At 41.3% G+C, this 60,948-nt stretch overlaps 1 protein-coding gene across 1 annotated transcript; it reads right to left on the reverse strand.

Annotated features, from left to right (window-relative positions):
- Window positions 1-26,783: 26,783 nt before the first annotated feature.
- ACTR3 (actin related protein 3) lies at window positions 26,784-59,842 on the reverse strand. Its single transcript, XM_075757160.1, has 12 exons — window positions 59,571-59,842; window positions 42,114-42,169; window positions 37,732-37,856; window positions 37,107-37,217; window positions 35,481-35,576; window positions 34,829-34,936; window positions 32,557-32,700; window positions 31,660-31,833; window positions 30,760-30,852; window positions 30,168-30,293; window positions 28,112-28,195; window positions 26,784-27,708 (listed from the first exon to the last, which is right to left on the reverse strand). Exons 1-12 carry the CDS (start codon window positions 59,612-59,614, stop codon window positions 27,613-27,615), a joined length of 1,257 nt encoding a protein of 418 aa, XP_075613275.1. The 5' UTR covers window positions 59,615-59,842; the 3' UTR covers window positions 26,784-27,612.
- Between the last annotated feature and the right edge of the window lie 1,106 nt (window positions 59,843-60,948).

The raw sequence follows: 60,948 nt of genomic DNA on the forward strand, positions 1-60,948 counted from the left end.
ATCTCACAGGGTTCACACAAATGAGGTTACACGAGTTACCTTGAAAGTTACACAAATTACTAAGCTCTGGACAGTTTGCAGGACAAGTCTGAGTTCTGGAATTGCTACAGAAGTCAGCCAGGTCAAACAACTGAGACCATCAGAGGGTATTTCTCTCATCGTTCAATAGGAAATATCTCTGCGTATCTGCTCAGTAACCGCAGACATTATGTTTGGGGTTGGCAAACCGTCTACATCTTGGCCTAGACCAGAGAACAGAAAGCAAATCCTGGAAAAGACTGCAGGGCAGCATCAGCACAAGCCACATCCGTGGAGTTAATGAACTCAAGGAGTGAAGCTCTTAAAGGAATGAATATCCCAAAATTAATGAAATTTTTCATTTCATTAGGAAGTGAATACTCTTTCTTTTTATTCTACATCATTGAAACCATAAAGACAGCCCCTATGGAAAGGGAAGACTCATCTGAAAAACTGATTTCATCTTTATCCATTATCTTTCTAAAAGCAGCATCTTAGTGCCTGTGCTTTGAGTGTTCTCCAGAGAGCCAACGGGATTTCTTAATGGACTCTGTGCCCGGCTGTGGGAGGATTACTCTGGCATTTATTTCCTTGCATAGCTTCACCTAATGTTATAAATGTAGCACTGCAGCTGAGGAAAGATGGAAGTTGTCAGTTATTGCCTTGCATGTGGGAATCTCTTTTTCAGTGCATTTGGGTGGGTTTCCTGCCAGAGAGAGCTCCAGTCCAAATTTCTGTGTAATATTTAAAACATAATTGTGTTTAACAAACCCAACAAAAAGTGGCAAGCAATGCAACAGTAAGGTAAAGCCCAGACTTGTTTCCAAACAAGTCCTGGGCTAGTTAAGCCAGGCAGCTCTCCAGAGCTGTGCCCGAGGCCACGTCTGGCACGATGGGGTGTCACGGAGAGCTGTGGGGCAGCTGCAGGAGGTGCACGGAGCCCTGGCAGGGCCAGGGACTGCAAGAGATAAGGTTTAAGGGGAGCCTCTGCGCATGCTTTCAGCACTGTTGGTCTCAGTGCCAGCCCCCATCCTTGGACACCTCACAAGAACGGGGAGGGCAGCCTGGTTCCCTTGGCTCCAGCCAGCGGTGTGGTTGGGCACATGGAGATTTTGGTGCTGGGAGGAAGGAGGGAGGCAAGAGTGGCCTTGTATCTGATTACAAAAGTCTGCATGTCCAGCTTGGCCACTCTTGCTGTGATTAATTAAATACCACTCTGTTACCTCTCTATTAAGCCCAATACTTTTTGTTTAGCCAAAGATGTCCACTCTGGGCTTAAGACAATTGGTTGTGATTTGAAAGCACTGAAAGACTGTGAATCAGCTGCTTCACTTGGTAATTTGTTCCAGTGATTAATCATCCTCACTGCTGAAAACTGTGTGGATTTCTCATTTGAATTTATTTGGCTTCAGCTTTCAGCTATTCATTCTTTTTATACTTTTTTTTTTTTCCCTGAGCCACTTAACTCTATAGGAACCATTTTTTTTCCCTGTGGATTTCCACCATAATCAAGTTACCTCTCCATCTCCTTTTTGATAATCTAAACAATTTAAACTCTTTAAGTCTGCCACATTCAGATGAAGCCTAAACAATTCTGAAGCCTGAAATTCTGTGTACAGCTTTTTTCTATATCCCCAATAGTGTTCTTCAACATCCTTTTTAAAATATCAGTCTCATTAAAATCAGATTAAAATGTATTTTGCCCAAATAAGCCTTGCCTCCCAAGTGATCTGCATGACTTTAATAGATTTCCCCTTCCTCGTGTTAGTTCTCACTTTGCACCAGCCACAGGTTTATAATCCATGTTGTTATATTTACTTTGATGAAGTGCGGTAGTGCCGGGAGGGTACTCCTCTCTGCCGACCCCAGAGCCACCTGGGGCAGGTGGCAGCTTTGCATGCAGCGCTGTAGCATTGCACACTTAATAAGATCCCACGTGACATCTGCCTTTTTCCCAGCCTGATTCTGTGAAGCTGTGACCTATCCCTCCCATGACAGCGAGCTGAGAGACTGCCTGGGGTTGTACCTGATCCTGCAGAGTGCAGCCAGCTGGGCCAGGCGAGCTGTGGCCCCTGCAACCCTCTGGATCAGCTCCAGCCATCCCTCCTGTCTCATGAGAGCCGTTAGGTGTATGTAGTGCAATGGTATTTACACCCTTCTACATTTGTTGAGGTATTTTCTATGCAGGCAGCATAATAAATAAAACAAGCAAGGCACACATCACAGGTTTTGCTGATGTGTCTTTGGTGCAGTCAGAGCTCCCATTGCTGTATACCAGTACCATTTCACCCATAAGAAGATGTGAAATGAGCAACTGTAAAGCTAAGGCCAACTTCAGCTGTTCAACATTTTACAGACCTCCTTTTTTAAACCACCACAGGTATCATATTTTTTCATCACAGTACTTCTGCAGGTGCATTATCTTTTTCTCTTTCCAGTAGTGTTGCTGTGTCCAGCTCATTCAACATAAAAAGCTCAGAAATAGTTCCTTGATTGATTTTATTAGCCTAGCTAAAATTGCTGTTTACAACACAAGAGCGACACTAAGAAAACAAAAGTTGGGGGATGGCAGAGGTGTGGCAGCGTAAGCACTGCTCTCTGCTGCTGCCATCTCTCCTTCACCCTCACCACCCCACACAATCCAACCCACTGCACCTGCAGCCGTGGTTTTTGCAGACGCAGTGAAGGCCGTGGCTACAAATCCGACCTTCTGGACTTCAGCTATTCAGAAAAGGAAATGTGGATCCCACATCCAGATGTTCTCAAGGCTGCAGACACAATTGTGATGTGGTTCATATATATAATTCAATGGAGTTTTGATCATCTCTGGGGGAATTAAGGAAAATGGGGTTACAATGAAAGATCTGTTTGTATTTTCAGAGTGTACCTTGAGAAATGCTCCCCCAGGATTTACCTTTATGCATTCCTTGAGTCAGGATTGAGTAATGTGTTTTAGCTTCTAATGTGTTTTAGCTGCAGAATTAGAAACCAGAGACAAAATAAATAATAAGAATAAAACAAGTGCCAGAAAGACACTATTGCCACTCTCAGCAGAGGGTAGTGCCTGTAAATGGAAGTGCCAGGCACAGCCTCCTGGGCTTCCTTAGGGAAATAACAGAACAGCATCTTTCCATCACTGAAATCATCTGGGAAACAGCCTCTGTAGGAAGCTCTTGTTTCTCATGTTGTCTTAAGTTAGGGCAGCTGTTACTCAGGGACCTGCCATAGCTTATAATTTAGCAAATAAAAGATCATGTGTGCACAGAGCTGAGTGACTGACAGAGAAGCAGATACTGGCAAGTGTGAAAATGGGCAGCCGTGGCTGGTTTCTGGCCAGATTAGTCTTTCTGTAACATACCTGTGCAATGAACTTGACATCCTCAGCTAGAAATGAGTGGGCTGACAGATTATATATTTTCCTTTTCCCTATGACTGTGTACTAAAAAGTCTGGACAGTTTTAGTCTTTCAAATACCAATGAAATATTTTTTTTTAACAGTTTGAAAACTTCTTTCTGGTTTTATTCTTTTTCCCGGACAAGGACTCTTCTTCTGTCTGGTACTTACTGGAATTGATTTTTAATTCAAATTACTCCACCTCTAGGTCATCCTGTCAGCTTGAGAGGTGCAGCCATTACATTTCTGCCTTCTCAAGTTTGGAACATATTTTTCATTTTGCAGCTATAGAAATTAGCTTTCTTTGCTCCCAGAAGAGCAGCGGTTACAAGAAATGCTCATCTTGAGCAGCAGAAAAGCAAAAAGTGGCACTAAGCGAGGCCCTGGCAGAAAGCCTGCGGAGTGCACCAGTACCCCACTGCCTTCTCTGTTTTGGGGCAGCTCATTTGTTTGTAGCTAATTGGGCCAAAACTCAGGGAGATTTCTGGGATGGGGGAAGAGGGCTGTAGTGAGGGGGAAACAGCCCTGTAAAGGTTCAGCTACATTGCAGAGATACCAGTACTTTGATGTGTTTGGGCAGGTAGTTCCACTTCATTTTTTTTAATTTTTTTTTAATCCTGTCCAGTTCAGATTTTCCATGAAAATGTGGTTTACATTTGGAATGGAAATTTCCATTTTCCATCAGTTCTGCTGAACTGATGAACTAGAAGTTTCTCCCTTTTGTTTTTGAAGGTGGCCAGAGTGCTGCCTCTCCAAACACTGCATGCTGCCTCCAGTCTAGCTCCCATTTATTCTTCTGCCTTTGTGCATGCCAGTCACCTTTCACGTTTTGGAAATTGCTTTAGATGCAAATAAATACATTTGTGGCTCTGCACTCATGATTTTAAAAGTTACTAGAAAATTCGAAGTAACATATGACAGATCTGAGCCTTTGCTGCTGATTCACATAATTGGTTTTAGGGGTTTTGGTTTTCTCATTTTCTTCTTTTATTAACAGATGTTCTCTTCCATTTTAAAAGGCCTTAAAATGTTAATTGTTTAAAATACCAAGTCTGATCATTCTTTATCCTCTCTATGTTTTTCCGCTTTTTTCTTTCAGCAAGATCACCAGCCAGAACACAGCACATTTAATTCACTCTGTAGGCCTCAGTTATAAATTAGTAAGCTGGTTCCTTTCACATAGCATGCTGAGATTTAGAGAAATAGAAGCAAGCAGAAAACATCAGACTTTAAATAAGGGTTCAGACACAAAAAGAAGTTACCCTGGCTTGGAAAGTTTACAAGGAGCAGCTGGGCTGTGGGAACTGTCTATGTCCATGCTTTTAGCAGGAGTCAAACAGGAGGATATTGATTTAGCTTTGTCTGCAAGAGGGAAGGATGAGCAAAGTCCAACTATCTGGTATTTCCAGTGGGCTCAGACCATGCACACAAGCCATATGCATAGCTCAGCTTAGGCATGGCAACTTCTTCATTTTTGGTCCCATTTTGCTGCCCTTGAGCCCCACATTGTTATTAATTCAAATGGAACATTTTGGATGGGCTATAGGGCATATTGGTTTAGCTGTGTTTTATCATTAAATACACATTTATGCTTGAGCTTCCTGTAGGTTTCTAGGCAGGTGAGCACTTCCAAGCTGAAACCAAATGAGGAGCTCTGAATGATCACTTGGAGGGTCCTGGCTCCAAAACATGCCTCCAACCACAAGCCCCAAAGCCCCCAGACACTCTGCCTAACTTAGAGCTATGGGCAGGTATCTACACTTGAGAAAGATAAATATCTTCACTTCCTCTCCTCACCTCCACTTCCCAGATCCATTCACAAGGGCCAGAGCACAGCAAAGGAGAGGCCCCAGGGTAGCAGTTACACAGGCATCAGCTTCTTCCTACTTCAGGGTTTTTCTCTAAGTATTCAGAAATCACATAAAGAAATGGTTTTGGCTGTTGAAAACTGCTGAAGGTGGCCCAGTGAGCAGGCAGCAGCAATGATGCCAGCACTGTGCCCCTGTGATTCTCCCCTGCTGCCTTACCTGCTCCTCTGACACATCTGTCACACAGCGTTGGAAAATGAAGGTGGTTTCCTTACCCCCGCAGGGGTGTTTGTGAGGCTCAAATAAAGGTTTTGAAAGACTTGCATGGAAAGCACTAGAGAAATTCAACATCCTGTCAGTGCTGGGGGACAGGCTGACTGAGGAGATGATGCACAGCCACAGGGCTGCCTCAGGGAAGGGTTTCTTGTGTTCTCGTTCCCGTCTCTATCCATATTGCAACTCCAGCAAAGAGCCTTGGGATAAACATGACTTGGTCCTTTAATAATGTACAGCTTACAGCAGGCAAGACTGCAACCTTGTGTGCCGTTTCCATTTCAAACAATGCTTCTCCTCTGTTTTCTCCCTCAAGGTGAGGGGCAGAGGCAGGTTTAACATTTCCCTGGCTGATAGCAGGATGTTTTGGCGATGAAGAGAGGCTGACCATGAAGGCTCAACACCCAGTACCAGGGACAGTCAGAGGGAGCATCCAGGTGAGGTGGCACAGAGAGGCTTGAACCTGCTTTCTTCAGTTCTGGCAGTAATCCACTGTTCTTGTTTCAGTGTGAACAAATTTGGCACATGATGAACTGATGTCTTCTCATCTTAGGAGGCTGCCCTGTGCGGCAACAATATCAAGGTCTCCCTTCAGCTGTCTGAAGGGCTAGTGCCATCTGAGGGGTGATTCAAGGGCACCTGAGACATCCCCAAGGCACATGGGGTAGAGAACCAAGGGATACCCACCCAGCTGAAGGCATAGCAGGGTACCCCATGGGGCATCTCAAATGGCACCAGATGATACCCGTGTTGAAGCAGCTGACCTGAGCGGCCACCTTGAAGACATCTCCTCATTGGACTGTAACATGGGAGCACAGTTCCCAAAAACGCACATTTTGTACCTTAACATCATTCAAGAGTCATGTTGGGATACAAATCACAGATCCAGTGATGACTTGACCTTTCAGCTGCACCAATTAAGGGCCAGTGTGGTTATTGCCTGCAAGTCATTTCTTTTAAGATTTCAGCAGTGGACCTTGTTGCCAAGTGACATTGCTGAGCACTTTTTTCTAAGCTGAGGCATTCCCTGATGACCCAAGCCACCCTGTGAAAGCATGAGCAGTAACCTGTTCAAAGATGCAAGCCTCCTTTTCTCTGAAATGTTGTTGGCATTTCATTCGGTTCTGAAAGAAAACAGCAAGAACTATGACATGATACCTATTTTATTGCTATTAAGTTTTAGATATATTATTTAAATATATTCCTGAACATATTCTCTCTCTTGAAGGTTTTATTAGCTGGAATAATTTTCACTATTTAATAAAACCTCCATGTTGTATTGTGGAGGTTTTCCTAGTTATTTAAACCCCAAGTGAATTTCACTGTTAGCTTTCTTGATATCTGTTTGCTTGGTATGGATAAATGACACAGATGTCTTGTCAACTCTTCCCTGCTGCTATATAATACATGCAGCTTCTTTGTAACATGGACCAACTCACTTCTGTAAGGGTGAGGTGATATCTTTAGGGTATATGTCTAAATGAGTGAAAGCCAAAAGCATTCACTAGCTGTCTCTAATCACCAGCACTGCACTTGATCAATGTAGAGTTGGGAAAGAGGCGGATGATAAGGAAAAGGGGATTTAGCCGAGACATGGTCTCAGTTTGAGGTCTTCCTGGAGCAAAGATTTCTCTTCATGCATTGTTTTCTAGATCACCTGTTCAAGTAAGTGGGAATGACTGATGGAAATGCTGAGAGAAAAACCTGGAGGCAGAATAGGAATTACTAAAAATGCCACACGGTGCCCATTGCTTGTACCTGTACTCAGTCAGCCCATGCCTTGGGCAGTGGTATCAAATGCTACAGTCATTTCTTGGGATTTTCTGGATGTTATTTCAGCTGGCTGTAGAGAGGGGAGTTCAGAGACAAATTTTCCAAATTCTGGAGGTGATCAGGTATGACATTGGAGTCTGTTTCATAGTTGGGAGAGGGCAGAATAATATACCGCTTTCCGTATAATTTTTCTATCTCATTCTGTCAGCTACAACATCTCTCTTCATTATCACTGCAGCTCAAGAAATCCTCACTTTAAACCTTCCCCCATCACTTTCCTCTGTCATGTCTACACCAGCCTACATGTTATTGTCTCTTTATGTTTGCTAGTCAGGACTTCATTGTGCCTTACACGGTTCTACACATCTCTCTCATACTATCCTCTCATTTTATTTTACATCATTTATTTTGTATTTCCAGGCAGTTTCATTTCTGCTAAGTCCCATTGTTTTACATTATCCTCCTGACTTGACTATATGATTATCCTACTGATTACATTTTAGATTCTGCTCTCCCCAGTTCTCATGTTTTTCAACATTTTAATTTATTTTGCTGGCAAGGTTTTGGTGTCAACTCCCCAAATAATTCTTGGTGCCACTACCTACTATTAACACGGGTTTGGTGACTATGTACCTTTGAGAACTTGAGCTCTAATTTTCACCAGTTTTAAGGGGAAACAACCAGTCAGGACTGACCCGCCACTTTGGGAGCCCTGATGTCTTCAAAATGTGCCTGCACTGGACTGGACAGTAGAAATCCGCAGTGTCTTGAATGAGGAAAAGAATGAAAAGAGCAAACATATCGTGTTTATTACAATAGTAATGATATCACAGTCGGTATGTGTTGCCTTATTCCAGATTTATAGCTGGGATCTGTGAATGCCCTAGGGCTCAGCATGCAAGCCCAAAGACACTCTATTTGCATGTACTCTGCATTCTATAAATAAAAAATGGAAGTGTCAGAGAAGCATTTTAAAACACTCTGTTATTGAGCAGTTACCGGCAGATCTTGTGCATTTCGGTCATTAGTCTTCTACAAGCTGTCCCTGTATGTTGTGACAAGCTGTAGATGTTCTAGCTTTGGTGTCAGACTGAAAACCAAAAGAAAAGAAAAGAAAAGAAAAGAAAAGAAAAGAAAAGAAAAGAAAAGAAAAGAAAAGAAAAGAAAAGAAAAGAAAAGAAAAGAAAAGAAAAGAAAAGAAAAGAAAAGAAAAGAAAAGAAAAGAAAAGAAAAGAAAAGAAAAGAAAAGAAAAGAAAAGAAAAGAAAAGAAAACAAAACAAAACAAAAGAAAAGGAAAAAAAAAAAAAAAAGAGGGAGGGAAAAAGTTATCTTTAAATCTGTGTGTCCTAGATCAAATCCTGCCTGCAGACCCAGCCTGGCAGAAGGAGTGATGGCTAAGCCCCATTTCACTCCATGAACAGCCACTTCACTGACAACTTTAGACATGCAGCCCTACGCAACAAGGGACACTGATGGTCCATGAAATTTGAGCCTGTATCAATGATACATTTAATTTCTCATCCTTCACTCCAGTTCCAGACAGACATAATTCATAAAGGAAAGGTTTTGCAGTTAGCAAACAGAAACAAAGCCAGTGTTAACACAAAAAGGGCAATTTTTTTACCCATCCACTCTTTTCCTATGGAGATTCAGGACCTCAGAGATGATTAAAGCAACATAAGATTATTACTCAGGCAGAAAGCATGAGGATATTCATTCCCTCTGAGGTGTAAAGCTTGCAAAGGAAAGAGTGAGCCTCCAAGGTCTCTCAGCAGAGCCTTCTCACACCTCCATCTCCTTTTTGAGCTGTCTGCACACTCCCCAGCATGGCTAGCTCTTACCTGTGGTCAGGACACGCAGGACCGTCATTCCTGCAGCATATCTGCTTCCCCAAAAGCTTGCATGAGTGGGCTGGCAACCAGCTCTCCCTCCCTCTTCCCTGGCACCAGCAAGGTTGAGGTTTGACATCCCCTTTCATCGGGGGTGCCAGCCTGGAGGAGAAAACCAAGCAGCCCGGAGGGAGGTCCCTGCATCCTCACTGATATCCTCCCCATGGTAACTTGCCCCCTGAAGCTGTCCACCCCCAGGACCTGTCCTCTACTTTGCTGTCCCTTTTTCTGCTGATTTTTCCCTTACCAGGACCTTCTGATTTCACTTCTGGGCATCACACAGGTTCATGTCAACTAGATAACCCAGGGCTGCGTGATGTATTTAACCACTGCAGTCAGCTCCCTTACTTTTCATCCTGTAGAACATAACTTTTATTTTTTTTCTTTTCAGCAGAAGGCAGAGCATTGCTGTGTGATGACCTCTTAGAGATGAGTAAATTTATAGCTCTCCCACCCCTGCAAAGGCAAAAGGAAAAATTTAATTTGCTTTCCTAAGGCAGGACTCTTCCCACTCCATTATGTTAGTACTTACCCACTGTCAGGGACACACTGCATGGTGTGAAAGAAAGAAAAGCAATTCCACAGTCACAGGAAACAAAATAACTTGTGCTATAAGATACCTCAGTCATTACATACTTAATCTGAATTATGTCTGTGTTTGGGCTGGAATAGAAGGATGAGTCCTACCTCAATGAGAGCGAAATGTTTGTGTGCCCCAGATTTGTTGCCCATGCCTGCAGACATTTCACCATTAAGGGCCACACTTGGCACCTACACAGGTAACAACAAACACAAGCCTGTGCCTCTCCCTTCCCCACTGGCTCTGCCAGGCTTGGTGACTCGATTGAGATCTTACTCTTTACCAAGCACCTTGAAGCTGTAGCCCCTAAAGTTGAGATCCCAACAGGGAGATGAACGAGTGGAAGGAGACTTGCCCCTAAGCACCCACTGGCAATCCCTCCACTGGTTTCCACAGTCCAACACTTTCACAGCCTGTTCCCGTGCCTCAGGGATGAGGCTGCAGCTCTGCCTGGGCAGGTGGGTGGATGGGGCTCACAGCCCCAAGGAAAAGCAGCTGAGTCTGAAACCCAGGGGTTAGGCAGGTCCATCATGTAAACACCTTAGCAAGCTAAGCGCCTTTTTGCTGGGACTCTGTAAATATGTCTTGTGAGCCAAATCCCACCCCTAAACCTGAGCTAAGGCCTTGGCTTCCCAGATCTGACAGCTGCCAAACAGGGAAGGCCACATGAGCAGAGGACTCTGACTGTCCATTTCACCAAAATGAGAAAGCAAGGATTTCTCTTCTTTTAAGAAATTTCAGGAGCCGGTTTGCAAGGCATCCCCACAAACAGTTACATGGAGAGGACTGCAGGATCGGCATGCTGCAGTGAGTGGCAGTGGAGAGAGGAGAAGGGGTAAGTTTGCAAACCGCCTTTGTGTTTCATACACATCTTCACACTCATTTTTTTCATGTGTCAGTAGAGGGTCCTACCACATGTGAGTTTACCTGCACCCCCACGATCATTTACCTGATTTATTATTGGGTCATCCCAGAAAAAGCACGATCGCAGATGAAGCTGCAAGTTTGAAAATCGCTGGCTTGGGCTTTTTGATTATTATTCTGTTTCCTCTGTGAGAGATGAGCTGCACTCCCAGCTCTGTGTTCTTTATTTGCAGGTGATTTTTACTTAACTGCGCTATTGATCCCAAGATGGATAGGAAACCCAGCAGCTTAAGCCCTGTCCCCGAAGGTGTGAAAGCTTCATTAGATTTATGAAATTGTCCAGGATACACTGAGGCTCTGCAGTCCATCTAGCAAAAAGGCTTTACATTTTATTCACACTCCCATGATTTGTATTCCTTGTTGAATTTTTTTTTTTTATTATTAGTGTTTAGACTCAAGGTTTCTCCTCTAGCTTAACTGCGTGTGAAATGCAGTCAATTAATAGATGCAGAGAAGAGCAGTCCACTCCCCATGAGTCTCAGATATCCCTTCTCTTAACCGCATCCTAACGCTATAATCTCCCCTTCACGTCCTTTCTCTCTGGCAGGACAGATTTGGCATTTTCCTCCGAGGGAATTAACGAGGCTTCAGGAGCTCCCGTTATTTTCACCTGGGTTAAATGAAAGCATCTTTAGAAATGGTCAGGGATAAAGCAAGAAACAATGACCTAGAGGTTAAAGATGCAAATAACAACCATCGTTCCCTTCTGGTGGCGATGCTCAGCAGGAGCATCACCTGGTGCTGGGGACAGGGCCATGAGGCAGCACGCTGCACACTGGGTTTTGCGAAGCAGTGCTGCATACGTAGCTCAGAGCAGCAGCTCCCCAGCACCCAGCTCCAGGTCTCTGACCAGAGTGTGGGTTTTAGACCTCAGTTACCTATTTAAGAAAAGGAAAAGGACTGGCAGGATGAACTACATCAATATGCACCTCCTCTCCCTGGCTCCACAAAGAAAGACTTGCTGCTCTCATTACATCTCCAGCACCTGCCAAGTTCCCATGGAGGGCAAGACATCCCCAGATTGTTTCCTTGCATCTTATTTAATTCAATAATACTGGCTAAAGTGTTAGCGGGGCACCAAAGAGACTGCTTAGGACCAGCATTATTTAATACGTTCCCTCGCCATGTGGCTAGGGGAGTTAGCAGCAGAGTCGTGACATTCGTAGAAGAGATGAATTCAGAGGCTGAGAAGCCCAGAGAGGATAATGAAGTTAGACAAATATCAGCTAAATGAGAGAGGAAAAAGACCACCTTGTATATATAGGAAACATAACCCAAAATGTGGGATTTTTGTTCAGAAAGAAAGTGAAGCTTGGAAAGTGATAACACAGAAGTAGTCCAAGAACAAGAATGGACAATAAATAAAGTGTAAGCAGAAACGGGTAGATATCATCAAAACATGACTGTACCTCGGGGCTGTTCCCTGGAATAGCCTCAGGCTCTGCTGCCCTGCTAGAACACAGGCAGGCAGTACCAACACTGGATGGATACACTGGCAGGATTGTGGAGGAGGATGGCAAGGACTGTTGAGGAGCATCAAGAATGGCCTTGGAGGGGCTATGCAGGAGAAATGACAGCTACACACCTGAAGATTTTGCAAAATGGGAGCATCCAAAGAAATGTGAGCAGGTTTCAATATAGCTCTGTGTGGAGGGAATGTAAAATAGCCAGCTGGAAGGCCAGGAAAACCTCCCTGACAGCCAGATCAATTTGTCTGTGAAGTCCTGCAGCTTCCAAGAGGTGGGACGGGAGCATCATGCACCCATTTTGGACCGGTGCAAGCCTTCTCCGCTCAGGTGCTGCACCAGGAATGGCCACAGCCCTGGCCTGGCTGCTTCCTTCTGCCCCCCAGGGCAGCACTGCTCCAGCAGTTTCCCGCTTATCTCACAATAAAATAAAAACATTCCTGTTTGCCCTTTCCTCAGTTTTGGTGAAGCTGCAACATGAAGAATCCTTACAGAAATGGCATCTTTTTAGGCAATTTCTAGTTTCTGTCCGTGGCTAGAAAACATGCTTTTCTTCACAAGAAATAGTGATTGTCCTTAGGGTTAAATGGCTGTTTCATTTTCATTCTATCTCCTACTTGCAAAAAACACTGGACATATAGGCTTTTTTTTTTAAGCTAGCTCTAGCAATGATAGTAGCAGTAGTAATGAAAATGGAGTTTTAAAAGACCCTTTACAGCTCTTTGATTTTACTCATTTCTGCCCTTAGAGCATCAAAGTTTTTGCTTGTTTGTTTCTTCAAGGCAGTATTTTTCAAGACTACTTCTGGTATATTTTTAGGGAGACATTTCAGAAGCAACATCCCCAGATCACAGTCAGTATCCATTTTGTACAGGCATAGTTTTGGCTGCACCTGGCAGTACCCTGGAGCAGCCTAGGGTCACAGGGATCACAGCCTGGCCAGAGCGGTTGGATGTGAGGTGTAGGATTCACGTGTGCCACCATCAGCACTCAGTGGGCTGCAGCTTCACAAACCAAACCCCTCGTCCTCCCGTACAGTCACTCTGCAGGTGCAGTGTAAGATGACTCCTTTAGGATCGGATGAGTTAGGCCTCATTTTTCTCTCTTGGCTGCAAAGGGAGCTGGCACAGGGCACACCAATGTCCCAGCCCCGCTGCAGAGGGTGACACTGGAGCAGACAAATCCTCTCCCTTATATCCCCCCCAATGCAATCATATCCTCCTTCAGAGAGCATGAGGCTATACAGGTCAGTCAGTCCCAGCATGGCTTCATTTAACCACCAGTAAATAGTGGCAACGCACCAGCCTTGAGCGGGTAGTGAGCGGTGATGATTCGTTAGGTGGAGAGTTCTTCGAGCTCTTCAGACACAAAGCACTATCAGATGCCCAAAGCGCTACTGTAATTAAAACCCCTTTGCCAAAAAACAATTGCAACAGGCAGTCCTGTGCTAAACGACTACTTCCAAATGTATGCCTCCAAGTATAATTCTGGCTGACCTTCAAAGAGCATTTCTGCCGTGACATTAATTTTCACTGGTCCCTTAGGTGGGCACTTAGAAGAGTCTTCACTGGCTTTGCATGCTGCAGTTCCAGGGTTATGCCGTTCCCCAAAACTGCAGCCAAAGACCCGGGTGGGCTTATTTTCTTCAATGGCTATTTTTATACATCCTTTTAATCAAACTTTTGGCTGCTGCAATCATCTCAATTAATGAATGCGAGAGGGACCTCTCCTTGTTCAATGACTGGGTCCTTCTCTTCATTTCACGTCCACATCACACCATTCCTCCTTTAATATAGGGACGGATATATACAGCATCTTGTCAGAGTCTAATTTATTATTTCTAAGAACCACTAGAATTTATTTCTTCTTCTTGAACTAGAACCTGAAATAGTGAATTATTTTCCTATAAGGTAGGCTACCTAAATGATTAAACCTGTGTCCATATTGTTTAAACATATTATTTTTAAAAGCTATTGAAAAAGGTTCACATCTCTTCAAGACCATTTTTCAAGATCCTGCTTTATTTAAAAGCATAGCTCTCATAAAAACCTCTGAATGAAAACACTAAACATAGTTCAAAGCTGTCCAAGAGTTATTTGGGCTGATTTAACAATGTCCATGCATTACAGCTAATCAACGCGAATACTGCAGGGACAAAGAGAGGCCAGGCAGGTTAAGGTCCTGCTTTGGAAAATCACATCACAAGCAGCAGCCGCTGCCCCAGAAGAGCTCGCAGTAATTACAGCCCCACAAGAGGCATAATGGGACGTAATCTAGTGCGGTTTATGAAGTTCAAAGAACACCTGTGGTGCATCACAATTCTACAAACAACTATGGCAAACATTCTATAGCTTTCCTTTGGGGACTGGTGAAAATTATACACGTAGGGACTAGAAATCTATTAAGTTATTCAGCAGGTAATAATTCCTGCCAAATCAGGCAGTTACGTTAGCTGCTTATTAGCTGTATTAGATACCCACAGACAGAAGGCATCCGACATTGTTCTGCAGCACAGCATTATCCTTTGATTTGTTTCAGGCCACCTGTATTTGTCACCCCCCTCCCTGCCAAGGAAGCCACCACCTGAAATAGGTTAGCTGTAAGCTTCAGCTCTGTAAATTGATCTTTGTGAATTACGGCAGTACAAGCTGTGGGCTGAATTACACCCAGCTGCCTACAGGGTTGTTTTAAGAGAAGATTATACTTTAAAGTTAGGTGAGTCAAGGAAGGGATGAGGAAGTTTTGCTGTTGCAGTACCATGTGTCCTGAAGGTTTTGTGGTCCCCAAAACAGTGCCACGCAACAAATGCATACAGATGAATGACGCAAGCGGTATTAGTGTCTGTATCTGGCATAAGACTTAATTGCTCTGTGTTCCTGCAAGATAAGAGTAGAGAGAAGATGCATCAATAGATATTTTATAGACATAAAAGGTAAAAATTAGATTTCTGTAAGTTACGTGGCTTCTTGACCAATTATTGCGTAGTAATCTTGGGGAGCAATCTAATTTAGATTTCTATTTATTCTTACTATTCTATAGCCACTAAGGACAACAGCAGCCAGTTCCCTTCCTTCCTTTGCTCCCGATTGCCCTCATGATTTTACTGTGGAGCTGCTTATCTGAAACTCCATCTTGGATTCAGCTGACCCAGGAGCACCTTGGGCTGTTTTGGTACTTCAGGTGAGTTACTCGTCTGCTTCAAGTTGGGAAGCTCTGCCTTACCCACTGGTGGGAGAGTGGAGTAGCAAACACAGGAACCCAGGGGAGCTCTCCTTTATTGGTAGCACATGTCACTAGCAATATTCCCTAGTTTTTTAGTTAAAAATTCACATTATTGCTGTCAACAAAAAGCAGATGAAGCGTTGGTGCCAGTGATGCATTCTCCTTGGACAGATCTGCTTTGCAAAAATTCAAAACCCAGTTGTGATGCAGCATACGAGATATTACAGAAATTTCCACCAGTGGTGCTGAAACATGGAAAAATGTGCTGCTATTATTGGAGAAATATGAAATTCTTGGGACTCTTGAAGATATGCAGCACCACTACACTGAGCTATCAAAAAGTAAACCAAACAAAAAGTGTCAACCAAAATTCTTACTGAAAAACCTCAGAAAGAACCAATGACCTGGTTTGGACTTTTCCCAAAAACACCGGCTTTTCTCAGCATTTCCTCCCAAAAGATCTCAAGCTGCTGTTCGACACCATGGCCAGGGCACACGCCAAAGCAGGGAGCAGGTCTCCGCTGTCACCCATGCTGGATGAAGCTCCTGTTGACCCTCTGGGCTTTTCCACCCACAGGCCCCCGTGCAGAGGCAGAGAAGCAGCAGGTCCTTGGGCAGAGCCCACCGGAACCGCAGGCTGGGTGAGGGGAGGAGGATGGAGGCATGTAGCAGCTGTCTGCACGGAAACCCCCAGCCACACGGGCTGTCACCCCTGGGGCCAAGAGTCGTCCGCGCTGCAGGGTTTGCATCTCCACTCGCGTACAAAGAGCTCAGGCGTGTCAGTGCCCGAAGTGACCTAGTCCTCTATCGTATGACTTATTCAAAAACCATACTGGATTTTAATTACCACCTTATTTCTATGTAATATCTAAAAAAAAAAATCACTGTAGAGAAGCACCTTATAAACAAGCATTATGCAGCAAGTCACAGAAGACTCATGCTCATCATGGAAAGACCTGGCTGTTTAATGGTCTTTTCCATCACATCTTAATTTTTTAATTTAGAAGGGCAGATGAAGTGTTATTAGAGTCACTGCTGTCTAAAGTCTAATATACATGATGACCTTCACGGTGTGTGATCCAGCCATGAATGAGCAAAATGTCCTTTCACTTCAATACAGCCTGTATGCAGTTTTGTTTTCATATCAATATAAAGACAATATTGAAAAGTCAGTTATGTTTACCTAGCTAACATGTGCATTTTATATGCTCACTTAAGCCAGCACACTATTTCAGAGGCAAACCAAAGCTGTTATTAAGATGAATACAAGTACTATCGAAAAACCTTCATTCAGTTTTTATGTCTTTGCAGTTGCCTCTTTTTTTTATACTCTCCTGCTCCTTTTTTATTCCCTATGTGAAGTGCTGAGCACCATTCCTCTGCTGAAATACCAACACCTTTAGTTATAACCTCACTGCAGCAGAAAAGGCAAAAGCCCCAAGAGGGCAGCTGTGGATCTCACTAGAGAAGCGGTGGCCAAGAGGGTGGAAGGTGATGGAAGTCACCAGGACGGGCCAGTGGTGCCACACTAACGTGCCATCCGAAAGCTGGGCACGTGCGGTTTGGAGCAAGGAGTCTCCCGACTGCAGACCCCCTGCCTTCTGCTTCCTCAGCAGCTATTGATTGTTTCTCAGGTATTGGAAAAGGGCCTTTCTTCATCTACATCCCAATCGGGTGAGCAGGAGCCGCTGTATCATTACTACCTTCCTCTTTATGGCTGGGCATTTGTTCCCCCCCCCTCAGGATGGTCTCTGGGAATTCCTGGTCCCCTTCTTTTCTCTCCTCCACTGCTCAAACACACCCAAAACAAAATATCTATCCCTGAGCTGAGCTTGCCATGCAAGCAGGTAGGCAGGGGTCATGCTTATGAAAAGGCTCAGGGGCATCGCCTAGATCAAGGCTGAGTCTGCTGGGAGCAGCCATGCTGCCCATCAGAGAAAGAAAAATCCCGTAGCTATAATCAGATAGGCGCAAGTGTTTTCTCCCAACAAAATTTCATGTTTCTAGTATGTTTTGAATGAAACTTTTAACAGTAATTTTTTTTTCCAGTGAATATTCCCCTCAGTTTTTTATTTAAGCTATTCCAACTCACTTAATTGGGTTCCTAACACTAACCTGTTCTATGGAATGAGAAATGCATGAAACTTAATAAATTGTAACTCAGCTATTTACTTACCAAAATTAAATTCCACTCCTAAGGACAAACAGCGTGCAGAAAGCATGTGTTTGGTCACGAATGCTGGCAGGTGAGATGCTGGGATGGGCTGAGAAGTGAGCAAGTAAAGCTGCCGCCTTCTTCCCGGGCTGGCCCCGGGCACCCACCTGCATTGATCTGCGGCATTCAGCCCTGTGCAATCACTCCCTGCAACTTCTTAACCTTGCTCTGACTGCTGGGGCCAAACAGATTTCTCATTTAAAGGATAATTAACCTTTTAGGGCAAAAGCCAGGGGATCCAGGCTGTACACGGGGACTGCGGTTGGGAAAACTGTGGCAACCCCAGCTGCCGCGCTGAAACAGGGAGTACTGGAGCCGTGCAGCTGTGGAGCTGTCAATTCAAATCCCACTTTATTGCATACCAACCTCTCTAGCTACACAAGCTCTAGGTATATTTTATGTGTCCTTCCGACGCACCCATTTACAACGTGATTAAACTTTCAGAGCATTGGAAAATACCATGTCATTCAGTTTCTCTGTTTTTTTGAGGCTGGAAAAGCCTCCACTGCATTTCTCATTAGGGCTGGATTGGGTCACAGCATGTGGTCTCTGACAGTCATTACCTGGAGAAACTTTAAATAGTCCTGCTATCCAGTAGGGTTTTCAGCCAGGATAGGAGGCAGGGAGCAGGTTTGAAGGGGAACACTGCATACAGCCAGTGCACCTGGCCAGTGACCATAGCCTGGACCTCACCACAACTGACAGGCAGTCCCCCGGTCCCCAGCACCACCTCCGGTTTCTCAGCCTGGTGCTCAGCTCTGCTGCCACGGCCACAGCAAGCACCCCATGGAGGAGACTCACGTTGGAGAAGGTCGTGAAGGACTGACTCCCGTGAGAGGGACTCCATGCTGGAGCAGGGGAATGATAAGAAGAGTCCTCCCCCAAGGATGAAGAAGCGGCAGAAACACCACGTGAGGAACTGACCGTAACCCCCACTCCCCGTCCCCCTGTGCTGCTGAGGGGGGGGTGGAGGTTTGAAGCCAGGAGTGAAGTTGAGCCCGGGAAGATGGGAGGGGTGGGGGGAGGTGTTCTAAGATTTGGTTTTATTTCTCATTCCTCTACTCTGTTTTGCTTAGTAATAAATAAGATGAATTCCCTCTCTAAGTTCGGTCTGTTTTGCTCATGATGATAATTAGAGAATGATCTCTCCCTGACCTTATCTCGACCCGTAAGTTTTTTTTTCGTTGTACCTTTTCTCCCCTGACTAATGAAGGAGGAGAGTGATAGAGCGGCTCTGGTGGGCACCTGGCCCTCAGCCAGGGTCAACCCACCACAAAGACAAAGACAATAAATGAGAAACCCTTTCCCTAGGTACAACAGGAGAAGGAGAGGGAGTGAGGGACTGTAGGTAGGTATTTGTACCAGCAGAGACCTGCTGTTGCCACAGTTTCCCAATGCACAAGCCTGGTTGCCTTTGCCAGTGCAGTGAGGAGCTGAATTGCCAACTGAGTGAGTCCACCAGAGGAACCCCTGTGGGCACCCCAGGACCCCTGGCACCACCTGGGGAAACGCATGGGCTCTGCTGCGGGATGCAGCTTTGTCAGCACCACGTCCCTGCAGCTCCTGTTCGCCTGCTCCATAACCCATGTTCGCTCCCTCCGGCTCAGCTCCCAAGGCATCAGGCACTCTCTCACCTCTACCTTAGAGACAGGTCTCTGTTCATCTGGCTTTGACAGATTTCAGCAGCTTCCAGGGTGCTGCAGCGAGCTGTGCCCTGCAGGAGGCCCTGCAGGGTGAGCAGGGGAAAGGAGAACAGAAGGACCATCGGTTGGATGTGATGGCACAGATGTAGCAAAATTATCCCCCACCTCAAAGTGCTTCATAGCTGAGGGAAGGTGTATTTTGCAGTCTCGGACCTTGCTATCAGCTTACAGTTTGGCAAATAAACCATGTTTGACATTTTATAAGTCAGATGAGTTAATGGAGGTGAGAAAGGAGCTGAAGGTTGCCAGGTCATGACTTTGATAAAATCAAAGTGCATTAGGCAATAATTAGAGGAGGAGTTCTAAAAATACTCAGGGGTCCATTAAAGCAAGACCTGCCACCCGACCCCAGCTCAGGACTGTCTCCATGGCATCTGCTCAGGCCAAGAGTTGCAACTACACCAAAACAGCCTGCTGTAGCTCAGCTCCCCAAAAAAGGGCTGCAGGGTGAGGGCCGTCTTGGCACATGGCTCCTTAATACCATATTTCTTGTTGAGCAGTTCCTAATGTATTTTTGTAGACTTCTAACCCTCCTGCCCTCCCCTGGGACCCCGATACCTTTGCTCCGGGTTGGCTCCCAGGCTTGTGCGACCACAGGCGGGCAAGCTCAGCTGCACGGACGTCACCAGCGCCGGCCTCCCCCTCTGTGTCTCCTCCCTGCACCCACCAGGAACATGAGGTTTAGCTGTGGCTTTGCAACAGCAGCAAGAGAACAGAACAGGTTTGAAAGCGACGGGCAGGGAGATACCTACCCATCACGCTCACAACATCCTTTCCAGCAAAAGTAACTGAGCTGGCTTTGACAGGCAGAGTTTGGACACATTTATGCCACACCATGCCGTTTGTATTTGGAGGAGGCTCAGCCCCATCCCCACTGCCCACCTGCCCCAGGGCTGGAGCAACCCAGCCTGCCTGCAGGATGAGCATTCAGGCAGGTGGGCTGGTGCTTCCCCCCAACGGGAGGGCTCTCTGCAGCCTATGCAAACCTGGGAAGCCTCACAGCTGCCCCATAGAACTTCTCAGGCATTCAACAGGAGATGATTTTGTCAGAAACAGAACAAAAGTAGAAATGACAGGTTCCTCACTGTTGCTCATCAGCCTGAATTAGGGACCATGGGGTCAGGATCTGGGGCTGGGAGTGCCCTAACCCCAGGCCCGGAGCTGCGCTGGGGATGGATGCTGGCAGGAAATTTGATTGAGCACCAGAGAAACCTTCCTAATGAAAATATCATGCTGATGGTAAACTTCTGCAAAAACATTCCTCTCTTACAAAGCAGCTTCCAGGTAAAAGCACATTTTGCTCAGAAACGCCTGATGAGCTATACTGACAACAATGCTGTGACATCCATGCAGCAAGTATCATCACATTAGGGTAATATTATCATTATCTACACTTTGTGGATGACAAGTACAACACGCCAATGGCACCTAGTTACAACAAAACTCTATCAAGACTCTGATGGAGCCGAGCTCCGTCTGGCTTTGTCTCTGCTTATGGGTGCATTGGATCCTACAAGACATCAGCATTGTCCGCAGCACCTCCAGATTGTCTCCTGTGCACTCCCTATGGCCAGATACAAGGAAAGGTTGAATTAATTCAGAAGTGAATTGCCATGAGACTACAAAGACCTCCTCATAGTTATCTCCTGAAGTGGCTTCATGTTCTGCATGTGACATCTCCCCATATGTTGACTCCCCTCCAACGCATGTCTGACACACCCTATGCTGAGGGCCTCGATCTAGCTCAGCATCCATAGGTAATCATCACACCACTTCTGTTGGCTGGAGCATCGTGCAGGCATCCCAGCACCCACATCTGCAGGGAGACACTGATTTATTGGCTCCAAATAGGAAGACAACACTCAAATCCTCCTCACCTCGGTGTGACTAAAAGGAGTCAGCCTTTTTGTGAAGATTTCCATCGGGATCCTTCTATTAGATGTTTTTTTCTGAACTGGTTGCGCCAAAAGGTTTTCCAGGCTGCTGCAAAGCCCAGTTTCTTGTGGGAAAGTGCCATCCTGTGGCTAAGTGTGAAATCCTAACTGCATCTCACCTGCAAACTCAAAAGCCACCTCAGAAAACTGTAATATAATTAGTAAATACATAAATAAGTGCATCCTTGCTGCCATCAGGCCAATTGCCCACCTCCCATCCCCATGGCGTCTCAGCAGCAAATCTTCATTATAACAGACTTTTACATCTTCCTTATTTTCTGGCTTCCTTGTAGTTTTACATGGGCACTTAGTATTTGTTATCTGTTATGCTTGGAACATTTCAACCAGTAAAACGTAAACTAAAGTAGTAAACTAAATCATCCCAACAACGAACACCACAGACATTCCAAAGGTTCAACAAATTCTCCATCAGAGGCTGGCAGGACTTGCTAAAACACTGAATTTCCAGCAACGCTTTACAGGGGAGAGAGGCAGCATCCAGCATATGTGACCCAACAAGAGCGAGGTTAGCCAGGAGGGCACAGGAGGAGCAGGGTCCAGCTGTGCAAGCAGGAGGGGTCTACGTGGGGCTCTGCGGCTCAGGAAGGGGGGATGACCCTGGGGTACCAGCGGCAGACACAGAGGTCCCTGTGTTTCATGCCTTGGCTGCAGCCGTGAACAGAGTAGCTGTGGGTTGTTACTGCTCTTGCACTCCCGAGTTTTTAGATGTTGCCCCACGGCAGAATATGGGTCCCTGAGGACCTGCCCCGGCCAGCTGGGAAGGGCAGGAAGAGCAGCCGGTCCCCTAGTTCAGCAGGGAAAAGGGATTAATCGCCCAATTCAAAACCAAGGGATATGCAAACCTGGGCTCCCAGTCATGAGGTGTAAGCTTTCTCCCAGGATTAGTCATCCAAACAACAGAACCAGGGAGAAAACTTATCATACTGCTCAGTAGCCAGGGCATTTAGCTGGGAAGAAGAGATGCATTTAACCCCCTGCTCCAGTTAATGTTCATTTATGAAAACTGAAACAAGATGATGTTAAAAAAAGATTTGTCTTGGAATGTCCATGAAATAGAGCGTCTTCGGGGCTTTGGAGAAGTGAAAATGGCTTCTTCTGTGCTGGTCTGTCTTTCAAATGACACACCTTGCCTGATCTTTCTTTTAATTCATGAAAAGAAAAAAAAACCACTTGATTTTTTTCTTTTCTCAACCATATCAGTGTTACATATTCTATATCAAGCACTACATCTTCAGTCCCTATAAACTCATTGCTGTTGTATTCTCTGGGTATCTCTCCAGCATTAAATGCATTTACACTAAAAGCCCTGCAATTTTGGGAAAAAACTGCAGCCACTCCGCACATTATTATGAATCAGAGTGGATGGTGTGGCTTTCCAAACCACTGTGGCAAAACAGAAAACCCAGGAAACATCTTAAACCTTCATACAAAACATCATTCACAGGCCTCCCCTTCGACTGGCTCCAGGGAAGATGCAGAAAGGCGTTTGCCAGTTGGAGTAACACCGCTTATGAAAGACATGTATAAGTAATGCACACTACAAGTACCAGAAAATTTATATAATCTATATAATACAGGAAAAAGCAGCTGAGGTACCAAGAGCAAAATTCCAGAGCTTGCATCTATCTGCTGGTACGGGGATTCACAACTGAGCAGTACGCCCAAGCGAGAGTCACCGCTTCTTGCGAATGTGAGGCACACCTACAGCTAGCACAGGTCAGGCCATGCTTTCCTCTTGGTGATCAAGTTTTTGATAAAAAGAGATGGAAGAGACATTTGCAATATCCACATAGTACAGAGCTGCCCAGCTCCTGTTTAAAAAGCTTATAGTAAACCAGGGAGGGTGACTGGCACTCAGTGCCAATTATTCAAGCTTTGTTCAATAGTTAAATCAGGGATGAAATCTGGCCTACAGAATTGCTACCCTACATCATTTGCTACTTGGGGTGGGGAAACAACCCTAAGTGATGATAACAACTCACATATTTCTCTTAATTCTACTGTCACAAAAGTTTTGAAAAAACCCCTTTCATCCTGCCCAAGTGATGACACGGTGATCAGGCAGTAAGCTTCAACAGAAACACAGCCGGAGCACACAGCCCAGCAGTTGCACGGGGTCAGCTTTGCAAGTAATAACTCATTCATCCCAACACCACCTTCGTGTTTGGTCACAAGTGTTTGCACAAAATGAAGCGATGAGCCTAAACTGACTTGGCAGTGACCTTTGATTTAGTCTAAGTCAAGCTGCATGGAAAAACAAGCTTTTAACCACACAGACCCAATTAAACCCGGAGTCCCACACCCTGCATCCAGCCCCGGCCAGGTTATTCACGTGCGCTTTATCAAAGAAGTGTGGAGAGATTAGGGAAAGGATTTTGTGTATTCTTGGGATGTTAATTACCAACACAACAGGATTTTGAAACCAAGGGAGAAAAAAGTTAAATTTGTACATGGGTACAGACTGTAATTGCCTTCTTTATGTAATCTCCCTGATAATGAGTCTCAAGAGAAGAAAAAAATCTTTTTTTTTTTTAAACACTTGCCTTTGCAATTAACCTTTTGGATGCTTTAAACCCAACCCAGCACAGAACAACAAGTACTAGGAGGTACTAGTTTAAGGAGAGCCAGTGGTTTTTCTGAAATTGTCTTTTCATCCTGTATGGTATCTGTTTTACATGATCCCTACGATGACTTACCCACAGGCTGCTCAGCCCCTCCACCACCTCACCAGCCACAGCCGCTCAGAGATGGATCTGGTGTTACAGGCGCAGAATGCCGATGTGAACATTCCTAAAGAGTTATTCCCAGTGTACAAGACTAATTTTTATATCTGGTGTGTTTTAAGTATGCACAACTCTCTGTTTGGTCCAAGTAATTAATGAGAGCTACTTATGTAGATTTTTAGTTCCCCTATACACCAGAAACCAGCCTTCTCCAAAATCATCTCTATAGTGTTAAAAAAAAATAGAAAATGCATTGCAAAAAACTCCCACTTATTTCATTCTATGATAAGCTTCTTATTTTAAATTACAGCTACAAGAAAACAACTGTTGTATAAGGGCACAGGTACTTTCTTCTCCTTTTTCTTCTACAGAAATGACTAACAAGTTTAAAGCAATTTTCCTGGAGCCATGGGAAGATGAACACATCGTGGAACAAACAAGTATAATGAAAGACTGAGCTCCTACATCCCTGATTTTGTAATTAATATGCAGGTAGCTAAATAAAATTGTATAAGTCTCACCTGAGCAAGTCAGGCTCAGCAGCATTTAGGGCACAGGTGCCACCTCCTCTTCTGAGAGCTGAGGCCCATCAGTGACAGTGAGACAACACAGTTTCTCTTTGGAGCACAAGATTTCTAGTTCTGTACACAGGATCAAGAGTTTGGTGCAGGAGGTGCCTAAAACCACACCATCCTGGGCTGCTTAGCTATTTTTATTCAAGTTTGGCAGCAGGTATCACTCCATCTAGGGGAAAAAAAAAACAAAAAAACACCCCAACAAGCTCCTGGCCTTACTCCTAAACATACCAAACTAATGGTGAAAACCCCAGTAGTACCTGCACTTCCCTCACTGAATACGGCTGGAATGCAAAACCCATCCTCTTTTACACTTGTCAGCAACTCCTGCTCCCAGTCTGACATCTTTCACACTCGAGTGTCAACTCTTCCTCCCATCAAAGAGCCCATCCATGAGCTGGCTTGTTTCCTTGACGTACATGCTATTTGCTAACCCAGTTACGATTGAACCAGACACCATCCAGCTGCAGAGGGCTCCCCACCACCAGGCAGTGCGGGTTTCTGCACAATCCCAACCTGACCGACCTGCCTGAAGCAGCCAGTCCATGGGACACCATCCCCTCCTAGTGTAGCCTGTTTGTTCCTATTCCCCCTCCCCTCTCCTGCAGGAGCCCAGCTGCTGAAACACAGGACACAAGAACCGCCTCTCTCTCCTTGTTACCCACCGTAGCCAAGAACGGCCAAATTCTGAATATTTGGATGCCACCACTCTCTAATCCAAGAGCTGTTTGCAGAGCAGATCCACCCAGCACCCAAGCCCAGGGCATCTCAGTAACTTACAGCTTGTAAAGGATCTGTACAAAATCAGATTTGCTTCAGTCTCACTCACGCTGCCCCTCAGGGCCTCCCCAAATTGTCTGTGAGCACCCACCCAGCTCCTGCACCCCAACTCCCATCCCCTGGGCTCCTTCCACATCACCTGAACTCTGCTGGTGCCTGTTCACTGACTGTCCCAGCAACAGAGGCCTGAACGTGACAGCAAATGGAAAGGGGGGAAAACATGTCCGAGCAGAGTTCCAAAAGACCCACAAACCAGAGCCATAACTACATCCAGCACTGGCTGCAGTACAACCTTCAGGTAATACACACCAAGTCTGTCCTTCAGCTAAGAGTTTATCTTCATACCTACACATTCTGTGCATCTTTGCACATAATCCTAGAGATATACACATAGCTGTGTGAGACAGGAACCGGCATTCGCTCCTTTTCTTTACATTTCCTCACTACACTATGTATTAGGAATGTTTGAGGTTTTTCAAGTGAATTTTTAAGACTCTAGAGGGGAGAAGCCACAACCTTGCCATTACAGTGTATCAGGAAATCCGGTCACTAGAGCATGATGCAGAACCAGTTGCAGAGCCAGAGGACTGTCGGAAAAGCACAGCTTAAATTAACTTCTTTATTTGACGCATATTTGCCTATCGGTCTTTCTTACCACATGAATCAGTCAGTAGTTATGACTCGAAAAGTCAATGCTTGAAAAATTCTCAAAAATTGTATCACTGACAGGGAGATGTTAATTATATAGTTTTGCAACACAATTATTTAACATTTTCTCGTTTGCACCAAGGTTCTATTTGATTCCAGCATGTGAAATTTCTTAATGTTTGCTGTAAAAATACTTTCCAAGATTTACCCTTGTTTTGGGGTGTCATTTGTCATGCTTTGAAGCAACCAGAAACTCTGCAAATTGATAAGCTTGTCTGAAAAAAATCTGAGGAATCCCTACAATTCAGAAGAAACCAAGAGATCTCCCTCTTGTGGTCTTCTTGGTAAACAACCTTAACTACATTTTTGAGTTCAGACGTGTCTAAAGAAGAGTTTTCTTTCATCAAATATTAACAGAAATTGTAAGTAATTCCATTCAATATGTGAAGTGTTCTTCCTAGAAAGAATGAGAAAGAGATTGTTTTCACTTTATTTTTATCCACATGGTATTTTCTTGCAGAAAAACCACAGAGATTTAAAACGCAGTGCTGTCTCCTGTATACCACCACTTGAAAGAAAAGTGGGAGAGAAAAAGTTACAGAACAAAGTAGATGAACAAACCTAACAATGGAGGAGATGTTAGGTTTATAGAGATAAGTGCTATCTAGATGAACATATAAACTGCGGTTCTAAAATGCTCACACTTCAGTTTACACAATGCACATAATGATCTCTACCTTACAGACCAATCCTACTCTTCAAAAACCATAGCGGATATGTAGGAACCCATGCTCACAAATTCCCATGTAACGAGATTAACAAGTCTGACACAAACATAAAAAGAAATTTTGTGCCTTTATTGGAATGGTGTTAGGCTTTAAATACACCAATTTTGATAACCTGATTATTTGGTTTCAATTAGAAATGACACTACAGAACTGCAATACTGGTCCAACAGTCTTGTCTTTACTTTTTTTTTTTTTCTTTTTTTTTTTTAAAGCAAGAGATAGTATGAAAATGCACCAAGTAATCAGAAAGCACTAGCAGGCATCGGTTAATCCAAGGTACTAGCTTCTTAGTTCCAAAAGCACTCGCATTGCATGGAACCCAGGATTTAGACTGGTCATGATTTGCAAGAACTAGTTGCATGAGTCATGACTTTTTCTCTTTTTTTTTTTTTAATTTACTTTCAAGTTGGTCACTGGTAAATTTTTTTCCTCAAATATTACAGTTTCTTTAATTCATATTTTTCTCAAAGTATAAAAAAGTATGAAATATAAACAAGCTCCTGCATTGCACCCATGAAAGGGTGCAATGGAAGCATTAGAGAGCTGACTATCTACACACTGTCAAATCCCATCAAATCTTGGATAATTCATTAATATACAAAATATCAGGGCACAGAAAGAACTAAAATCCACTTTTTTGTTTTGTTACGCACAGGTTCAAATAATCAATCTAAAGAAAAAAATGTGATCATTTTGGCTTTCCACTACATCCGCATGTTGAGACACTTATTAAAATAATCCTGCTTAATTGCGTTTGGTCTTTTTCTTATTGTCAAGTCATGTTTGTTATCTTAATACCAGCCATCAGACAAACAAGTAATCAGAAAGACTCCTCCTCCTCCCCACCTCCCTATCCCTGACCCCTCCGAGGTCAGCTTTAAGACATGACTCCAAACACAGGGTTGTGACGACAGATGCTAGGACCAATCTCTTCATAATCTTTTTTGGTATGGCATACTTGATAGAATTCAGGCTGTAAAGGAAAGGAGAAAAAAGTTAATGTTACGTACACTTATTTCAATTATATTAACATTTACGTAGCAAATAGGAAAAAATAAATACAGATAACTTTTAAGTCCTGAAATTAATATTACATCGCACATGGCTAAACACCAATGCAAACAATGTATTTTGCCACAAAGCTAAAATGCACTATTTAACAACTCACACGAAGCTGTAATTCAGCTTTGCTTTGCTCTTTCAAACCTTTAAAGTCTAATGCAAAAATTTCAAAGGGGGACAAGGCAGGTATATTTACTACCTGAGGCCTATCAGAAACTTCCCCAACTGCATTTAATATAAAGTGAAGGAGAGATGAGAACTCCAAAAGCATAGCTGGAATGACTAAAACACGCTCAGCTTTACAGCCAACTTACTGTGGAAGCCAGCATTGATCCTCCAAACCAAACAGCGTATCTTTGCATATGGTGTGTAATGACTTGTACATCAATGGGCTTAGGCTACAAAAGAGGAAAAAAAAGGAATATATTAAAAGTCACTTTTGCTGGTAAAAGTTAGACCATCTTTTTAAAAGGGGTGTATATTCCACACATACTTTTCACAAATTGGTAATTTTCTTAAATACTGGGTATGAAAATTTGCAGTAACAGCATCAGATTTTCTCTTGAACAACCCAGACTAAGAAATAGCTCTTGCTTATAAATTGCCCGTTACCTACTTATCACACATTAAGAGATACTTGCATTCTTCCAATTTCCCGCCCCCACCCCCCAAGACCTCCAATACAGTGTTCCTCTCCGATTATCCACGTTCTATTTTCTGCTGAATTTCTTGAGGGACTGTTTATTTATGCAATTGTAAGAACAGATCCATACTACTTACCCCTTTCAAAAAAAACACTTCAGAAAGTTAAGTTTCCACATCATTATTTTAACAATGTATCAGTTGTAGATTGATTGAAAGTTTATCTAGGACTAATACAGTCAGGCTTTTCAAAACTACACCACTTGTTCCAGTTAGCCCCTTTCCCTCCATATCCACACAAACCTTCATTCCTTACATGTGCTTATCAACAATGGCAGCGTACGTAAGTTTCAAAAAAAGTAATTTATCCCTGTACAACCTGCCAAAAACTGAACAATTTGAAACAGTATCTAAAAATCATTTGTAATAGATTAGCAAAATTCAAGCCAGTGACTACTTGCAACACCTAGTACTCTGGAGAAGGAAGACTCGCATCAGATTTCCTTACTCATATCCTGCTTCCTTACCAAGTGATAAAAACCTAGTAAGGAGAACTGAGAATAAACTAGGTTACTGGAACCGGAGAACTGTATATAACTGAAACTTCAAAATTGTCTACAAAGCATATTATGAAGCTATACTGGGAGTTTTAAGGATTGTTTGAGCTCATCTAGCTAGATTACTACTAAAAAATACATGAGGAAAATCATTTCAATCTTGCCTTAAAAGGAAAAACACAAAAGTGTCTATCTCTGCTGATATCTTTTATGCATGCAGAGTCAACAGAAAAAAACGCAAAAGTTAGTTCAGAGGTCAGAAGTGCAAAGAACATAAGTTAACGATCATGCAGTTTAGTGAACACATGAAGTCATTTCATAGGATCATAGGATAATTTAGGTGGGAAGGGACCTCAGAATATCTCCAGTTCAGCCTCCTGCTCAGAGTCAATTATGAGGTCCGAGGAAATTATTCAGGGTTTTATCCAGCTCAATCTCAAAAACCTCCAAGGATGGAGGCTGTACAACCTCTCTGGGCAGCCTGTTCCAATGCCCGATTACCCCCACAGTGAAAAGGTTCCTCCTTTTACCCAGGTCGAACCTCTATTGTTTCAATCTAGATCTGTTGTCTCTTACGTGCTCACCACCCAACACTGTCAATAATCTTCCCACATGTACGAGGGGTGCTATTAGAACTCCCAAAGCCTTCTCTGCTCTAAACAAGCCCGTTCCCTCAGCCTTTCTTCATAGGACAAGTGCTCCGGTCCGACTACCCTGGTGGCTTGACAATGAGCTTGCTCCATCTCTCTTACTATCTTGAAGTTCAAAAGACTGAGGACAATGATTTGCAGCTAATCAATAAGCACTAAGCGCAAAAAAAGCTGGGGAGTGACCAACTGCTTTTACGTAACAGGCCCAAGTCCCATCCTTTCATTAGGTGAGACTGATTCTGTTCAGTAATAATGGACAGGCAGCACAAGCGCACACCGGGGGAAACAGTATTGTAGCTTCCTGTGATGAAAGGTTTATACAAATATTCTACAATATCAGTCTTCTCTACAATACTCTACTACTTCTCTACAATATACAAATCTCTGAAAACCTTCTATAAGACCATTAAATGAAGACATTTCAACAAACAAGAACATCATTGCAATGTGTTATTTCCATATTTTCCAGGTAACAAAGGAGAGAAAGATGCTTGTTAAATGCATTAGCTGCAAGAACTAACCTTCAGTCTGCCACCACTAAGTTCTTCACTAAGTTTCAGTCTGGCATCAACAGTCCTTTTCAAGTCTCGCTGTAAACGGCGACCAAAGTCCCTGAACATGGTTGACCCTCCAGAGAGGACAATATTCTGTTTTGAGTAACAAAAATTATTAACCAACTCTGAAAATGTAAGTATGCAACTTTATCCAGTTCTTAAATTCTAAATACGGTTTCTAAAACCTACAGTTAGCGGGTATGCTTTTACTTTAAGTTTTAAATTATCTAGCACTTAAGCATGACAGAATATGAATTCACAAAGAGGTTGTCACAAGAAAATTGGCTGTGCTTTAAAATCCATTTTTATCTTAGTACATCTCGCTTTCACTCAGATTTATGTTTCCTTTATTTCTTTTCAATAAGAGTTTGAGTAATGAAACATCACATTCTGAAAAAGTGTAAGTGAACAACATAAAGCCTTCTGCATATTGGACTCATTTCTAGAAAAATAGTTAATTTTGATTGGTTTTTTTTTTTTTAAATAGTTTCAAATATGTACTTCAATATAAAGCACAATCCTAAAACAAGTACTAAAAAAATTCATTGTAGCTACTGACCTTATACAGAGGGCGTCTAACATCAATGGGACAATTCTGAATAACTTCATCTACTACTTCTGAGATTGGTTGTGTAAAGTCAGGATTAGCAAACTGCAATCAAGAATAAACACAGACAAATCAACATGCAGGAACCACATATTGCAAAGGAAAAGGGGTAAAAAGAAAGAGGCAAGAGAAAGAATTACCCTATTGTACTAGAGATGTCATGAAAACTAATAATGGAAATAGTTACAGTAGCTATTTTTGCTGCCATTTATAAAAGGTTTGAAAGAATAATAAACCTAAAGTATCTATTTTGCCAGATATTCTCTTCAATAGCTTTTCTTAAGCATAACAGGTCCAAGAATACACGTCCTCAGATGCTGAGCACCAGAGCAAAAGAGCACACCATGAAAAAAGCTGCAACAGGAAAATGTAGAGAGGGATCAGGAGATTTAAAAAAAAAAAAAAAAAAAAGAGAGAAAAGAAAAAAAAAAAGAAAAGAAAAAAAGGCTTTATTCTCTTTTAATTTTTCCCAACACTGAAGATAGACTGAGAGTATAAAGGCAAGAAGACAGAATATTTAAAAATTTTACTTTAAAACAGAAAGGTAAGAGACAAGGTTACAGTGTGGTGAGACTCGTAAATTCTATTAAAACTGGCAAGAAGAAAATATGAGTTTAGTAATCCATTTACTTTAAAAAATTCAAATATAGTGCTCTGTTTAGATATCAAGCTGAATTTGTGTAAAGGTTACTAGCAATAAGAAACAAAACCACATTGACTTACAACAATAGCTTACAAATAAGGAGAAATAGAAGCCAGGATAACCACTTTAAAAGTTTGCAAATATTATTTATATGCTATCATCTAAAATGCACCTAAACCAGAAAGTGCAGACAATTCAAATCAACTTACCTCAGGATGGAAGAAAATCTCTGGCCCCAGGAATCTCTCATAGCCAACATCAATGGTAAATTCTTTCTTTGAGATAGCATTAATTCCAGTATACTGTTTAATCCACTTTGTACCATCTGTGTCATACTTGTTAAATTCTTTTACTAAGTCAGGGCAAACATAACTAAAGCGTTCCTGAAAATTGAATATGTACAGTTAGAAGTATCTTCTTAAGTACAGCAGAGAAGACAGTATGAACTTTAAAAAAGTGTAGTAATTTAAACCTTTAAGAATAAGAGTTTAAAATTGGCAGATACAGAATAGGCCTCAGAAATGGCTGAAGTGACATTTACTGTATACAGTTAGATAATGGCTCTGCTACTACAAATCATTTCTGTGAGGCACTGAAAGCAGCACATCTTGCTGAGTTAAATTATTTTTCTTCTATTTTTACTCTAAACTTCTATGATGGCAAGACATGAGTTCTAAAGTATACTGAAGAATTGCCATAGAAACAAAGTTTAAGTGTACTTTAAGCTGAATGTCTTTCAGAATAGCTTTGTACTACAAAAAAGAACATATCAACACTCAAAGAATAAAAGAGTAATTACTGCTCTTTACATTATACATCCCATCAAGAACATTTCCTACTGAATATTACGATAATGGTAATAAGGGAAGGGAGGAGAAAGGGGAGACCACAAGTAAAGAGTGAAATTCTAGGCCAAATTGAGTGTTACTCAACTGTATACCTTAAGTTTAAGGTATTTCATGTTATTATTTAAACATTTTTATATTGTTTAGAAACAGAACACCATATAGCTGGAAGGACAATGATTTTAAAAGATTCTTGTATTTTAAAAATAGATATCAAGCTCTGATCAAAAATAACCTTAACGTCTGCAATGTTCACGTTACCTTCACTGCTTTAGCTGTTTCCAAGGATTGTTCAGGAGGAATTCCTACTTCTCGCTCCCTCAGCAACTGCTGAATGAAGTATGTTATATCTCGCCCAGCAATTGGAATGTGTTTGATACAGCTGCCAATCACGTATCCTTCAGCCTGTAAATAAAATTAATTGGGAGAAAGACATTGACAAGAACTCCTTTCAACAGAGCTTAGGAGGGAGAGAGAAAGACACAGAGTCTAAACTCCTATTCACTACCTGTGATTGTGAGATTGAAGCCCTTTAAAACTGGCTTGTTTACCAGAAATCCAATTCTTCAGTAGCCTTATTTCACTTGTTAAAGTGTTTCGCTTGCCATCGGTTCATAATTCTTACAAGGTTAGGAGGAACAGAAAGGTCACTAGTACATAAGGCAGACAAATAGCTATACTCACTATTCCTTGGCCTTTATTTTCTCTTCAAAATGAGGTTACTCTTACCAAAAAGGTCAAGGAACCTTGTATCATGAAATATTATTTTAGAATAAATGATGTGGCTCTGCAGTCACAGCCACTGATGTAAGACGTTACAATCCACATGAACCAAAATTAATTTTCTGAAAGCAGGGAGAAAATGCGTCATTTCAGCACATTAATTGAGACGGCTTAGAACATCAGACTGGCCCATACTCATCCATCAGTCTACCCTTGTAAGTCACACTTGTCCTGAGGGCCAGTATCAGGGCACTAAAAATATCTGGTCTAAATGCAGAAACCAAAAGCGCTCAAGACTGGCCTTCAACCTCACCAGACCTGCTACAGCCAAACAGATGCATCCAGATATCACACTTATATAAATGATTAAAATATATACCTTAAATTCATACAAAATGTTTTTTCTAACATAGATTAATACTAGTCATTAAAAATGTATTACTATTGTTAGCTTCACTATAGAGATAAGTGTTTATTAATTCCTCTTTATCTATTTTTATAATAAAAGTGTTATACTATTGCTATCTGTTCAACATGTTTAAAAAATCCAGAAATCCAGCGAATGTCACTGTACAAAGGAGCTTAATGCTTCAAGTGATATAGAATACCTCCTCTTATTACAATTTAAAAAAAACAAAGCCACAAATCAGGAAAAAATCGGCTATTTTAAACAGCAGTTTGAACTAAGAACAATTTTTAAAAAAAGTTTACCTATAAAACGTTTGAAATGTCAATTGTTTCCTACAGCTTGTTAAAAATATGCCATCCTGAATGCACAGTCTGAACAAAGATTTAGCCGCTACATTCTGCCAAGATTAATAAGAAATTACTACATCACAGCATATGTTGGATCACCATCAATACTACTATTTGGTGTAACAAATTAGTTTTGAAATTTCAGGTTACTGTGGCATGATAAAGCTTTGTAGAGATTTTAGTCTTAAAAATTGCAATCTAGCTTCATTTTGAAAAGAAAGATGTGTCTGGTGCCTAGACACACATTTAACTTCCCAAGGAAAGATGGGTAGTGTCTCATTACCAGCTGCTTGACATAAAGAACACTATTAAGCATTCCAGTTATAAAATTTCAAATATATAGCTTTGTAAAAGGAAATACATATCTACAGCAAAAATAATAATTTGACAGTTAAGAAACTGCAGCTGTAAGTGTTGATTATTTTATAAGACATCACATCATCATACCAGTTTTTGCTTTTAGCAACTTGGTATGTTGGAACAGATATTCAACATTAATTACCCTTAGGGTTTGCGGGGGTTTTGTTTTGTTTTGGGGGGTTTGTTTGTGTGTTTTCAGTCAGTTAGAAACTTCTTTCTTTTTGCTTGTATCACTGATGCATGATTGCATACTACTAAGCATTGATCGACAGAGAAAAATTGTAAACACTACATTTGACCTCAAATATTTTGTATTATTTCTATTTTATGAGAATTGACTGAATTAAACAAAACTTTTTGGACTGACTATTGTAAAGACCATATTCACTCTTACGAGCAAAACAAACTAGAAATATGACAGAGCAATACAATTTCATTGATCACTTAGCATAGCCTTGGCAAATCACCTTTTAAGATAAGTCACTGAAAGACAATACACCTTGACAAACTCAGGGTGCAGAAAAGGGTTTTTTTGAGTTTCTACACTACAAAATAAAACCCCCACAACTCTGGAAATCATCTGACATTTTTGAAGACTCCTAGCAATACTTCAGTCTAAGTGTAAACTTCAGAGAAGGTACAGGATAAACTGTCCTCTGGTTAAATTGTTTCTACAGTATTGATGTATACTTACAACAGGAATAACATGAGTGACACCATCGCCACTGTCTATAACTGTGCCAGTCAGTGTTCGTTCTCCTACTTGTCTTGACGTCCAAGATGCAGCTAAGGCAAGGACAGCCTTGTAAAAACACACAGAAAAACCAAATCTTAATAAAAGCACTACATTGCAGATCCCACCTTCCACTACCCCTCCTGACAATACCCAGACTGACCTCACTGTAATTTACAGCAGGGAAACTGATGTAGTAATATTGTATATGTCTACACAACAGCTTATGAAAAACAGGCTGCATAAATGCAGTTTTTGACTCTTGATGCTTTTTTAGCCAGGTTCAAACTTCTTCTTTGCTACTTCATATTGAGAAGGATTCAATTCTTGGCCTAATATCATTATTATGACGCAGTGTATTGGGTTTTTTATTTATGATGCAACAGATATCATACTCTGCTGCTTAGAGGCTGCCTTCTATACAGGTAACAGAGGAACAGTACCCAAGCTAACAGACCACAGAATTGATGCATATCAAATATCTAGTGGTGAAACTGCTAACCAAAAGTATGTAAAAGTATTCCAAACACGACTCATACAGTTTTCATAGTGAATATAGTTTTACCTCAAGGAGAAATACTGTAGCTCTAACTTTCAACAGCCCTGTCCTTACCTGAACAGCAATATATAGCCCTGGAACATTGAAAGACTCGAACATGATTTCAGCAGTATATTCTCTATTTTCTGGAGTATTTAATGGAGGCTCAGTCTGAGAGACAGAAAAAAAACCAAACACCATCAAGTTTTACTTACATTCAAATCAAGCACTTTAAAAAAAATTAAATCACTAAATCCTAAATTTTGAAAGATTAGTCATTCAACAACAATAGCATGTAAAAATAGGAATGTGCAAGGGGTGCTTTTAAAGGCAAATAGTGCAATTAAGAAAATCTAGAAACTCCTCTGACAATATCAGAATTTATGCAAACTGCATTGCAAAACATGATGATTAGAGTGAAAATGGAAAAACAGCAGTGCAATAAAAAGGTTATAGTAATTATAGCTTAAGAATTTACATTGATGGCCCCCTTTGCAGGTTGGTTAGCTCATTTCAACTTTTGATTTTACTGAAAGAATCAAGGACTATCAACCTAAAAATGTCAAAGAATGCAGTTTAGTACTTTAGTTTAAAGAATGACAATTATTTTTAAAATTTCTCAGTGATTCATTAAAGGAAAAAAAAGCTGGTTTTCTTCAGAAGGCAATCACTATAAAACAAGTTGATATGATCAGCTGTAGAAATACACTTAACCGAGAGAAGCTAGCAACAACATGCAATGCACTACAATAGTATGCTGTAATTTTCATTAAATATTAAGTATGTTTGGTATTTAAGTCTCTCCTCTGAAAGAGCATTTTGGATAGTGTTATAGAATATTTGAGAAAAAAAATGACTCTTCCACTGCATCACTATGTAATAGGAGGGTAAAGAGAGGAGGGAGGCAGACTCTTCACAAGGTGATAGATAGGCCATGGAGACAAACTGCAACACAGGAAATCCTAAGTAGGTATTAGGAGGAAAAATGGTAGCATGAGGTTGGTCAAATATTGGAAAAGGGGCCCAGAGCTGTTATGGCACCTCGATCCTCAGAGCTATTCAAAGCTTTGCTGGACACAACCTTGAGCAACTGGATCTAACTAGACCTGCTTTGAGGAGATGCTTGCATTAGATGTTCTTTACCAAGTATGGCCAACATCTCTAATTCCAAACTTGTTCTATAAACAAATTGCCTATTTCAATGGCCTTAAGTAAAATACTAAGGTATAGCAGATGCTTCAGAATAACATTGACCTTAATTCAGACCTAATCTGCCCAAATATGACAATCCATTTCACACACACAAAAAAATTTAACCGTCTAGACACACCATCCAGGTGGCAGCATTGTAAAAACAAAATAATTGCGTCAAGTTAACACACACAGGTACTTTTTTGCCTAAAAAACGTAAACATGATTACTGAAATCAGTGGATAAGTAATACAAAAAAAAGGATGGAGTAGATACAATTTGCGGGGAAATGAAAAGAAAATAGAAAAAAGTTTGCAGTTCAGATACTCTGACATCTTTAGAAAATTAAAGAATCTGGATGCAATTCCTGGTCAGGAATATTTCAGGTAATTTATATTTACTTTAGTTTTCAAGATAAGCATATTCATATTTAAGAATTATTACATAAATTGGCATAAATATTCTTACTAGTCATATGCAATTCCATAAGTAGGACATAATTTTACCTACCAGAAGAAAATAATGATCCTCAGGTTCTGCCCTTAGATACTTAAAGATTACTTGCTCCATAAACCTCTCCATCAAGTCCCAGTCTTCAACTATACCATGGCGGATGGGCCACTGTTGCACAAGAATATCGAAATATAATTGGAAACAAAAGAAAAACAAACAACAACAGCGCTTTCAACTGCAGTAAAAGCATATGACCTACGTATGCAAGAAACCTTGTATTAGAATTTCCCTATCTCGATCTGATACTTATTTGAAATTCAGATTCCAAGCCTGAATAGCAGAAACAATATATTGCATTTTTCTCAATACAACAAAATTGTAGCACTAGTATAAACTCTGACGTTGCTGATAGAAGATGCCAAGGAACATGAAAGAATGCGGTATTTTTGCTTAACACTCCCCCAGCCTCCCTTCACTTCAAAAGAAACATATTCACATACTTTTTTGCAAATTCCCACAGGCTCCTGAAGGTCAACAAAACTAATACCAAACTTTATTCTCCATTAAAACAGAGTTAATAAGAGTAAAATTAACCTAAAAGCATTCATAAGAAACTGTTTACTATATAGCTGATGCTTTCTAAAGAGTATTGGAAAAATATTTTAAACATTTCTTTTAATACCTTGGTTGCATAAGTTGGTTTTTCTATTGCTTCATCCCCAATAAAGAAGTCTAAGTCATCAACACCTTTCAAAACCCTCCTTTGTGCTTGATCGACCACTTTTGCGGATTCTTTGATAGCAATACCTTTAACAGAGAACACAAACAATATTGTAGATCAGTATTGTAGATCCTGCACTAAGAAAAACCCAATATTCAGGAACAGAAACACACTGTAATTGTATTCATCCTGTTTTAGGTATAAGCACAGAAAAGCTAAATAAAACACGGATAATTTGAATTCTAAACATAGGTGAACATAATTAGGATTTATAAAGTAACACAATACAGACCTAAATACAGATTTAAATGTTAGACACTCAACATGCAATCAGAGAGATAAAATATAAAAAGAATGACTAAGGGTATCCCTACAGATCTCATTTTATTCAACAAGTGCACTGATTTTCCGCACAGTCCTCTAATAACAAAAAAGGAATACAGCTATAGAAGTTGTATAAAACACAAGAAAGAAAACATGTTGCCGTTATATAAATGGATGTTTTACTTCACTTGCACCAATTTAATTTCTGGACATATTATGAAAATAAGATATGGCACACAAAAGGGACTCAATAGCAAATAAGTAAGCCAAAAACATGCACAAAAGAAGGCAGGAAAGAACAAGTAGGAGAAAACATAAGACGTACAGAAAAAAGAAAACTGGACAGAAATAAAAGGAGTATTTTTAAAATGACAAAAATTTGTACGGCCACATGACGCATCTTTAGACGCTTTAAAACTGATTTTCGAAGTCTATGTTTAATTTCTTCCTTTAAATCCTACTCCTATCTTATTGTTAAGATTAGGATGGAGAATTTCATTTACAAAAGACTATAATTTCTCCTTCACTTCAAGGAATAACTGGCAAAAGTTAAGAGCTTGTATCTGGGCAATTTATTCCTTCCAGGATAATTACTCATCATAAAGAAACAGGGTTTTATCAGAAAAATACTGGCTAAGGCTTAACAGAGGATCCTGGAAAGATGGATCAGTGATTAGATATCACAGGAACACAGGTGTTCCCTTCCCTCATGTTTTGCATCAGCCCCTTGGCTACCAGAGTTGCAGTGCCAGCAATACCCGCAGTATTTTTTCAAGTCTTACTAATTGCCTTTAAACACAATCCTTTACACAAACGAGGAAATTCATATGTATAAGAAGCATTAATACCAGCCTCAAACATTCAAAGGTCGTGATCCAAGAGCTTTTCAAAGGCAGAATTATTTTGCTAATTCTCACCTTCAGTAAATCCTGTTTGCTCACAACTCAGATTAAAAGAGTTATGAAAGCAGCTGTTGCAGGCTCAAGACCACCAGACACAGGGTGGCAAAGTTACAGGATTTGGAAATAAACAGCATGCTAGGATAAAGGTCCCTTAGTTCATTGATGCTCCCCATCCTTCTCCCTTCTCTTCCCATAAAAAGTAACAAAAGCAGAGCTGTGCAGCCAGAGAAACTAGTAAGTTAAGTGTTGTGAAAGACTGAACAGGATAAACCAGAAGACATTATTTTGAGCTCTTCAAGAAGAAAATTGAATCACACTGTAATTTCTGTAGCAGCTTACAGGAAAGCAGAGAGGAAGCAAAAGGCTGGAGGAAGCCAAATAGCACTGTGGGTAGATAGGAAGCAGAAGCTAAAATCGTGGGGAAGGGGAAGGAGATGTCGCAAGGCCAGCGTTTGCTGCAAGTGAAAAGAAAAGTCTTGCCAAATATTTTTCAGGTCATCATTACAGAGCTCACACATTTTGGGAAATTTTTCTGTCCAGATGCACGTTATCTTCAAGAAGTTTCAAGTAAAGTACCATTGCTTGCCACAGGATTATAGAAACTTTCAAGTCAAAGTGGTTTCACCCTGCTACAAGCCTAAAACAAGATGGGAGCTCTCAATATTTTGCTGACCTTGAGGCTAGCCTGGTTCAGTCCTGGTTTTGAAAGTCAGAAATGAGAAGGAAACAATCAGGAATCAAGAATCATATCCTGAAAATACAAAGAGGAAAATAAACCTTGCTGAAACCAGAGCTAGGCTATCATGGGCAGCACTCCAGCAGTATCTCAAGAGCATTTGCCTTTGATTTGCTTGGCACAAGAATTAAGCACTTTTAGGAAAAAAAAGAAGAGGACATGTTTGCATCAAATCAATTTTTGTGCTTAACCACTACTCAGGCTTTTTTTTTTTTTTTCCTATTAAAGGTAAAGAAAGGGCCACCTAACATGTAAACTATCACAGATAAACCAAAATAGATGGCAAATCAAGAGAACTACTGGGTAATGGAAAGAAGTTGACCCCTATTTTAACATACAGCAGGAAAAAAAGGATTAAGTGAAGAAAAATCCAGAAAATTAATGATCTGCTAAGATCTAAAAAGCAGCCAGAGAACCCAAGTCTCTTCAAAAAATTGGCCCAATATATCCTCATTTACTTCACTTTTCAAGCAAACATTTGTCATCTCTACAGAAGCATATTCAGAACTAAATCAAGAACACAACATTAAGAGAGGAGTGGGAGATAAAAACTTGTTAAGAACAGGAGTGAGTAGGATAAGCAGCAAGCAAACAAGGCAGAAGGAATGCTGCTCCGACCTGTTCAACAGCAAACATTTTTAGAGAATCAAATTGATAAAATGCAACTACCACTGCTGGAAGTCAAAGGAGAAACCAAACCATTTGTCTACTGGGGATAATATTAAGGAAAAGACAGACACCAAAGTGCTTTGAAAAGATCCACAGGTTTTTTGGTAACATTTTACTTTGAAACTAGGTACTGCTATACTCTATTTTCATCTCTCTAATATGGATTACACCAGTGCTATTTTATTTCATTTGAGGCAGAGGATTAATACAAATTTGTGCAGTTAGTGTAATTATCTAACTTGGATTACAGTACAAATGAGAAAAATGCCTTTTACATTAAGACAATTGCAGTCAAGGGCCATTTCAGCTACAGGAGCATCTAGACTAGAGTGGTTTTGTTTGTTTGTTTTCTAAATACACCACACTATATCAAAAAGCTGTCAAAAAATCTCATTTTCCTCCTTTTTTCTTCTACTTTAATAGCATCCCTGCTGTATAAATTTCTCTGCTTAATGATCTGACAGTCATTTCATTACAGAATTTGTTTAAAAGCCTCATGATAGCTCCTCTCCTTTTTTGGAACAAGAAAACACTTTTAAAATTAAATAAACCAAATCTGAAGATGTAGAAAAAGCATGTAAACTCTGTTTATCTGAAATTAAATTAAAAATGGGCAAATAGTTATCTTATTTAAAGACTGCTATGAAGTTTAAAGAGCAATGTAAGTTTTTTTCCAATGGTTCAGTAACTTCTTAAATCTAATGTTAAAACTAGTTTTTGTGTGAAAAACAAAATTGTAGAGTATATTTTATATGCCACTGAGATAAAACAAATGAAATTCATTGAGAAAACCAAACAAATTAAGAACAACATATTAGAAGCCGATACAGAAGAGATTGAAAGGATTCTCTGACTTCTATGAAAACAGGAGAATGCATTAAGTGAATTAACCTTGGCTTTCCATGAAAATTGCTTTTTGAAGCATGTTTTCTAGAAAAATTAACATAAAACCTGAACTACTAAGTTCTATTTTACAGCAACTATGCTTAAGTAATATTAGTTCTAACTCTTTTCCTGTTGTACTTACAAGGAAAACTGGGTATACTAATTATTCCTTTTTACCAGGATGTAATACATAATTACTTCGGCACAGATGAACAATGACAAAATGCCAAGTGGTGTAGGAGGTCAAAAGGTGAAGCATTTCTAAAGAAAACTGATTGAGTTCCACTCTCTAGAGCACAGCTGTATCACTTCAAGTGGGAGAAACAGTTCAGAAAACACAGAGCAAATAAATAAGCAATTTTACATAAGGAAAAAAAATGGAAATGTTTTCTTATTCTATTTGCAAAACATAGTAAAGTAATGCAGCTGTAATACTGAAAAATACCTGGGGAGTATAACATTTTAAACCCTAAAGATATTAAAACATCCAATTTTTTTTTTTTGTAATTATAATCAACTAAAGTTTTACCTGATAAATCACTAATAGGGGAAGAACCTTCTAAAAAGTAAATATAGCCATGCTACTGTATTTTAATATGATTTCAATTTCCAACAAATTAACATCACTTCAAATATTAGTATACTATGTTAATGAATGTATCTTTCTAAACTGAGCATCCATAGCAAAACAGAACAGAGCTGTGCTATCGCTCTGTGTCATCACTCAGAGATCTTTTCAAGTCACTCATTTTTAACTGCTTTTTTTACATAGCATGTTATAGAAACTCTAAGTGTAACTTCAGCATTCGTACACAACAAATACTTACATGAAGGAATAATGAACTGGGGTTCAGTATTACCAGCATATCCAAGCTTTGTATACCTATTGAGGCAAAAAAAAGATTAGGTTATAATATTTAATATCACAAATACCAAAGATACCTCCCTTTTTAATGAACATAGCTCTCATATCAAAGAGACCCACTGAATTTCCTTTAAAAACAAACAAACAAAAACCCCCGAAGAACCTTTTTTAAAAGGTAAAACAATGCTCCCTACAACAAATCAAGCATCGTTACTAACTTTTACTCTAGTAAAATTTTACTACAGAACACACAATATATAATTCAATTTATCAATGCTTAGGAGTATAATATAGAGCCAGAGTGGTTCTTCCCTGGTCAGTGGTTAGCATTTCCTTCGAAATATTTTCATATAATAAGTGTTAATGGCAAAAGTGTTTTTGTAACTGCTAACTATAGGGGAAAAATTCCCTTGCCCATGGACTGCCAGCTGGGCATGTGGCAGGACTGGCCACCATGAGTTCATAAGCATTTCCCAAGATGTACTAGCGTAGGTGGCATGCATTAACAGCTGATAACGACAGCGGTAGCAAAAGAAATTCCATTAAACAAATGGAAAACAGTCTTGAAAATGTGTTTAATAAGGCTAAGGAAAGCAAGAGGAAGAGAACTGCACACCTTCACCCACCCAATCTCCAGAATGAGCTACGGATATATACATCACTTTCATTGTCATGATGTAAGAAAAAATAAGAAATTACCAACCTATTAACGAAAAATAAGTACAAAACTCACAGTACCAAAACTGCTGCTACAAATGTTGTTACAAAAGAGTTAACAACAGCATAGGCAAATTCTAGAACAGGCAGACCAAAATGCACACTACATTCAAGAGTTACAGCCTACGCACAAGTTTTTAACAAACAGACGTGACAAAGTTCTCATTTTCTTTATACAGTCAGACAGCTGTACTAACTAAATTACCACCATCAGCAAAAGCATGAAACACTGTAGTAGCACCTCTACCATTTTCAGCACTTGGATATAAACCTGGAAGATCTTAAGCTGTATAAAGCAGTACTAACTTTAACAAGTCATAAATCTATGTCAATAACTCAGCAAAATGCCTGGCAACAAATACAGTAAGAGGTGGGTTTTAAGGCTAGGAGTGCTGCTGCAATAGGTTTTGCTGTGATGCTACTGATGCAGTGGTTCACAGTTTGCTCACATGTCCGCTAACGCCTATGCAATTTCTATCGCTGACATAAATCGTGCACATTAGCGCTAGGCCAGGAAAAACGGTATCCTCAAAAGGAAAGTATATTGTCTCCAAATAACAAAGTAGTTAGCACGGGACCTCATCTAACACCGAAAGCACTTTGCAACAGAAGTATTTTTAAAGCTATAAAGCCCATCTCTAACACACTGTAAGAGTTGGAAGTAACCTTGCAAAAAAAAAAAAAAAATTTTTAACTTCATATTGATCTACAATAATATTTACTGAAAAAGAAAACTCACTTGCAAAATAAGATATATAATGGAAAAAACTAAACACCTGAAAGAAATGTACACCTCATGAAGAGATCAGCATTATGCACTGTATGCGCCTGAACTCAGGACATGCCATTGAGATTTTGCAGACTCAAGTTATAAGCAAGCACTTTTTTTTTTTAAATCATCTTTTTAAATATCTAGTTCCTAAAAGAAATCTCAAGAATTCCACAATCTGATGCTTCTATAGCCTGTCATGCAGAATAAAACTGTTCACTATATGTACATTGGTTTAAGAGGCTTTTAGTGCCTCTAAGACAACCATCAAATACTGACTCACTCCCTCTACCTTCCCCTGCAAGTCAGGAACTGTGGCACGTAGGTTTTAAAGCTAAATCTACACAGGAACTTTGGATCCTGAAGGCTACATAAACCTACAATTAGATCAGGAGTGCCTTAACAAGCAAAAAAGTTAAAACCGTTTTATTATTAAACTTAGTGTTTCAAAGAAAAAGCCGAACTGTTGCAGGTAACAGGCTGCTCTGCTGCTTGTGGTGTGGGAGACTGCCCAGCACACACACACAGCGCCAGCAGACTCAAAGAAAAACAGTCCAATGAAAGATGCATTTTACATAAAAAGACTGTATTCAGACATAAAATCAGCATATCTAAAAATACTATAGCCTACTCAGCAAGAAGTTTCCTGACTCATGAAAAAAAAAAATTTCACATTTTTAAGCTTCAATAAAAGGGGGGAGGAGGGAAAAAACCACACGGCTTCTGGTCTCTGAATATTAAAGCATTATATCAGCACGTCTCCAATGTAGTCTCCAATACAATGCCTCACATCTCTAGTGTGCCAAGCGTTCCTTGTCACGCTCTCCCTTCCGCATGAGGAATGCCCGTCGGTCAGGGAAGGGACACGCTGCGACCTCCTGCGCCTCCACGCTCACCAGGCAACGGCCTTCTGCGGTATTCGTACTGTGGCTGGTACTGGGGAGCTCTGGGGCTGCAGGGACTACGGTAACACACATAATAAAGTGAGCTTGATTTTCATAACTAAACATAGATATAGATACTCTTGAGTTAAAATGGAGTTTAAAAAATGTGATAGGTGAGACAAAAAAAAGTTAAGTTAAAAAATTAATAAAAAGTCGATAGAAATCAGTTCTCCAAATGCACAATCTAGTAACTTTGGGGTTTTTTTAAACTAACTTTTGCAAAGATGAGGTTTTATTCAGACTGATAAAATCTGTTCTACCACTGGCACTTGAAATACAATATTTAAATGACATGAAAAAAAGGATACCATGGGTAAGCTAGATCTCACATGTATGCATTTTCCACAAGCAGTTCATACGGGGCAAAGTGTGTCTGACTAATGTATGATTCACAGGGGAATGAGGCACACCCTGTCATCTTCAGAGCAGCAATCACTGCCACTACAGAAAAAAATCCTGATATTAAAGATACCATAAGGCAGTATCAATACTGGATCACAGTCTTCCAGTAAATCACAGCTTGTCTTGCTTGCTGCACAGCACTCAAGAGCGGTGGGAGGGACTTCCATGGAGACAGGCAGGCACATCCCATTTAACAAGACATTTGGGGTGCTCAGGACAGAGACCAAGGCACTGTACAGATAAGCATAAAAGTATAAGCAGATTTCTATTAAAATCTGAAATACGGAACTGATTTACAAAATCCCAAAGGTGAAAACCTGAATTCAATCTTGATCATTCAGGTGTTTTCCTTTATTTCTCCACACTCAGCCAGCTGAAGTGTTTCTGTAGGCCTATTAGCTTATTTAAGTAGAAAAGGAGAAAAAAAAAATTAAAAAAAAAAAAAACACGGCAAAAAAATTTGTTGGATAATCATGACCTTCAGATGTACTTCAGAAGATAAGCTACAAATTATCCAAAAGCAATCTACAAAGTCTCTATATACCTACACGCACATATGTATTGAGAACCATATACATACACACACCCCATACTATCTATAATATACATACAGTGCTGATATTCCCCAGAGACTTCCCTGCAACATCTTCTCCAAAAGGCAGCAGGGTCTCACACACCATCCTCTGGCCTATGCAGATGTGACAAACAAAATATGATTTCTTTTGTAGAGGACATTCGTACCACAAGAGCAGCAACTAACCAAGGTTCCTTCAAGTTAACTCGACTAATCCGCATCTCATCTATCAGTGGAGAAATATCTCTAGTCACAACCACCTCAAACACACCCTGAAATTGCAAAGTAGCTCTGTACTGATCTGCCTGAAAGATTGCCAAAAGGCTCTCTGCAACATTCTCAACTGCACTAATGGGATTTTTTATATGTGCTCTCTCACCTAGAATAGCTGTTTCTGAGGCTATGACATGAAAGCAATGTCACTTGAAGGTTACTCACGTATTAGTCACACAGACAATTTTAAAGCCAAAAGGAAACAGCACTTAGGGTAAGAACTTCTAATGAGAAGGTCATTAGCAGAACATGGTCTGCAAACCATGACCACGTGCCTTTGCTCCACTTCTTTCCTGTTCACAGCACATGTAATTCTGTATATATTCTCCCAAGTTACACACCCTAGTTCTAGCAGAACTGCAATTTTAACAAAAGGATGAGGAATAGGGGAACAACTGCTTTGTGGGAATGCATTTGTTTAGCTGCTCTGAGAAGTACAACAGAAATGGAGTGGCCCAATGCGAGTTGTATCCTTGTCATTTTGCTGACAGCTCCATGCAAAGACACAAGTTAGCCAAGCACAAGCAGAGAAAGGCACAAATGTCACCCGATCTTCAACTTCTGTAGAGCAAATCTGGGTTACAGCCACCCCTAATGACCTGGACTAAAAGTCATTTCATGCACAGGACACTTTTATTTTTAAATGCACACATAAACACAAATAAGATGTACCTCCAACCCTGGCCTCACTGGAAAGATGCAATGCAACTTTAAAAACAAACAAAAAAATCATTTTTCTGTGGGGAGGGAGGAGTAACAGAAGTGGGAGTAACAAACCTGAAACTCTGGAAAGAAAGGACTAAGCTGAAATCAAAACAGTATTTTTCTGATTTACCTTCAAGGTGCATAAAGCTAGAAAAACAAATATACAGAGAAGGATTTTTTTTTCAGAGGGCTTTTTTTTGTTGGTTTTGTTCATCAAATTGCTCTGTCTCTTCATGATGGTTCTGAACTACTGTCCACCATCTGAGCCACAGCAATCCTTCTGTGCAAGCTCTCACCCAAAATGCAACACATCCATTGCCTTGTACTTTACCTTGCAGATGCAGTGGGCTTCCCAAGTACAGTAACTTGTACAGCACACACGTTAGCTTGTGAGAGTCCTAAAATTCTGCTATGGTGAATACCTCAGCCCGTGCACCGAGCCCAGCAAGGTTTCTCTAACTAAACACACCTCTGGAAAGGTTCCTATGCAGAACCCGTCCAAGGGCTCAAGCTCCAAGCAAGTCTAACATTCACTGACAGGATTAGGTTTTACAAAGTTACACTGAATTTATTCTTATTAGTAAACTGATACTGCCTTTTTGCAAGGTGCAACACTTGCTCAGGCTGCAGGAGATCTGTTCTCCATATCCTCTACCATCCAAACAGGTTTAGAGCCAATCGCCCTTTCCCCATAAGAGCCTATTGCCATTCACTTACAAACTCTCCTGAGGCAAGACTACTTTGCATTTCTTTCCTGAAACCAGGTGGAAAAGACTCCAAGAAATGAGGGCCAAAGACAGAAAGCAAGATGAATACCCAGTAACCAGAACACACATCTTAGAAGAGGTACGATTAGAGTGCTGGTCCCTACTCCAAATACTGATTAATTATTTCATTCCATGACCATACAGGCACAGATACGGATACCTTACAGACATGCTACATATGGCTTCCTGGAAGGAATTTTGAGTTTTCCAAGTGATATTGTGCCAATGGGAGTCAAAAATTATCACCACGCGTTAACAGCTGCACACCACAGCATACTGGCTATTTAAAAGAAACAATACAGATGAGTGGTTTAAAAGAATTAATCCCTGCTAATTTCCGAATGCAATACTGATAACAGAGCCCAAGAGTTTCAAGCCTAGGAATCATTATTTGATTAAACTATTTTCCTACAGTTTGAAATCAAATACCCAGGACCTGAAAATTCTAAATGCACCCTTGCATTTCTCTTGTCCTGCTTAGACCATTCCCACTTAAATACTATCGCCTTCAAATCCTGTGCTGAGCAGCCAAATGCACCAACCTGGATCTTATTCCACAGCTTTCTGAAACTCCTTCTTGGGTCTAACTCAAAGAATTTCACTGAGAAAAAGACTGCATGGGGCCATTTCTTTGGATCAACAAAGAACAAAGAGAAACTCCAAAACCAGGTAGAGGCCTCAATTATGTAAAACAAAGAACAGTGAAGAATCTTAGGAATTCTGTTGCCTTTGCACATAAATTGCCTTTATTAGCATGGTCTGCAAGCCATCTTGCCATTTAAATCCAATTTCATAATGTCACTTCTCTCAAGACAGCACAGCAGTAAATTCTCCATATATACTATTTGAACACCAGCAAGGACCATTATAATATTTGTACATTAATCTGCTTGCTAAAATAAACTTCTTTTACGAAGATCTCCTACATCATAGCTTGACAATCTGCTGCATAACAAACCTTCTCTGTAAAGTTAAAATGATTGCACAGAAGAGTACTTTAGTATTTGTATTGGGTTTGTGTGGCAAGTTTTTAGTAGCAGGGGAGCTACAAGGGTGGCTTCTGTGAGAAGATGCCAGAAGCTTCCCCCATGTCCAACAGAGCCAATGCCAGCCAGCTCCAAGATAGACCTGCCACTGGCCAAGGCTGAGCTGACCGGCAACGGCGGTAGCACCTGTGGGATAGCAGAGTTAAGAAGCAAGAAAAAAAAAAAAAAAAAAGAGAGAGCAGCCAGAGAGAGCAATATGAGAGAGAAACAACTCTGCAGACCGAGACCCCAAGGTCAGTGCAGAAGGAGGAGGAGACGGTGCTCCAGGCACCAGAGCAGATATTCCCCTGCAACCCATGGAGAAGACCATGGTGAGGCAGGCTGTCCCCCTCCAGCTCATGGAGGAAGGATGATGGGGAGTAGAGATTCCCCCTGTAGCCCATGGAGGACCCCACACCAGAGCAGGTGGAGACATCTGAAGGAGGCTGTGAAGCCTCCAGCTGCACTGGAGCAGGCTCCTGGCAGCACTTGTTGCCCTGTGGAGAGAGGAGCCCAGGCTGGAGCAGGTTTGCTGGCAGGACTTGTGACCCTGTGGGGGACACACACTGGAGCAGTCTGGTCCTGAAGGTCTGCACCCTGTGGAAGGGACCCACACTGGAGCAGTTAATGAAGAACTGCAGTCTGTGGGAAGGACTCAAGCTGGAGAAGTTCGTGGAGGACAGTCTCCTGTGGGAGGGACCCCATGCTGGAGCAGGGGAAGTGTGTAAGGAGTCCTGCCTCTGAAGAGGAAGGAGCAGCAGAGACAACGTGTGATGAACTGACCACAACCCCCATTCCCTGTCCTCCTGTGCCGCTGGTGGGGAGGAGGGAGAGAAATCAGGAGTAAAGTTAAGCCCAGGAAGAAGGGAGGGGTGGGTAGGGAAAAGGTGGTTTTTTAAGATTTATTTTCTCATTATTCAACTCTGATTTCATAGGTAAGAAATTAAACTAATTTTCCTGAGTTGAGTCTGTTTTGCCCGAGACAGTAATGGGTGTGTGACTTCTCCCTGTCCTTATCTTGACCCAGGAGCCTTTCATTATATTTGCTCTTCTCTGTCCAGCTGAGGAGGAAAGTCACAGAGCAGCTTTGGGGGGGGGCACCTGGCCTCTAGCCGGGGTCAACCCACCACATTATTTCAATTTATGAAATTTCAAATATTACTTATCTATTTAAATGACCATTAAGTAAATAACATTATTATGAATGGCTCAAGATAAGACACAAAGCCAAGAAAGGTTATTTTACAATTTCACAATTTCATAGTTTCACAGCAGACCCCTGTGTGACGACATGCACAATAGTGCAGATGCAACTTAAGTTTGCTGAAGCATGTAAATTCTTTGTTGCAGGTGTGCATACAACAGCAAAACTCACTGCTAGCTAAGTTACCTTAACTCTAGGAAAACTGTAATTAAGTGAGCAGAGGTTGTAGAAGGTACTACAGAAAAGCTCAGAAAGTGGGGAGACTCTAAGGACACACACACAGAGTAATATATTCAAAAGAGCATGAAATAAGTCACATGGCAAAGACTCCACGTTTTTAAAGAGAAGGGAAAGGGATTGTGCTCTTCAGTCCCCAGCTCCTTACAGATAGATGGTCTGTCCATCAAAGTCTGCATCAAAAAGGGCTTAATATCCTATTTTAAACAGATAAATTCTACATAGACAGAATTTAGGATAGATACAGTGTTTTTACTGTCTGATGTCTTTTGATAACAAGACTGCTGTGGAAAACTTCTCAAACATGGATGAGCCCCTGGTCTTCATACATACAGCCTCATGTGATTGAAAAGCCTGAACAAGCCTTTATGTTTTCATTTGTTGCTTTTCTTCTATCATCCTTCTTGTACACCAGATGAGACTGAAAAGCCTACGGAGTATTTACTTTTCAAATCCCTGGAAAGACAAATAATGAGAAAATGATGGTGAAAGAGGAAAGCCATCCTGTCCCTTTAAAGAAGGTCCCAGCTCTAGCATCAGGTGCAAATTGGTTAAGCAGTAGCAGATCAGAAGTCCCTGAAGGAACTGATTATATTAGGAAAATGGGACTTGTATTAATAAATTAGTTTACTATCTCTTTTCAAACGTCCTTGATAAAACACAAGATAGCAGAAGACTTTGAAATGAGTCATGCCTTTCATATTTTTGTATCTTTAGCTAAAATATATATTAACTTTTACACCTCACTAGGTTGCATTTTTAAATAGCAACTCCTTCTGTAGAGTTTTAAAACACTTGTTGATCAAAAATGTTTTAAGTAATCAATAGTGAAAGCCAAAAAATTAGCTCTATAAGTGGGAAAAGCACACAAGATTAGAAGTGCTCTCAGATGAAGAATCTTGTTAAGCTGTAGGCGAGACACATGAAAGAATAGTAAAAGGGGATATTTAAAAGACATATGAGACCCTACACGCCAGAGATGCTACAAGTCCATCAGTCTGCTACATTGGCCTTGGAATTAACTGCATTATTGTCTATCTGAAACTATTTTCTTACAATATTCCCCCCCAAAAAGCAGTGGTCCACTCAAACAAGTACTTTCACCTTGACAACAAATACTTCTTCACCACATACTGTGACTGCCATAATAAAAGAAACCATAAGCAAATTGAAGTGGTATGCAATTTAAAAAGTGAGCTCAAACGCAGCTTGAAAGAGAAATGCCTTAAACATTTCTTTCCTAAATAGGAAAAAACCCTTATCTTTAAAAGTATCTATATTGTCTAGAACATTTATGCAGTGCTGGTTTTTTTATCAGCAGCTACACCTACAACTCAAAGCACAGACATGACTGTAATGCTTGGTAGTAAAATCTAGCTAAAATAGGTAGCGAAAAACCGCAAAGTCATGGCCACAAATAACCAGCCCAAAACTCCAGGTGCATGACTAAGAGGAACTCAGAGGCAAAAGCAGCCTGTGCTTCATAGCATTCCAAATAAATTCACATGCATTCTACTAAGAGTCTCCAGGTGACAAGTTTTTACACCAGTCTGGAGAACAGAGGAAGTTGCATTGTGCAGTTTCTAATTTTACCAAACATTTGGATGGAGTAGAAGAGAATCTACTTTCAAATTTGCTCCACATTTACTTGCATCAAAACTTTAAAAAAAAAAAAAAACAACCAACCAAACAGCACTGATAGCTTGACTCTGGAAAAGTTCTCTTCTCCTAAAAGTAAACAGGAAGATACAATGCCTTTATTACCAAAAGATTCTAGCTTATGATTAAGTCACGAAAAGCGTGCTTAAAAAGCAGCCCCTATTTAAGTGTTTAAGACTAACAAAATCCAATTCCAGCATTCTGATATTACCATCTAAATTTGTAATCCTAGTCAATTTTATTTGTATAATCCACTTCAATATTTGAATACCAACATATACTTTAACACAAAAAATCAAGTTCGCTTTCCTTTGACTACATTTTCCTCAAAGTAAGAAGAGCAAACGGCTTTGGACATTATTTTTGTATAATGAAAGTAGTTTGTGTTGGCAAAAGCAGAATGATCTCTTTTTACTTACTGCTTCCTTTGAGACTTCTGGGCTAATTCATTTTAACAAGTGTCTTAACAGTGCCTCTGTGTTACACCACACCCACACAATACTAACCTATACTGCTAGATTTAATAAATTTATATTTCATTTTTATGCAAGTCTTCTGAGCATTTTCCACAGCTTGACTACTCCATGTGATATTTCCAAATAACAAGGAAAGAATGCCCCAAAGGTCTGGAAGTCTGTGTGACTAATTACTTAATAGTATAAATTACTTCTTATGAGGGGGAGATTAATTTGGCAACTTTCTACATCATTCGTCCAAAATAAGCTGAACATTGCACAGACATTTACCAGGAAGAAAAAAAAAAGATACTAGATTAACTACACGTACTTTTAAATAGATAAAACAAGGATAAATCAATTGAATCAACAAATACATTATTTCCAAGTAAACAAAATCTTGCACTTGAAAAATGAAATAGGCAAAATCTGAGTCATATGATTCAGAAAGAGCCATAGCCCATATAAACCTGACTTAACTTGGAAGTTTTTCCACACACATGCAATAAAGTGGCTAAAACTGAAAAGTTATTCCCCATTAAAAAGAAGTTGAGCATTTGTGCTTGCTATTTGCATGATTTCAGCACTTGAGAGCTCCAGCTTTGAACCAAACAGCTACTACGCTATCGCCCTGATCATGCCAATCTGAGCAGAGGGTAAGATGAAACCAAATAGACAGAGCATGGAGAGGAGAGAAGAAGCAGAGAGCAAGCCCTGCAGGAGATCATCTCAGCACACTTCCAGTCTGCCCAGCAGACTGGTTACCTCTTCAGCATTTCAGTAGGTAACCAAATATTTTCCATCAAGAATAGGCTTGCATTAAAACACTAGTTCACATATTTATGATGTTACACCGTGCTTCTAATAAAAGACAGCTTCCAATTAGAAACAGTTGTCTCATAGGAAAAAAAAATGTCCCAATAAGCTGAATTTTGTTTAATATAAAAAGCAGGTCACATTTAGTAAGATCACAGAGATTCTGAAGCCTGACGGCAAATATGCAAGTTGTCATATTGTGCAAGCTCTTGCAGATCATAAACAGCACAATAAATCTAAGGCAAGACATGACAAATAAAATGCTAATACTGAAAAAATAGGTAAGAGATACTGCATCAACTAAAGAATTAAAATTTGAATGCATTCATTGATAGCAGGGTACAATCACAGTATCAACAGACAACCTCCTGTCTGCATCTTGCTTTCTACAGACTGAGCATGCCAAAACACATCCTGTACACAGCTGCAAACACTTGCAATAACCACAAGAGAATAAAGAGAAAAAGAAAACCCAGGGAAAAAAATAATCTAAATTTATCTAGAGTTTTTTGATGTCTAGTCTTAAAACTGCAAACTCATAATCAGAACAAAAAGAAAAAAATGTAATTATGTTATATCCTACATTAAGTCAGTGGATGAAGTGATGACTTTCAATTTTTGGATAGAATCCTTTTTGACAACTGATTTAAAAAAAAGCAATATATCAGCACCAGTACTTGGAAAGGGCAGATGCTTCATTTTGATGGTTAATAATCTGCTATGGACACTAACTAGTTTGCAATCAAAATGGTATTTTTAAGCATCTACCCAAGGATGATTTTTGTTAGATTGACACACAAATATATTTTAGTTCATTGACTAAAAAAAAAGACAAAAATTAAAAACTAAAGCAACAAAGATTCCTTTTCCTAAGCAGAGCAGAGAAGAACTCACTAATTTCATTGGGGACAAACAAGAACATTATTTTAGTTATTTTATCTTCAAATGTAATTTTTTCTCCTTAAAGTCTTTAAATGAAGAATGTTTGTCCAAAATTAAAGTAAAAAACCCATTTGTTTGAAACTGTCAAAGCCTTTTGGCATTTCCCAAAGACAGCCTGCAATGATGAAACTAAATGTTGAAACATTATGTTGAAACTTTTAAATTGCATGAACTAGAAAACCAACTGCAAAGTTTCTTATATGTGCCTATAAAATAATGCAGAGGTTTGATGACTACTCAGCAACTAGCACAGTACTTCTGAACTCCTAGAAGCTGTATTTTTAACTAATTTAGGTGAGCAAATACACATCACACTCATGCAATCAACTTACTTTCTGGGCAGAATGTTCAAGCCAGGTAATAAACAACGACCAAGAAACAAGACGGGAACCTGCCCTGGCCCCCCCACAACCGTACCCTCCCTCAAAGCTTTCCTTGCTAGCAGAGACATCCTCTGGTCTCAATCACTGCACAAGCTTCCCATATACGCACGAGTAGGAGCTCTGCCGTACAGAGAAGGTGGCTCATTTATCATTAACTTTACAGATTCAGCCCACAGGTGTTCAGAAATGCTGTCCCCCCACACCCCCCCCCTTTTTTTTTTTAAATGTATATGTATCAAGCTTAAGTGGGATGCAAGGGAAAAGAAAAAGCAGAAACAGAAGGACTGGAAGGTGCTGTGCATCTCGGATGGCTTCTGACACACATTCAAATAAGATATAAACCAATTCCTATAATGGAATTCAATGTATATATATATGTATGTGTGTGTACAGGAATATTTCTATTCCTAACTATGTTGTGTGCTCTGTGCATTTAGTGTTAGAACATGGACTGTGATATATCAGACTCATTTAAGAGATATCACAGGTCATCATGGATCTTCAGAATTTATTTGCAATTATTAAAAAAAAATTAAACCACAATTCTCAATCTAGCACAGCCCCTTTTAACATGTTAAGCATTCCCCCCTCCCTCCTAACCACTTCAGCTACTGGCAAGAAAAAGATACTCAGAATCCTGGAGGAGTATTTTTTCCGTATTCCATTAAGGAATTATTTTGTTCAGGCTTTCCATACTGAAAAGTTACTTCTGGGATGACACAACACAGAGAAAATTCATCCCAAAAGAGAACGTTTTCATGAAGACTGGAACCCATGAAAGGCTGTGACAAGATATCCAAGTTAAATATTTAACTGCAAGAACATCACAGTGCGGAAATATTTATACTAAATAGAAGTTATGATTTGAAAATTTGTGGAAATAATGTTCTAAACATGAGTTAGGAAAGAAAAATCATTTCAAGGTCCAGCATAAGAAACTAAAAAAGTTGCAGAGCAAACAAAATACAGGCTGTTACTTCCCCTTACCTTGTTTTATAGCAATGGATTTCTCATCTCACATATCTTTGCTTTCTATTGAAGATTATTAGCTTTTCATGGATCTTGCACTCATTTACACTACCCGGTCAAAACCCCGAAGAGAAACAGAACACCACAATCCTGTCAACTTCTCACATCAGAGGACACTCAACCCATAAATACCTCACTCTACTTCAGAGCATAAAGCTATACAGGCATTGCATGAAGATTAACTAGAGAAGTAGGATTTGTAGAGAAACTCCCCCAATGCAAAGCTCGCTCCACAGTGCACACCACCCGAGCACTGGCCAGGATTTTGGCTTCTCCGAGGTTTCACATGCCCAAGTTTATCCTTTCTTCATTTACAGCAAAACTGGTTAGAGAAACTGAACAGCCAAGAAGCTCTTGGAGATGTGACTCATTCCAAAGAACAGTTCACAACTTCGTGTCAAGAAAGCTTGGAAATTCCGAGCAGCCTCAATTTTCCAGGCTCTCAGCTCAGAGGTGAGACTGCGGCAAGGTTTTGAGGGACTCTCATGCTCCTAGCACAAACAGCAGGGCTTTCTCCAGTCAATTCTGAAACCTTTCATTCTCCACTAGTGTTCAAGAAAGAAGGAAGAGAAAACCCCAAACACACTCATTTTTGTAACCTTTGTAAGGGAAGTGAAAAAGGGGCCTAACTTGGCATATGAGGACAGATAAGAAAGCAAGATGTGAGATAACAGAATTAATTTTTTTTTTCACATAAACACATAACCAATTTAATCTAGAGAAGGCTAAACAACATATTGACCCTACGGACAAAAGACTGGGGTATATTAGAGAAGCTGGTCAGCTATGACACTCAAGTATTCATTGGTAATGGATCCACCTGACAGCTACATATACTGCAGATACATCTATAGAAAAGGGAAAGTTTAGGTACAGAAAATACAAATACTCTGCTTTAAGTCACTTCCATTGTTAAAATTAAGTTCTCATTTTGGAACTGCAGTAGGTTTTACACAGCCACTTACTTTAGCTCAGCTAAAGAGCCATTAATTTGAACACTTGCAATTATCTGCCATCCCAAATGAGCTAATTCAGTGTTATACAAGTTTATACTAAGGAAAAAAAAAAAGCACTCACACAGAACGACATAGCTAAAATCTACTTGTCAACCCAATCAAGTTAAATTCTGAAGAGGTCTAGGAAGAGCTTTTAATCATGGCTTGCAGGCTGTGCCGTGTTCGCCTGTACAACAGGCAGCAAGAACTATTCAAATACCCAAAAGGCAGAGTGAAAGAGCCTACTAAGATTAACACACCAGCAAGAGCCTTTTTCTTTCTTTGGTGTGTTGTTTGTGTACTTTACAGAAATAATTCCAGGTTTTCTTTTTTTGTATTTTTATTTTAAAATGCACGTAATCCTTAGATACGCCAGTGTTAAATAAGTCCCATGCACAGTATTTACCTGCTCTTACTAGGTATCCATTACCTTATTTTCTAGATATCAGGTTTGCTTAAGCAAAGAATGCAAATTTCAAGATAACAAATGTAACACTAGAAGAATTTTTGCTGCACCCATAATCTACTTGCCATGTCACTGACTTCACCCATTTGCCAGCTCCAGCTGTATGACATGTACTTGGATGATCCTTAAAAATTTTTACTAACCTGTTAAAACTTCAAATGACAGGGACCACATGATCTCCCCAACCTCTGCTGTGCTTTGGTCTCTTTATGCTCTGAAAGGAGTTCTTAAAATTTGCCTAACTTGTGGAGGCTGAAGCTGATACGGACAACTTTGCCACCTTTCTCATCCATCTCCTTCCCCTCAATCTTAGCTGGCAAAAATGAACACATACAAAAAAAAAAAAATCACTCAGATCAACAAACTGAACCTGTGGCTACACGCACAAGACACGTAGGAAGACACCCTTAATACTTCTACTATATTTGCCCTTTTGCTGATTAAGGAAGATTCTCCTTGGGACTGTAAATTAATCATCATCCCCTCTTTCTAAAAAAAACCCCTATTTATTAGAAAATCTGTGCACTTTTAAAGCCCCTGCCTGTTCTAAACAAGGCAGCTCCTTTCAACCTTTCTGCATTGATTGTATTTTCAAAACCTCTTTCTCTTCCTGTTTTCAGAGGCTATCTTTAACTTGTCTGCTTTCTTTCACTTTGGTAGACAAGACAGTACCCTTGGTGAGACCTCAAATGATCCGCAGAGCACAAGGCTGACGTGTGCTCACTTATACACACGAAACATGATGGGCTAGGAAGGCTGCATGATTTAAAAAAAAAAAAAGAAAAAAAAAAGAAGCTATGAGCATGATTATGCTATCACATCCCACTGCACTGCTACCCACCTGTTCCTTATTTATCTCAAGTATTAAATTTTTCCTTTGTAAATTCACCACTTTCTACCTTTGTCTATTTGTCATAATCAATGAATTCCAACAACCCCAATGCTCTGTAACGTTTCCAATGCTAAAAATCTTTGCCCACAGTTTCCTGAAGCAGAAGTTCAGGGAAGAACAATCTCTGACTACCAAGTACATCAGAAACAAAAAGCTTGAAGAGCAGAATAGGTGGAGCTGTGCTAAAAACAAAATACAAGTGCACAATAAAACAGTATTTTAGAGAGATCTTTGAAGACTGGGAGGAAATAAATAAATGAAACAGAAGCAAGGCTTGGTGAACATCACATACAAGAACATTACAGAGTATGCTCTGTGCACTGAAGTTGATTAATGGAGTACTTACAGATATTCCCCAAGAACATTTGTCTTAATACTCAGGTCCCTTGGTATACCTCTCACATTAAAAAGACAAAGTCGGTTTTTACGCAGCTATATGCTAGCATCATGTTCCTGCTTGGCAGCACTAAAAGCTCTAAGTGAATCTCTCTACTCCAGTGGTCACAACCTATATTTTGCAAATCTATAAAGACATAATTACTACCTTTAATGGGACTACCTGCATTGCACAAACATGTGGGATAGGAAAAAGCCTCTAGTGGCACGTGGCAGAGTACATTACAGATCTTTTGTTCTGAAAGATAAACAGTGCATATACACATCATGTTAACTCACGTATACTTCCATTACATTCAGCTACACGCTCTCATTCCCACTGTGCTAACCTTTCTTCACCTTGCAAAACTCAAGGGCTGAGTTCTTGCTCTAATGACAAGTGTGACTTCTTCATACAACACGCAGACATTAGATGCATATAGGCCTGCTCTTCTTAAAGGCCAATTTATTAATGCTCAACACCCAATAGATTCACTTGAATGGAAGATGAGCGTGTGCTTTCAAAAAAAACAAGTGCCTGGATTTCAAAAGAACATGCCTTTTCAGAGTACTGTAAATATTTGTACAAATACTGCAGTCACTAAGAAATTTATTGTCTTAGCAAGATAGATGAGAAGCGAAACAAAAAGACGAGTTAAAAAATCACCATGCCATCAGTGCTAACCAAAGAGGAAGAGCCTTGAAAATACACCAATACTTTCCTTTCCAGTAAAAGCCCAGCGCATAATGCCTGAAATGAAATATTTCATCTTTAAAACCACCCCACGGACTGCAGGTCACAGAGCAGCGTTAACTTCCTCAGCGCGCTCCTGCGAGCGGTACCACGTAACCCTTCCAGGTTGGCTTCCTACAGCCACCTCCAAGGGCTGGCTCCCCAACCCAAAGCCTCCAGGAGCCATGGCACGGCGGAAAAGGGAGTCTGAATCCCGAGGGCCTTCTCCTGAACCACTTTTTAGGCTATGTCTCACTGGCACCGCAGTCTCTTCATCATCTGGTAGCTGCTAAATAAAAAGAAGAGTTTCTAAAACGGATTTGGTTCAGGTTTGACACTGAAAACTGCCTTATAAGGTATAAAAGCCCGAAAGCAGGAAGAGGCTTTGACAAAACTAAGGAAGTTCCTCTGCGCTTGCTCGCTGGAGGGGGAGGGGTTCTTCCACAGAGAGAACTAACACAGAATAAATGACATTATCCACTTATTAAAAAGAAAAAAATACATAAGAGCCCCCCAGACGGCGCCCGTGGCTCCTCTAAGCGAGGGCATTTCAGGAGCCCGCCCCAGCCGCACCCGGCAGCCACAGGGGCGTTTTCCCCGCCCGCCACCCCCGGCTCCGGCAGCCGCACAGAGTCCCCGCACCGCGGCAGGCACCGGCCGAGGAGCCGGAGGCTGTTGCTCTGAGCGGCCCCGGTGTGCCCGAGGGCTCCGCGGGGGCGAGGGGGCGGGCGGGGGGAGCGACCGGTGCGGCCCCGGTGCGACCCGGCTGTCGGAGGCGCGGACTGACGGCGGGGGAGCGGGGCCGCGCCGGGACACCCCTCCCTGCCGGGCGGCCGCGAAGGGCCCGACGGAGAGAGCGAGGAGAGAGAAAAGAAAGGCAGCCGGCTGCTCCCCCCCAGCCCGGCACTCCCGCTACCGGCACCGCGGCAGCACGGGCGTGGCTGCCCGGCCCCGCCGCAGGCAGCGCGACCCCCGCCGCCATCTGCGGCAGCGGAACCCGCCCGGCCCCGCCCCGGGCAGCACCGAGCTGTCAGCGGCCGCCCCGGCCGTCGCTCACCCCGTGCCGCAGTCCACCACACAGGCCGGTAACCGCCCTGCCATGCTCCTCGGTAGCGGCGGTGCTGGGAACGGCGGGCAGCCCTGGACGCGCTCCGGCTGGGCTCGGCGGCGGGGAGTGAGGGCACTTCCGCAAGGCGGGCGCTCCTTCCCCCGCCCGCTCGCAGGCACGGCCCGGCGAGCCCAAGATGGCTGACCCGCCTCTCCCTGCGTGCGGCGGCGAGGGCGGGCGCGACAACCCCAGCCTTCGATGACGCCCGATCTCGTGGCCTCGCCCCTGCGAGGTGGTGCGAAGTGGAGCGGGCGGGAGAGTTCGTACCCAACTCCCGCCCCGGCAGCCGCCGGCCTCATCAAGGGCGGCGAGCAAACGAGGCCGGCTGAAGTGGTATTTTAATGCTGAAAACCTGAAAGAAGACGGGGTGAGGGGTTGTGTGGGGTGAGGAAGGTGCTGAAAATGACGACGGGACGATTTCCTGCAGGTTGTACCACCGAGGGGCTGAACGTTCTCCTCACAAGAGGTGTCAGCAAAGAGCAAGCACAGGAGGCAAAGCTCCTCACGGGCCTTGCGGGCACTAGTTGGGCTGGTGAATGAAACACCAAGGGGAAGGTACCAAATCCCTGCAGCACCAGCCCTGGGCAGCACAGCCTCCATGAAAACCCAATTCCCTTCAGCCATCTTCAAGGGAAACCTTCACACCCCTCTCACCCACAGACCTCCGCAGGAGCACCAAAACCACACCTCATGCTCCTTGTCCTTTAAAAACCTGCGGCAGGGTGGCACGGCACTGCCAGGCCAGCCAAGCAAGCAGCATTTCCCAGCCTCCCAGCAATGTCAGCACCCACCAGCCTGACCCACCACCCACCAGTACGCTGCCATCGCCGTGCCACGCTCCCATGTAGCAGAGCAAACAAGCATGCCCGTGCCCCATCAGCCCTTCCAGCACACTCGCCGACCGGGTCAGCGGTGTCCATTGCTTCTTGGGTTTAGCCATAGGCCACCATCCTACTTTTGAAGGACATTTGGTCCCAAAGGTGGACGAAGCAAAAAAATCTGTTCAAGGGCTCGCTCTTTTCTTTCTCTTTCCACCTTTCACAGCCATTCAGGTTTTGAAGGACAGACTGCTGTATCCACCTAGTCTGGCCCAGGACTGCAGTCACACACTATTTTTTGTTTGTTTTCAAAGTATTTCAATGTTTTAACAGTTCTGGTATTGGGGCTTTCAAGTATTTTCAGTCCTTTGCCTGCTTCTACCACCTTGACAATGCAAGATTGTGAGGTCACTGCATAATCGCATGTCTGTCATGCTGAGAACAAATTTGGTAGTCCATCAAAAGGAGTAATTCTCAGGGCTCAGCATGCACTAATGGGCCTTAATGGC

This window comes from Balearica regulorum, chromosome 6 (genome assembly GCF_011004875.1).
Source record: "Balearica regulorum gibbericeps isolate bBalReg1 chromosome 6, bBalReg1.pri, whole genome shotgun sequence".
Classification (NCBI taxonomy): domain Eukaryota; kingdom Metazoa; phylum Chordata; class Aves; order Gruiformes; family Gruidae; genus Balearica; species Balearica regulorum.

Bases quoted from the DNA above. Each gene is read 5' to 3' on its own strand.
- ACTR3 (XM_075757160.1), bottom strand. From the start codon at position 59,614: ATGGCAGGGCGGTTACCGGCCTGTGTGGTGGACTGCGGCACGGG. The intron at 37,218-37,731 runs GTATTAAAAGAA...CTTGTGCAACAG, and splicing joins AACCAACTTATGCAACCAAG to TGGCCCATCCGCCATGGTAT. The intron at 30,294-30,759 runs GTCAGTAGCTAC...TACTCAAAACAG, and splicing joins TTAGACGCCCTCTGTATAAG to AATATTGTCCTCTCTGGAGG.